At 41.0% G+C, this 67,197-nt stretch overlaps 2 protein-coding genes across 4 annotated transcripts; both read left to right on the top strand.

Annotated features, from left to right (window-relative positions):
* Positions 1-254: 254 nt before the first annotated feature.
* LOC132850454 (cystathionine beta-synthase-like protein) lies at positions 255-23,076 on the top strand. Of its 2 annotated transcripts, none has more exons than XM_060877066.1 (15): positions 255-825; positions 4,134-4,371; positions 4,590-4,696; positions 5,642-5,776; positions 6,388-6,467; positions 6,785-6,989; positions 7,215-7,306; positions 10,132-10,257; positions 10,348-10,432; positions 19,382-19,487; positions 20,077-20,154; positions 20,488-20,622; positions 20,907-21,015; positions 21,771-21,855; positions 22,098-23,076. In XM_060877066.1, the coding sequence occupies exons 2-15, from the start codon at positions 4,136-4,138 to the stop codon at positions 22,232-22,234; spliced, it is 1,716 nt and encodes a 571-aa protein (XP_060733049.1). In that variant the 5' UTR covers positions 255-825; positions 4,134-4,135; the 3' UTR covers positions 22,235-23,076. The 2 variants fall into 2 exon arrangements, with proteins under 2 accessions (XP_060733049.1, XP_060733048.1); XM_060877065.1 differs by having other exon boundaries at positions 256-825; positions 4,129-4,371.
* A 15,403-nt stretch (positions 23,077-38,479) lies between these two features.
* Positions 38,480-49,821, top strand: LOC132849738 (cystathionine beta-synthase-like). Of its 2 annotated transcripts, XM_060875582.1 has the most exons (14): positions 38,614-38,652; positions 38,797-38,903; positions 39,876-40,010; positions 40,690-40,769; positions 41,082-41,286; positions 41,457-41,548; positions 45,522-45,647; positions 45,738-45,822; positions 46,230-46,335; positions 46,925-47,002; positions 47,332-47,466; positions 47,765-47,873; positions 48,691-48,775; positions 49,017-49,821. In XM_060875582.1, exons 2-14 carry the CDS (start codon positions 38,879-38,881, stop codon positions 49,151-49,153), a joined length of 1,398 nt encoding a protein of 465 aa, XP_060731565.1. In that variant the 5' UTR covers positions 38,614-38,652; positions 38,797-38,878; the 3' UTR covers positions 49,154-49,821. The 2 variants fall into 2 exon arrangements, with proteins under 2 accessions (XP_060731566.1, XP_060731565.1); XM_060875583.1 differs by lacking the exons at positions 38,614-38,652; positions 48,691-48,775; positions 49,017-49,821 and adding an exon at positions 38,480-38,578 and having other exon boundaries at positions 47,765-47,879.
* The last annotated feature ends 17,376 nt before the right edge of the window (positions 49,822-67,197 follow it).

Consider the following 67,197-nt stretch of genomic DNA (forward strand, 5'->3'; position numbering starts at 1 on the left):
ACAGGTGCAGAACCTCAGGATATGAAAAACAAACCCGGAAGCTTGTAACGTCTCAGTAAACCTAGCGGGTTTTGATTGGCTGAGAGAACAGAGCAGCCGCCTCCGCTGCAGCCAATCAGCGTGTAGGGAAACGGCCACGCCGCCTAACGATTGGCCAGTAGATTTAGCTCATTAAACATGTGAGTTGCGGCACACTGTGTGTGTGTGTGTGTGTGTGTGTGTGAGAGAGAGAGAGAGAGAGAGAGAGAGAGAAAGAGAGAGAGAGAGAGAGTGTTAGTGTGAGTGTGAGTGGGTGTGTGTGTGAGAGAGAGAGATAGACAGAGAGTGTGAGTGTGTGTGAGAGAGAGAGACAGAGTGTGTGTGTGTGTGTGTGTGCGTGTGTGTGTGTATGTGTGTGTGTGTGTGTGTGTGTGTGTGTGTGAGAGAGAGACAGAGAGAGAGAGACAGAGAGTATGAGTGTGTGTGTATTGTATGTGTGTGAGAGAGAGAGTGTGTATGTGTGTGTATATGTGTGTATATGTGTGTGTGAGAGGGAGAGAGGGAGAGTGTGTGTGTGTGTGTGTGAGAGAGAGAGAGAATGTGTGTGAGAGAGAGAGAGAATGTGTATGTGTGTGTGTGTGCGAGAGAGAGAATGTGTGTGAGAGAGAATGTGTATGTGTGTGTGTGCGAGAGAGAGAGAATGTGTGTGTGAGAGAGAGTGTGTCTATATGTGTGTGTGTGTGTGTGTGTGTGTGTGTGTGTGTGTGTGTGTGTGTGTGTGTGTGTGTGTGTAAAGGTTTAAATGCGCTGAAATCGCACTTCTGCTTCAGCTTATTCCACACTAAGGTAGGTGTCAACACATTCACACATCTATTAACAAGAGAATTTATAACACAGCTCATATTTTATCTGCTTATTTTATGTACATGTTTTAATATAAAGAAACCATGACAACATCCTTCAGCATCACTGTATGTGTAAAGCTCTAATAGACTCATACTCTAATACTACTGCATTATCCCTCTGCTTGGGTTACTGTAGGGTATAATGTACTGGCCTATTTCAGGGTTTACTTTTTCTGCCTTTTATTTAAGAAAAAAATGCAGTCATGATCACAGATAGGTGGATTGCATCATCCTGCATAAGGTTTATTCAGAGTCGGTCCTAATCAGTGAGGATACCAAATAATTCATGATTATAAATACTTATAAATAAATCTACGGGTCATCTGATCTTCTTTTTAATATATTGTGCGTTTAACTATACAGACAGTTTAATGTAATATTTAAGTGGGTTATTATTGTCATTCCTCTATATAGCTTGTATATATTGTAATAACATGTAGCTTCTCAAGGAGAATAAATACACAGCACAATAAATACAAATGAAAATAAATACACGGGACAATAAATACACAGGACAATAAACTCAGAGAACATGGACTGTAAACTGTAAACTATTATGTAGTTTAGCAGAAGGTATAGTGGTAATATTTGCCCCAAAAACAAATTTCATAATAGAAAGTGTCTGATGCTGTTAAGTATGCAGAGGCATGTGGTGGTGTTGAGTCATATACAGGGTCAGGTGTTTGACTAGCCCAGGTAAATGTATTGAGGCAGCAGGGTCAAGAGACAAGTCAAGTCAAGGCAAGTCGGGTGTTAAGTAACATGAATACCTGAGGCAAGAACGTGTCTGCTGGTGGTGGAAGCAGTCTGTCTACAGTCTGTCAGATAACTAGAGGATAAAGAGTCCATGAGACGAGTCGAGGGAGAAGAAGTGAAGGAGTAAGTGGGGTAAGAAGAGTGAGAGGGGAGGGAGGAGGTCAGGAAGTGGTTATAGGTACCTCGGGATTCGGCCTGGTTCCACCAGATAGTTTTCTAGGGCATTATTGTGATCTTAATTATGGAAGATTTCTCCAAGCCCATATCTTTGTGTAGAAAGCTATGTTTTTCCTTTCGACGGGTCTGTTTGGCCCTGACTTGGTTCATCATGTTGCATTGTGTCCAAGCACAAAGATATAAAAAAAAGAAATAAATAGCTGTACACCAAAGAGGACTATCTTTCACCATGACCAAACAATGGACACTGATAAAGTTGATCTTTTAGTAATGTTAGTGTTTCAAAGTGTATCTAGAGACAGAACAGTTTGATCCAATATTTATTTCACTTTAACATGAATATTAAACTTTAAAAATTTTGAAATAGAAATCTAGCCATGCATCAGTCTTGTTGCTATGGTGATTCAGGAGAATGATGCTTTTCAAATACATCTGATTGATAAGTTGTTGTTTTTTTTGATCAGTTTTTATTGATAAAATAACATTTTAAACACATTCATTGGTTTAATTATGATGTTTTTTGTCTAATTAATGTGTAAATATAATAATTATCAAGATATGTTTGTTTAATGATTAGTGGGCTAGCTAACAAAAGAGTGTTAAACACACACTTGGATAATGTATGAACAGAGTACATAAAGTTTATATAGGTAAAGTTTGCCTGGACTTTAACCTGACATTAATATTTTCAGTCCTAACACTTGAGTGAACTGAGTGAACAGTTTCTGATTATGACTAAAGAAAAGACCAGATGCTTGGTTTCTAGTGTCTCTTCCCTTATGTGTGTCTTGCATCAGCCACAAAGCTGCGATCTTCTGTAACAGCATGAATCAGCGCATTTACTGTAGATTGATTTCAAAATGTCTTGATTAAACCCCAGCGTAGGTCAAGGTAAACCTGTAGCAGTGTGTAAACTTTACTTACACGATTCGGACAAAATTTTGACACGCTGTGTTCATCATGTATGAACTGGAATCTTTAATATGAGCATTTGACATATTTATTACTGACCAAAACAAATTAATCTATCATGAAAGGATTCATGGAGGGGGAAGCATGTGAAAATCTTAATGCACAGTAATCTCGGTGAAAACAGTCCAGAACATGAGGCTAAAGCCAAATCCATCCAAACAGTGATCATCAGACAGAAGGTAAAAACCCAGGAGAAGTAGAATAAGGAACTGGGGTGAAGACTGAAGAAGCAAAAAAAAGCAAAAGCTTGGTATCGTCAGGCGCTGAATGTAAACTAAACACATACTTACACACAGAGCATGAGACATGAATGAAGGGTTTAAATAGATAAAAATAAATCAGGAAGTAAACTACAAACGGGTGAAATCCATCAAGACACATTAAACTAACAAACAGAGACAGTACAGAGCAGAGACAGGACAGGAACGTGAACAGAACAAACGGATAAAACCACAGAGCAAAGAGGACGGGAGTGGCGTAGGGCCGAGGGGGAAAGATTTGTTATGTGATATTAACAGGAATACAAAATGATGAAGTACACTCTGCCAGTATTTTACACCTGCGTCATTCTGTTAAAGATAAATAATCAAGGACCAAGCAGTGAGGACTCTTTCAGCACGGACACTTACTGTATGAAAACTTCACCATTTCAACGATTACACACCTTCATCTGTTTGAAGATCTGTGGAGATACAACCATACATTAACCCTGTGAATGAGCTGTTACTATAGAAACGATAATGTGTCGGAGCGAGTGCCGTAAAAAGTCACAGCTCCTGTTCTTCAACACCTGGCTAATAAAGATTATTTAAATATTTACAACTATATATTATTTTTAAATTTGAAGTTCTGGAAAAATATCAGAAAGGCCTTAGCCTTGGGGTGTCTGTGTGTCTGTGTGTGTGTCTATGTGTGTGTGTGTCTGGGTGTGTTACAGCCAAGGAAGAGAAAAACTTTAAATTTGCAAAATTGAAAAATTGGATCTGAAAAATACTATTTATATTTCATTTGCACATTTCACACTTGTACATTTGTACATACAAATTGTATATATTGTATATGTCATTCTGTTACACTGTGGAGCTTCTGTCACTAAAACAAATTCCTCGCATGTGAAAACTTACCTGGCAATAAATCTGATTCTGATTCTAATTCTGAAACCATATTTTTCAGTTCGCAGATCCAATTTTGCGAACTGTAAAATTGTAAAATTTCAAAAAAAGTAAAATTGTCTCGGTTTTTAAAGTGTTTCTCTTATTCGACTGTAACATGCAGGTAACCTGTGACACACCTCTATCACCTGCCTGGGGTGTTTTTTTTTTTATTCTCTTCCCACTAGTTTAGTCATGCCCACAGGCCTGTTTGCCTCAGAGTCAATCTGCCCTCACGCCATGAACAACACGTCTCTGATAAGCAGAGAGGACAAGCAGAAAGATAAGAACCAAGTGCAGAAAGGAATGGAGGAGAAGGAAGAGGAGGAGAACGTCATGGAGAGGCACTGGATCCGTCCAGATCTGCCCAGCAAGTGCACGTGGCAACTCGGGGAGCCGAAAACGAACTCGCCTCATGTCCACGCAGAACGGTGAGGAACGGTTCCTCGACTTGTTTTCATCACTTTAGATGGTGTATGATGTTATAGTAGGATCCTGCATCACAGTGAGTTTCTCCTAAATACTGTCCTCATTTGATGACATCATCGTTTTTTATTTAAACCTAGAGGGAGTGAACGAGTCGGTGAGTGAGTTAGTGAGAAAGTGAGAGAGTGAAGAATGTTTATTAAACCAGTCCCTTTTCCTGCAGGACGAAGACACCCAGCATTCTGCCCAACATCCTGACACACATCGGAAACACGCCGCTGGTTCGCATCAACAAAATTCCCAAAAAGTTCGGGGTCAAGTGTGAGATCTGTGAGTATGTGTGCTATAAAACACTGAGTTTGTACATTTACACAAATGTTTCCAAATCATTGAACTGAATGTTTCTCTTCCTGTAACATGCTCAGTTTGTGTACAAACACATGAATTACTCATCACTCTCCTAAGCAGCTGTGCAATTCGTAATAGGTCACATGACCATTTCTACTCAAAAAGACTTTTTTCCTTTTCATTCTGACCTTTTACTGACTTCACAAACCAGCAGTTTGGATCTGATGCTTCACTGTGGTGTAACTCTAATCCTACACTTTAGCCTTCACAAGATGTCCTTTCACTGCCACTGAGGACCTCTTTGTGTATTAATCTGACCCTCTATCTCCTGCGGTCACTTCTCTGTCTTCTGCACCGACCTCTGAAATACGAAGCAGAATTGGCCCGAGTGTGTGTTCACAGGAATCCAAAAGTGTCAGGAGAGAGCTTGATCGAAATGGGGCTTAAAAAAAACATCCCCAGGTTCTTTAATGTGTTTAAAGTGACTGTGATCCTTTATGTGGTGCTTTCACTTTAGTATGTTATTGACTTGTATTAGACTGAAGGTTTAGGTGAGGATTTATACCAGTTATACAGGTCAGACCGGCTGCACAAACCCAAGCTGTATATACATCAGTGTCATAGAAAAAAGAGTGAACAGGAATCTGGTTTTTCTGTAACATGGCGAGGCGTTTCTTTGTCTGATTGGCTTCAAGAAATAGAACAAAGAGCAGCTGGTAAGGGAACAGCTGATTATAGCTGATATAACGTAAGCAAGAACAGAAACTACAGAACAGAAACTAACTTGCAAATTGGATGTATAAAAACGCATAAAAAGTAAATGAGTGCAGAGATGTTTTTTTTTAAACATCCACTATATTGTTTTTTTCTTAAATGAAAGCGTTAATTGGACTGTTTGGGCTTAATTTAGTGTGTGTGTGTTTGCAGTGGCTAAGTGCGAGTTCTTTAATGCTGGAGGCAGTGTGAAGGATCGCATCGCCATCCGTATGGTGGAGGACGCTGAGAGAGACGGCATCCTCAAACCCGGAGACACCATCATCGAGCCTACTTCTGGAAACACAGGTGTGGCCTGAATAATAGGATGGATAATATATTCGTTTAAGGGTGGGGCTCCACCCCTAATTACAGCTTTGTTTATATCACATGGAGAAATTCCTTCAATTCAGGCACTCAGCTCATCAATGGGGGGAAGAGATGGCTTAAGTGGTTACGGCTCTGGGTTGTTGAGCAGAGGATCAGGGTTCAAGCCCAAGCACTGACAAGCTGCCACCTTTAGGCCCCTTGGAGCAAGGCCCTTAAGCCTCCCTGCTCCAGGGGCGCTCTAGTAATATATATGAGACGAGCAAATTCTCTTTTTCATTCTTTGAATGTTTTTTTTTTTTCCTTTCTTTTTCTATTACCGACGTGATGAACGTTTTTCAAAATGATGATCACAGCACAATAGCTGCAGTCCAGTGAAGTCTGCTTTTATTATCGATCGCTCTAAACAGGTCTTTTCCCTGCCAATGCCACACTTCTATACAGGAAGTAGATTCACAGAGACCAAGATTTTTAAGAGGACATGGAATCAATTGTCTTGAAAACAGGGATCTGAACGGGGATCTGTGTGGGGTAGTTACCAATCAAATTAATCAAATGAGTGTGTGTGTGTGTGTGTGTGTGTGTGTACTCAGGTATCGGCCTGGCCCTGGTTGCAGCAGTAAAAGGTTACCGCTGTATCATCGTCATGCCTGAGAAAATGAGCATGGAGAAGGTGATTGTGTCTCATAAACTTAAAGATAAAACATTGAGCTTCGAAGGAACAGAAAGCTCAAAATCTAACTGAAAACTTGGATCTAGTGTTGAACAAGTGTTTATTGCATCATAGAACATATCAGCCTATTAGCTTTCAGTATGCAAATGAAGGACACTGGTTTGTATGAGTAGGGGAGGGGCTTGTGGAGTTTTCTATTGTTAAGAGTCATCATTATCTGGATTTTTATTATTGCTGGTTAAAATGTTGTGGTCTTTGAAATGTAATTAGTGTGACTTGATATAAAAGATACAAACAGCTCTGTGTTTTTAACTCAGGTGGACGTGCTGCACGGCCTTGGGGCCGAGATCGTCCGGACTCCGACCGATGCCCGTTTTGACTCTCTAGAGTCTCACGTGGGCGTGTCCTGGCGCCTGAAGAATGAGATCCCCAACTCCCACATTCTGGATCAGTACCGTAACCCCAGCAACCCGCTGGCTCACTACGACAACACGGCCGAGGAGATCCTAGAGCAGTGCAACGGTAAATCTACATACAGAATGTACACACACATCTGGTCTAGAAGGTGTGTGTGTGTGTGTGTGTGTGTGTGTGGAGGGGGGGGTGTTTGGTGTGTGTGTGGTGTTTTGTGTGTGTGTGGGGGGGATGTTTGGTGTGTGTGTCTGTCTGTGTGTGTGGTGTATGTGTGTGTGTGTGTGTTTGGTGTGTTTGTGTGAGTGGAATCACATCCTGACTGTACATCTGCAGGTAAAATAGACATGCTGGTGGCCGGAGCTGGAACAGGTGGCACCATCACCGGTGTCGCACGCAAGCTGAAGGAAAAATGCCCAAAGATCCAGGTATGGCTCGAATCTGTCCATCACAACTCACCTTTAATTCTTTACATTCACCATCTGTCCAGCATCTCATTTATCATTTCCTTATTTCTTCAGTTTATTGTTGTTGTTTTTGTTCTTTAAGTTCTTTCATTCATTGTTTCATTTAATTCTTTCTTTCTTGATTCATTCCTCATGATTCTCTGATTCTTTAATTTGTTATCCCTTTTTTTAATTCTTTCATTTTCATTCTTTGATTCAAATTCAGATTTTTTGTTAGTTCCTCAAACACTACGGTGTTTCAGACTGTTTCTATTTTTCCAGCTGAAGTGAGAATGAGCCGCTCGCCTCCCTTTCAGCAGAACACACTTATTACACACTGCAATTTTAATCCGGTGTGAACAGTAAACTCTAAATCAGGGGTGTCAAACATACAGCCCGCGGGCCGGAAGCGGCCCGCCAGGGAGTTCAGTCCGGCCAGGGGGATAAATCTGCAATATGAAAAAAAAATCATTTTCATTTTTGGCGGAACTACCAGCAGATGGTAGTACTGAGCTTAAGGGTCTGAGTGGCATTTTAGTCAATAACTACTGAGCTAAACTCTGTTACTACACAAATAACACCTCTTTTCTATCGTAGTAATGTAGAGAGGCAGCTACAACCGTGTTTTGCTAGTAACAGTGTTTAACTCAGGAGTTATTAACTCGGGAAACTCCAATCTGTGAATATGCGGCCAACTTCCTGCTCCTCCAGTTCTCTCCAGCGCTGGAAAGCTGATCCTATATTAACACGGGTCCTACTTCTTGCCTTATCGTAAGCCTTTCTTCACTTTCCATCCATCCATCCATTTTCTACCGCTTATCCGGGCCGGGTCGCGGGGGCAGCAGTCTAAGCAGGGACGCCCAGACTACCCTCTCCCCAGACACTTCCTCCAGCTCTTCCGGGGGAATACCGAGGCGTTCCCAGGCCAGCCGAGAGACATAGTCCCTCCAGCGTGTCCTAGGTCTTCCCCGGGGCCTCCTCCCGGTTGGACATGCCCGGAACGCCTCCCCAGGGAGGCGTCCAGGAGGCATCCGGAACAGATGCCCGAGCCACCTTAGCTGACTCCTCTCGATGTGGAGGAGCAGCGGCTCTACTCTGAGCTCCTCCCGAGTGACCGAGCTCCTCACCCTGTCTCTAAGGGAGCACCCAGCCACCCTATGGAGGAAACTCATTTCGGCCGCCTTCTTCACTTTCTTTCTTTGTTTTTATCCTCCATGTCAATGTTAAAACCGCTTTCTGCTAATGTCACACATGCGCACTGAACACTCTCACCACCACATATTGACAAGACCCGCCCCTTTCTACTCATTGGCTACACATTGGTTTTGATTTTTGTTGTTTGGTGGCCCAACGCAGTTTTCTGAAGCATTTCTCAAATATCGGAGACCCCACCTTTACATGAGATTCTAAAATTGGCTGCTACTCAGGACATAATGACTGATATTGATGCACTTGTGCAGGCTAAAAGATGCCATGTTTCAGGGGCAAATTGATAAAATAAATTTGTTTACTTTAAAAAACATACATACTTGCGTATTAATTAACAATTTTTACAAAGATTATTTTTTTAAAAACAGCTGCTACTTAAGATTTTAAGTGTGTGGAGTCAATTCATGTATTCAGAATTGCTTCCTGGAATTGGAAATTGGATTTAAACCGTTTCTATATTTTGATGTTTGATTTATGTTAAAATGCAGGACAGTGTTTTTAAGTTCCACAAACCTGTGACTAAATGTTTTGTGCCATTGTACAATAACTGTGTTCAGTTTTTATGCATAATGCACTTAAATAAATGTTAAACTGGGTAAAAGTGTTGTTGAAATTGCACATACTACTTAGGTTGTTCATAATATATTTTTGTAAAAGGAAAATTTATTTAATATGAAGATTTTTATAATTTACTTCTTCTTTGCACTAATACAAAGAAAAAAGTGGACTTATCGTTAGTTCTATGTAATTTTGCTATGAGTTTACTGGTCTGGCCCACTTGAGATCAGATTAAGCTGTATGCGGCCCCCAGACCAAAATGAGTTTGACACCCCTGCTCTAAATCAAACTGAAACAGGAATTAAATAATTACACAAGAACAAATAAAAGAATCATCTAAAAAAAAGGAATCAAATTAAAATGGTATAAAATTAAAGAATGAAAATTAAAAAAAAAAAATCTAATCAACTCAATTAAAGAATCAAATAAACAATTAAATCCAAAACAAAATTGTAAAAACTTTAAGAAAGGATGATAATAAAAAAAAAAGTGAAAGTGAACAAATAAGAGAAAAGGAAGGAAAAAGATTCAATGAGAATGACAGAATTAATAAAGGTGAAAAAGGTGGGGGAAAAAAAGTAATGATTGACAAATCAAAAAATGACAACAGAAGAAAAGAATTGGATAATAAGGCAGAGACAGTGAGTGAAACAGTCAGAAGAAGAATAAAGGAAATATACTGTAGTTAGAAATAATTGTACTAATTGTAGAAATAAAGAATGAAAGAATGTAGAAAACTGAACTGATAAAATTGTACCAATTAGTAAAAGTATTAAAGAATGAAAAAAGGAAAAAAGTGTTATGAAAAAAATGAGTGACGGCATCTAAGAAAAAAATGACAAAATCAAAGAAGAAAAATTAAATAAAGATTAAATGTCAAACCAGGTGTGAAAAATGAATAAAGAGAGAATGAATAAATCAGTGAATCAAAGATAGAAGAGAAACTAATGTGAATATTTCAATGATTGTGATTCATCTCACTGATGTGGTCACATGACCAATTCGATAGACGTGTATTGTGTGTGTGCGTGTGCTTATAGATTATTGGCGTGGACCCCATGGGCTCGATCCTAGCAGAGCCAGAGGAAATTAATAAGACCGATAAGAGTCAGTACGAGGTGGAGGGAATCGGATACGACTTCATCCCCACCGCGTTGGACAGATCTGTGAGCGGGTGTTCGCTGTTTTTCTGTGATTGTGTGTATCAGTTGTGTGATTCAGTGACAGTTAATGACCCGTTCATTTCTTATCGTCAGGTGATCGACGGTTGGTGCAAGACCAGGGACGAGGAGTCCTTCAACATGTCACGCATGCTCATCAAACTGGAAGGACTGCTGTGTGGTACGCACACTAATCACAAATTTTTCAGATTAAACACAAAAGTTTTGCTTTATTTATATATTTATAAACCATACCCTCTTTATAGTTTCAGTTAGAATTAAAGCTGCAAGCAGCATTTCCCGGATTCAAGCGTTTAAGGCCTTAAAGGATTTTCACATACACAAAGTGACCCGCAAGTTACAGAGGGTGGCACCCGCTCCTAACCTAGTGTCTCTAATACAGAAAAGCTTACCAACGTGTTGCACAATATATGTCATGTGAAGTACTCACCTGTCCAGTTTTCCCTAAAATAAACAAAGTCATATCCATAAAGCGAAGAAACACAAGCATCCAGATGCAGAACGAGTGACCCGCAAGTCACATACACAAAGTGACCGGCAAGTTATAGCGCCACCAAGTGGCCAATCGCCACGGTTTTTGAACTGATGACCTCAGTTTGACCTCTGACACACGTGAAAGAGGTCAAACTGAGGTCACAGTTCAAAAACCGCAGCGATTCTCAGAATCAGAGTCAGAATCTTAAGAATTCAATTCTTCACAAAATTGGGTTTTTGGACTGTTGGTGGCGCTAGAGGGCTTTTTTTTTTAAAAATAGTGATTTTTCCGTTATAGCACCACCAAGAGGCCAATCGCCGCGGTTTTTGAACTGTGACCTCAGTTTGACCTCTTTCACATGTGTCCCAGGTTTGGTGTTGATAGCTCATTTAGTTCTTGAGTTATTGACATTTTAGTAAAACTGGCTCCTCACAGTCCAAACGTTTTGGGGCCCCTTAAGGACCCTGAATCAAAATTTCGACTTTATTTTGAAAATTATTGTCATCGAGACTCCAGAGAATATTACTCCACTGGATTGGTCTTGATCAGGCGAAAAACCTAGGACTAGTTAGCAAAAGTAGGTTTCGGATTAAATGCACTATAGTGAAAAAATTTAATGGCGGAAATGAAATTGGAGATATACGTTTTTTAAGTCATGAGCCAAGGATTCCAATGATATAAAGCACTTGAGATTTGGACATAGGGGTTTTAGGGGTTATGGGGACAAACGCGTTGAGGGGCGCTGAAGCGCCCCAAATTGTCAGATTCCGCTGAGACCTTGGCCCTGAGTAACTGTGACCAGTACTACCATCTGACCAACTTGGGCTGCACGATCGTTTCTATGGTGGAATAATAATAATAATAATAATAATAATAAATATAGCTGCAAGCAGTGATACCGGGGTCAAGCCGATCAGATGCGCTCAGAACATGTCGCTGATGAACCATACCAAGTTTCGTAGCGATATGGCATTGTATTGGTAAAATACTGAACTTGACGTGAAAATTCAAAATGTGTGTGTGTAAGTGTGTGTAGGTGTGAGTGTGTGTGTAAGTGTGAGTGTGTGTGTGAGTGTGTGTAAGTGTGTGAGTGTGTGTGTAAGTGTGAGTAAGTGTGCGAGTGTGAGTGTGTGTAAGTGTGAGTGTGTGCGAGTGTGTGCGAGTGTGAGTGAGTGTGAGTGAGTGTGTAACTGAGTGTGTGTGTATGTGAGTGTGAGTGTGCGAGTGAGTATGTGAGTTTGCGAGTGTGAGTAAGTGTGCGAGTGTGAATGAGTGTGTGTGTGTGTGTAAATGTGTGCGTGTGTGTGTGTTCCTCGTATGTGAAAACATACTTGGCAATAAAGTGTGTGTGTGAGTGTGCATCTGTGTGTCTGTGAGTGTGTCTGTGTGTGTGTGTGTGTGTGTGTGTAAATGTGTGTGTATGTGAGTATGTGTGTGAGTGTGCGAGTGAGTATGTGAGTGTGCGAGTGTGGAAACTTGGTATGTTTCATCAGCGACATGTTCTGAGCGCATCTGATCGGCTTGACCCCGTGTGTGTGTGTGTGTGTGTGTGTGTCTCTCTATGTGTGTGTGTGTTTGTGTGCATGTCTGTGTGTGTCTGTGTGTCTGTGTGAGTGTGAGTGTGAGTCAATGTGTGTGTCAGTGTGTGTGTGTGTTCCTCGTATGTGAAAACATACTTGACAATAAAGTGTGTGTGAGTGTGTGTGTGAGTGTGTGTGTGAGTGTGTGAGTGTGTGAGTGTGAGTGTGTGTGTGAGTGTGTCTGTGTGAGTGGGTGTGTGTGTGTGTGTGTAAAAGTGTGTGTAAGTGTGTGTGTTCCTCGTCTGTGTGAGTGTGTGTGTCTGTGTGAGTGTGAGTGTCTGTGTGTCTGTGTGTGTGTGAGTGTCTGTGTGTGTCTGTGTGTGTGTGAGAGGGTGTGTGTGTGTGTGAGTGTGATTGTCTGTGTGTGTGTGTGTGTGTGTGAGTGTGTCTGTGTGAGTGTGTCTGTGTGTGTGTGTGTGTGTGTGTGTGAGAGTGTGTTTGTGTGTCTGTGTGAGTGTGAGTGTGTGTGAGTGAGTGTGTGTGTGTGTGTGTGTTTGTCTGTGTGTGTGTGTGAGAGTGTGTGTGTGTGAGTATGTGAGTGAGTATGTGAGTGTGCGAGTGTGAGTATGTTTTCGATTGTGAGTAAGTGTGTGTGTGTAAATGTGTGTGTGTGTGTGTGAGTGTGTGTGTCTGTGTGTGTGAGTGTGTGTGTGTGAGTGTGTGTGAGAGAGTGTGTGTGTGTGTGTAAATGTGTGTGTATATGAGTGTGTGTGAGTATGTGAGTGTGCGAGTGTGTGTGTCAATGTGTGTGTAAGTGTGTGTGTTCCTCGTCTGTGTGAGTGTGTGTGTCTGTGAGTGTGAGTGTCTGTGTGTGTGTGAGAGTGTGTGTGTGAGTGTCTGTGTGTGTGTGTGAGTGTCTGTGTGTGTGTGTGAGTGTCTGTGTGTGTGTGAGTGTGTGTGTGTGAGTGTGTGTGTGAGTGTGTCTTTGTGAGTGTGTGTGTGTGAGTGTGTGTGTGGGTGCCTGTGTGTGTGTGAGTATGTGAGTATGTGAGTGTGCGAGTGTGAGTACGTGTGTGTGTGTGTGAATGTGTGTGTAAATGTGTGTGTAAGTGTGTGTGTGTCCCTCATAAAGACCTTTCTGATTCTGGTTCTGATTCTGATTTTGCAAGAATTTTGCCTCTAGGCCTTACGATTCAGCACAAAATTGGGATTTTGGACTGTTGGTGGCGCTAGACGGTTTGAGCTAGACACACCAAAGTTGCTACAGTAACTTCTAAGACTGGCCTCTACATGTGTGCCAAATTTCATAACTTTCCTACGTACGGTTCTATGGGCTGCCATTGACTTTAATGACGGACGGAAGAATAATAATAATAATAATAATAATAATAATAATAATAATAAATATAGCTGCAAGCAGCGATACCGGGGTCAAGCCGATCAGATGCGCTCAGAACATGTCGCTGATGAACCATACCAAGTTTCGTAGTTATATGGCATTGTATTGGTAAAATACTGAACTTGACGTGAAAATTCAAAATGTGTGTGTGTAGGTGTGTGTGTGTAAGTGAGTGTGTGTAAGTCTGAGTGTGTGTGTAAGTGTGTGTGTAAGTGTGAGTGTGTGTGTAAGTGTTTGTGTAAGTGTGTGTATGTGTGTGTGTGAGTGTCTGTGAGTGAGTGTGTGTATGTGAGTCAGTGAAGGTGTTTGTGAGTATGTGAATGAGTGTGTGACGTGAGTGTGAGTGTGTATGTGTGTGTGCGAGTGAGTATGTGAGTGTGCGAGTGTGAGTAAGTGTGCGAGTGTGAATGAGTGTGTTTGTGTGTGTGTGTGTGTGTGTGTGTGTAAATGTGTGTGTAAGTGTGTGTGTTCCTCGTATGTGAAAACATACTTGGCAATAAAGTGTGTGTGTGTGTGTGTGTGTGTGTGTGTGTGTGTGTGTAAATGTGTGTATGTGAGTATGTGTGTGAGTATGTGAGTGTGCGAGTGAGTATGTGAGTGTGCGAGTGTGGAAACTTGGTATGTTTCATCAGCGACATGTTCTGAGCGCATCTGATCGGTTTGACCCTGTGTGTGTATGTGAGTGTGTGTGTGAGTGTGCGAGTGTGAGTAAGTGTACGAGTGTGAATGAGTGTGTTTGTGTGTGTGTGTGTAAATGTGTGTGTAAGTGTGTGTGTGTTCCTCGTATGTGAAAACATACTTGGCAATAAAGTGTGTGTGTGAGTGTGTATGTGTGTGTGTGTCTGTGTGTCTGTGTGTGTGTGTGTGGGTGGGTGTAAATGTGTCTGTATATGAGTATGTGTGTGAGTATGTGAGTGTGCGAGTGAGTGTGCGAGTGTGGAAACTTGGTATGTTTCATCAGCGACATGTTCTGAGCGCATCTGATCGGCTTGACCCCGTGTGTGAGTGTGTGTGTGAGTGTGAGTGTGAGTGTGTGTGTGTGTGTGTGTGTAAATGCGTGTGTATGTGAGTATGTGAGTGTGAGAGTGTGTGTGTAAATGTGTGTGTAAGTGTGTGTGTTTCTCGTCTGTGTGTGTGTGTGAGTGTGTGTGTGTGAGTGTGTGTGTGTGTGTGAGTGTGTGTGTTTCTGTGTGAGTGTGTGTGTCTGTGTGTGTGTGTGTGTGTGTGTGAGAGAGAGTGTGTGTGTGTAAATGCGTGTGTATGTGAGTGTGTGTGAGTATGTGAGTGTGCGAGAGTGTGTGTAAATGTGTGTAAGTGTGTGTGTTCCTCGTCTGTGTGAGTGTGTGTCTGTGTGAGTGTGAGTGTCTGTGTGTGTCTGTGTGTGTGAGAGGGTGTGTGAGTGTGTCTGTGTGTGAGTGTGAGTGCGTGTCTGTCTGTGTGTGTGTGTGTGTCTGTGTGTGTGTCTGTGTGAGTGTGTGTGTGTGAGTGTCTGTGTGTGTGTGTGTGTGTGTGTGAGAGAGTGTGTGTGTCTGAGTATGTGAGTGTGTGAGTAAGTGTGTGTGTGTAAATGTGTGTGTAAGTGTGTGTGTGTTCCTCATAAAGACCTTTCTGATTCTGTTTCTGATTCTGATGTTGCAAGAATTTTGCCTCTAGGCCTTACGATTCAGCACAAAATTGGGTTTTTGGACTGTTGGTGGCGCTAGACGGTTTGAGCTAGACACACCAAAGTTGCTACAGTAACTTCTAAGACTGGCCTCTACATGTGTGCCAAATTTCATAACTTTCCTACGTACGGTTCTATGGGCTGCCATTGACTTCAATGGCGGAAGACGGAAGAATAATAATAATAATAAATATAGCTGCAAGCAGCGATACCGGGGTCAAGCCGATCAGATGCGCTCAGAACATGTCGCTGATGAACCATGCCAAGTTTCGTAGCTATATGGCATTGTATTGGTAAAATACTGAACTTGACGTGAAAATTCAAAATGTGTGTGTAGGTGTGTGTGTGTGTAAGTGAGTGTGTGTGAGTGTGTGTGAGTGTGTGTAAGTGTGAGTGTGTGTGTAAGTGTTTGTGTAAGTGTGTGTGAGTGAGTGTGTGTGAGTGTCTGAGTGAGTGTGAGTGTGTGAGTCAGTGAAGGTGTTTGTGAGTATGTGAATGAGTGTGCGAGTGTGAGCAAGTGTGCGAGTGTGAGTGTGTGTAAGTGTGTGTGTGCGAGTGTGAGTGAGTGTGTAACTGTGAGTGTGTAACTGTGAGTGTGTAACTGTGAGTGTGTAACTGTGAGTGTGAGTGTGTATGTGAGTGTGCGAGTGAGTATGTGAGTGTGCGAGTGTGAGTAAGTGTGCGAGTGTGAATGAGTGTGTTTGTGTGTGTGTGTAAGTGTGTGTGTGTTCCTCGTATGTGAAAACATACTTGGAAATAAAGTGTGAGTGTGTCTGTGTGAGTGTGTGTGTGTCTGTGTGTCTGTGTGTGTGTGTGTGTGTCTGTTTGTGTGTGTAAATGTGTGTGTATGTGAGTGTGCGAGTGAGTATGTGAGTGTGTGTGTCTGTGTGTGTTTGTGTGTGAGTGTGTGTGTTTGTGTGTGTGAGAGGGTGTGTGTGTGTGAGTGTGAGTGCGTGTGTGTGTGTGTGTGTGAGTGTGTGTGTGTGTGAGTGTCTGTGTGTGTCTGTGTGTGTGTGTGAGTATGTGAGTGTGCGAGTGTGAGTAATTGTGTGTGTGTAAATGTGTGTGTAAGTGTGTGTGTGTTCCTCATAAAGACGTTTCTGATTCTGGTTCTGATTCTGATTTTGCAAGAATTTTGCCTAAACATACTTGGCAATAAAGACCTTTGTGATTCTGATTCTGATGTTGCAAGAATTTTGCCTCTAGGCCTTACGATTCAGCACAAAATTGGGTTTTTGGACTGTTGGTGGTGCTAGACGGTTTGAGCTAGACACACCAAAGTTGCTACAGTAACTTCTAAGACTGGCCTCTACATGTGTGCCAAATTTCATAACTTTCCTACGTACGGTTCTATGGGCTGCCGTTGACTTCAATGACGGACGGAAGAATGATAATAATAATAATAATAATAATAATAATAATAATAATAATAATAAGAAGAAGAAGAAGAAAACTAACGATAACAATAGGTGTCTACGCCCCTTCGGGGCTTGACCCCTAAATATAGCTGCAAGCAGCGATACCGGGGTAAAACCGATCAGATGCGTTCAGAACATGTCGCTGATGAACCATACCAAGTTTCGTAGCTATATGGCATTGTATTGGTAAAATACTGAACTTGACGTGAAAATTCAAAATGTGTGTGTAAGTGTGTGTAAGTGTGTGTAGGTGTGTGTGTGTAAGTGAATGTGTGTAAGTGTGAGTGTGTGTGTGAGTGTGTGTGTAAGTGTGAGTGTGTGTGAGTGTGTGTGTAAGTGTGTGTGTAAGTGTGAGTGTGTGTGTAAGTGTTTGTGTAAGTGTGTGTGTAAGTGTGTGTAGGTGTGTGTGTGTGAGTGTGTGTGTAAGTGTGAGTGTGTGAGTGTGTGTGTGTAAGTGTGAGTGTGTGTGTAAGTGTGAGTGTGTAAGTGTGAGTGTGTGTAAGTGTGTGTATGTGTGTGTGTGAGTGAGTGTGTGTGAGTGTCTGTGAGTGAGTGTGAGTGTGTGAGTCAGTGAAGGTGTTTGTGAGTATGTGAATGAGTGTGTGAGTGTGAGCAAGTGTGCGAGTGTGAGTGTGTGTAAGTGTGAGTGTGTGCGAGTGTGAGTGAGTGTGTAACTGTGAGTGTGTGTATGTGAGTGCGAGTGTGTATGTGAGTGTGCGAGTGAGTATGTGAGTGTGCGAGTGTGAGTAAGTGTGCCAGTGTGAATGAGTGTGTTTGTGTGTGTGTGTAAATGTGTGTGTAAGTGTGTGTGTGTTCCTCGTATGTGAAAACATAATTGGCAATAAAGTGTGTGTGTGTGAGTGTGTCTGTGTGAGTGTGAGTGTGTATGTGTGTGTCTGTGTGTGTCTGTGTGTGTGTGTGTGTGTCTGTCTGTGTGTGTGTGTAAATGTGTGTGTATGTGAGTATGTGTGTGAGTATGTGAGTGTGCGAGTGTGGAAACTTGGTATGTTTCATCAGCGACATGTTCTGAGCGCATCTGATCGGCTTGACCCTGTGTGTGAGTGTGTGTGTGTGTGTGTGTGTGCGTGTGTGAGTGTGTGTGTGTGTGTCTCTGTGCATCTGTGTTTGTGTGTGTGTGAGTGTGTGTGTGAGTGTGTGTGTCTGTGTGTGTGTGAGAGTGCGTGTGTGTGTGTAAATGTGTGTGTAAGTGTGTGTGTTCCTCGTGAGTGTCTGTGTGAGTGTGAGTGTCTGTGTGTGTGTGAGTGTCTGTGTGTGTCTGTCTGTCTGTGTGTGTGTGTGTGTGTGCGTGTGAGTGCGTGTCTGTGTGAGTGCGTGTCTGTGTGTGTGTCTGTGTGAGTGTCTGTGTGTGTGTGTGTGAGTATGTGAGTGTGCGAGTGTGAGTAAGTGTGTGTGTGTAAATGTGTGTAAGTGTGTGTGTGTTCCTCATAAAGACCTTTCTGATTCTGATTCTGATGTTGCAAGAATTTTGCCTCTAGGCCTTACGATTCAGCACAAAATTGGGTTTTTGGACTGTTGGTGGCGCTAGACGGTTTGAGCTAGACACACCAAAGTTGCTACAGTAACTTCTAAGACTGGCCTCTACATGTGTGCCAAATTTCATAACTTTCCTTCGTATGGTTCTATGGGCTGCCATTGACTTCAATGGCGGAAGACGGAAGAAGAAGAATAATAATAAGAAGAAAACTAACGATAACAATAGGTGTCTACGCCCCTTCGGGGCTTGACCCCTAATAATAATAATAATAATAATAATAATAATAAGAAGAAGAAGAAAACTAACGATAACAATAGGTGTCTACGCCCCTTCGGGGCTTGACCCCTAATAATAATAAGAAAACTAACGATAACAATAGGTGTCTATGCCCCTTCGGGGCTTGACCCCTAATAATAATAAGAAAACTAACGATAACAATAGGTGTCTACACCCCTTTGGGGCTTGACCCCTAAGAATAATAATAAGAAGAAGAAGAAGAAGAAGAAGAAAACTAACGATAAAATTAGGTGTCTACGCCCCTTCGGGGCTTGACCCCTAATAATAATAAGAAAACTAACCATAACAATAGGTGTCTACGCCCCTTCGGGGCTTGACCCCTAATAATAAGAAAACTAATGATAACAATAGGTGTCTACGACCCTTCGGGGCTTGACCCCTAATAATAAGAAGAAGAAGAAGAAGAAGAAGAAGAAGAAGAAGAAGAAGAAAACTAACGATAACAATAGGTGTCTACGACCCTTCGGGGCTTGACCCCTAATAATAACAATAATAATAATAAGAAGAAGAAGAAGAAGAAAACTAACGATAACAATAGGTGTCTACGCCCCTTCGGGGCTTGACCCCTAATAAAAATCCTAACAAAAACAATAGGTTTCCAGCGCTTCACGCTTGAACCCTAATAATAATAAAAATCCTAGCAACAACAATAGGTTTCCAGCGCTTCGCGATTGAACCCTAATAGAAATCAGAACGAATACAATAGTGTTCCAGCGCTTCGCGCTTGAACCCTAATTATTTCATCTAGGTTTAGAGTTAAAGGGTGCCAATAGTTTTGGATTTGAATGCATTGAATCAAATATAAATGGATATTAGATTAACGTGTGTGTGTGTGTGTGTAGGTGGTAGTTCAGGATCAGCCATGGTTGCAGCAATGAAGATGGCGAAGGAGCTGAAGGAAGATCAGCGCTGTGTGGTCATTCTGCCCGATTCGATACGGAACTACATGTGAGTGTCTGCTGATTGGAATTCTGCCTTCTGATTGGTCAGAAGGTGTCGATTAAATTTCTAAAACAGCAGCTGTGACAGCATAAGACGATTATATGATTGCGCACAAATCATGTAGGCTTGCATTACTATAGCAACAGCTCAGTCACAGGGGTGGTACAGCAGACGCTCCACTGATAATAAACAGATTAAAAAATGTGCGTAATCGATGTGTCTTTGTTGTTAGACAGTTGATGTAACGTATGGAAGGAGTCTCTAATGTCAGAGGTAAAGCTTTAACTCCAAGAGAGAGATGAAGTGAAGTGAGAGTCTGGTGAAGGAACAGCTGTTTACAGCTGCTGTAACATAAGTGAGAAGCAGTAGGTGTTTTGTGGATGTTACACAACATGAAATAGATAAAAATACACCATTCTTTATTTAATTAAGAAGCGTTAGTAAATCGTCGTGGTGAAAAGATTTGAACATGTTGTGATAATGAGCTACAGCTTCATCACACTACATCAATGATTATTTTATTTCTTTTCCTGTAACATCACAACAAGGAGGGTTTTATTCTTCACATCTTTGACAGTTATAATTTTCTCCACAGGACTAAATTCCTCAGCGACAAGTGGATGTGTGAAAAAGGCTTCCTGAGAGAGGAGGACCTGATGATCAACAAACCATGGTGAGGATCTCACACACTCACACACACACACAACATACACACATTCATTCATACCTACATACATACATACATACATACACACAGACACACACACACACACTCTCACACACACTCTCACACACACACACGCTAACACACAGACACACAAACACACTTTCACACACACTCTCACATACACACACACATACACACACACACAAACACATACACAGACACACACAGACGTGTGTTTTTGTCAGATTTTACACAACCCTGGCAACTTTATTGAGCTGCAAAATAGAACAAAATTTATGTTAAAAAGAATATAATTTCTGAAGTTTCTTCCTGGTGCAGGTGGTGGAATCTGACTCTACAGGAGCTGCAACTCTCTGCTCCTCTAACAGTTCTTCCATCAGTCAGCATTAAAAACACCATTAAGATCCTGAAGGACAAGGCGTTCGACCAGGCGCCAGTAGTCGAGGACAACGGGTACGTCCAAATAAACAACTGAAGCATGCAATAGTGAAGTCTTCACCTCCCCTTAACATAGAGAGACATGCAGATAGGCAGACAGATTTATAAAGGCTTTCACCATGATGCTCCCACCACCATGCCTCAGTTCCTAACCTGAAAACAATCCACTGAACACACAGACACAGTCACACACTCACAAGCTCCTGAAGAAATGTTAAAAGATTGTGCAGAGGTTTATTTTAAATAATTAAATCCCTTTGTGTGTGTGTGTGTGTGTGTGTGTGTGTGTGTGTGTGTAGAATGATCATGGGGATGGTCACACTGGGTAACATGCTGTCCTCTGTACTCGCTGGGAAGGTCAGTCCTTCTGACCCTGTCAACAAAGTCCTGTATAAGCAGTTCAAACAGGTATAACCAACAGACACACACACACACACGCACATACATACAGTGCACACATACACACATGCTACCTCGTAAATATGTGGGCATGACCTGACACACCCACTGTCAGATATTTGTGCAGGCTGACCATGCACACCTCTGTGTACACACACACATGCTATAATTGCACACCATACTGAAAACACACACTGGCTATGAACATGCACTACACGCCAGCTACAGCTACACCTTTAATCACACACCACAGTCCAAATTCACATATTACACACATACACAGACACACACACACACACACACACACACACACACACACACACACACACACACACTAGTGTATGTATTTATCCGTTTATACACATGAGATTGAACTTCAGGCCAGATGAATTTCAGCCAAATAATGACACAGTCACAAACCTGACAACTACTTCATAAATGCTTTATAAAATGTGTGTCTGTGTGTGTCTGTGTGTGTCTGTGTGCGTGTCTGTGTGCGTGTCTGTGTGAGTGTTTGTGCATGTCTGCGTGTGTGTGTCTGTGTGTGTCTTTGTGCATGTGTGTCTGTGTGTGTGTCTGTGTGTGTGTCTGTGTGTGTCTTTGTGCATGTGTGTCTGTGTGTGTGTGTGTGTGTGTCTTTGTGTCTGTCTGTGTGTGTCTTTGTGCATGTGTGTCTGTGTGCATGTCTTTGTGCATGTCTGTGTGTGTGTCTGTGTTTGTGTGTCTGCGTGTGTGTGTCTGTGTGTATGTGTGTGTGTTTGTAGGTTCATCTTACAGATAAACTGGGTAAACTCTCCAGGATCCTAGAAACAGACCACTTCGCCTTGGTGGTTCACAATCAGATCCAGTGTAAGTATCTTCATCTTCTTTTTGATTAAAGTATTGGCACCCTTGGCTTTATCTATGGTGCTTAATTTCTTTATGTATCTATTATTCTCTAATTGCTGGATGACTGGAAGCTTTTGCGAGTTTACACACTGGTTAAATGATGGTTTTACTTTCTCTCTGTCTATCTTTTGCTCTTTCTGTCTCTTGTTCTCTCTCCTCTGTCTGTCTCACTCCCTGTCTGTCCTCTCTGTTTCTCTCCGTAGACCTGACAGACGGCTCGTCACTTCTGAAGAAGATGGTGTTTGGCATCGTCACGGCCATCGACCTGCTGAACTTTGTGACCACTCGTGAGAGGAGAGAGCGCTCGTTGTCTGAGTGCTCGCTCCCCGAAAACATGTAGCTGATCTCTGACACACACACACACACACATACACACACACACACTTTGTTTTACATATGTGAGAGTAAACATTACATATTTTTCTATTTTTTTAGGTTTCTTTTTCCTTCTCATGTAAATGCACGTTTATGAGCTTAAAGGTGCCGTCTGCAATCTGTTTAAACAGGTTTCTACACCTGTATTAAGAATTTTCACAGTTTTCTGGGACAGAAATGAAGTCCAACCCCAGTCAGATCACTGCAGCTTATCTCTGGCTCTTTTTTCCCTTAAAAGAAAACCTTGAATATTGTTGTTGATAGTTTTTTCAGTGTTTTCACTGCAGTAGAAGAATGTCAGTGTTACACTCTGCTCCTGTAATGACTCACTGACATCATCTGTGCTCTTTAAACTCGTTTTATTCACAATGCAGTAAAGATTAAACTGTTTTTGAGCTTTGTGTATACTTGAAGTAAAACAGAGGGAAGGTTTATCAGAACTTTCAAAATGAACACAGCTGCTACTTTGTTTTTTGATTTTTTTTTTGGCTTTCTGTATGAGGCTCGAAGAGAAGAGCAGTCTTCATTACAGAAAATACAAATAGTATAGAATTTACATATACATTTGTCATTTGGCAGACGCCCTCATTTTTCATCAAAAAATTCTTGTAAAAATGTATAATATTTTAGTATATATATTTCTTCTATATTATTGTTATACTGTGAATGATTATAGATGCTTTGGCCTTGTCTAAAGAACAATGGATAATTTTTCTTCTTCCTTTTCTTCTTTTTTATCTTTTACATGTCAGTTTATTGTAAAACTGCGTATAAAACGTGTTGGATGTAAATAAAGGTGTAAGTTATGAGGTGACCAGATTCATTACAAGCTCCAATATTTTTTTTTTTTTTTTTTTTTTTACAATTTTTAAATGCTCTTATTTAAAAATAAAGCTTTTTCTTCAGGGCAGATTGTGTGTGTTGTGTTTCCTGCTTTGTGCCACAAGAGGAAGCTGTGATTCAACACTTACTGTTAATGAACAGCTCCACAAATCGGGAGAAGTCAGAAATGACAGGTATTTGAAGTAATTTGAATTTTAAATTTCATAAATTTTAGACTGTATGGAGTAATACTGATAAGACCAACAATAAATAGTATTTTACCTGTAAATACTGTAAATAGTTTTTATGGTAGCACTTTAATAGTACATAAATAAACATTATTGAATTAATATTCAATATATGACTAACAAAATGGTTTAAATGTTATGTTAATTGATAAAAGCGTCTGTTAAATGAATAAATGTTACTGTGTTCATTTCAGCCATGTGTAATGGAGCAGATCCCCTGGCTCCTAGTGCCCCAGGGTCCCAACCAGAGCATGTTATATTACTACAAAGAGACTGGAACAGAAATGGATAGAGAGGGACACAAAAACGAAATGATGAAACGATCCGTGTTTATCAGTATATTAATGTATTTTCCAGCATCAGTGGATATTTACATTGACATTAAAAATATCATTTGATTAGATGATAGTTGACATGAATTCATCATCTATCATCTAAAACGATATTTTTAATCATCAACAAGAACACAACACGGGCTTGACTTCTGAAGAATTTTACTCAATCTCGTGGCGAGGTCATATCCTCACATGACACTCAGCTCATCTTCTCCTTCCCTCCCTCAGACACTCAGGTTTCTGCTCAGATCTCAACACGTCTGGTTGGCAACTTATCCTAGACAGCAGCTGAAATTATATTCAAGCAAAACTGGGAACTGAACTGCTGTTCATCCCAGACGATTCATTCCCATGTCAGGGTCTTGTGATCTCCCTGGACATCTCGCTGGTCTCACAACCCTGAGGTAACGTCTCAGATTGCTAATCTGACACGATGTCGGTACACTGCTCCACTGATCCACCATCTCTCAGGGTACAAGAAAGACCTGCAACAAGATTATTCTCTGTTCTGGTGTCTAGGTGGTGAATGAACTTCCCCCAGATGTCCAAAGTCTGTCCTTAGTAACTCATCATCATGATGTCTTTATTGATTGAGATTTGAAAGCACTTCTGTAAGTCACTCTGAATATGAGGATCTCCCACATGCCATAGATGTAACTGTAAACTATAAATGACTCAGGTGAGCCAGCAGTTACCTTATTATATTTTTCCAACTCGATCCTGCTCCTTTTGTAAGGAATTTCAGACTTCCTCTTCATTGGATGTTTTAGTAGCTGTGGATTTTGAAAAATAATCCATGTCCATGTTTTTCAATCTTTTACAGATCTGGGAAATTTGTTAGATCCAACAGGTTGCATCTGATTTGATCAAGTCACCAATTAGCAGTCCAGTCAAATCGTCAGCCAAAAAGGTATTAGCATGGATTTTAATTCTAAACATAAAACTGGAACTCAAAGGTGATAGAGAGAGAGAGAGAGAGAGAGAGAGAGAGAGAATTCTCAAAATCCTGGTAAATTCTCATGTCACTTAGCAAAGGTAAAGTTTTCAGTCATTTAAACACACATTTTTGTAGAGGATTTAAAGGCCACTGATTGCTGAGAGGAAAAAACACTGATGTCACATGACTTGCTTTGCTGTCATATATTCATGGCTACCATGTCAGTGTTTCCATACAGAGCTGTGATTTTAAAATGGTGATGATGATGATGATGATGATTATTATTATTATTATTATTATTAGGCATTACCAATACACAATTCCTCTTACAGCAACTGGAAGCTCATGTCCTTTCAAATCTACAGAAAAACTAGATCCTGTAGATTATTTTATTTATTTGTTTATGACGAAGTTCATGACAACGTTCACAACAAAGGCAGCAGAAAGTCTGAAATAATAAAAAAAAAAAAACAAAGATCTCCATTAAAAATAACCTATGTATCCCAGAATAGAAACATGAAATCTTTAAACATTTTAGAGGTTGACATGGAATCCTGACACACAGAACATGTAAAGAAGTGAGGTGAGCAATGCTACTGGTCTAGCTACTGTTTCTACAAACACATGATCACATGCAAACTATAAATTAGGCTTAAAGCTGAAATCCTTTGAACTTAAAGCTTGGAAAAATCTGACCTCTGAATTCATGAAGATCTTATTAGGACATGTATTAAATTTAGAGCCATAGAAATATGATCTTCAAGTCAAAAGTCAAGAAGCTTTTATTGTCATTTCAACCATATATAGCTGTTGCAGTACATAGTGAAACGAGACAACGTTTCTCTAGGATCAAGGTGCTACATAAAACAAAGAGAGGGCTAAGGACTTAGTAAGTAGTCTTAGCCACATAAAGTGCAACTGTGCAACCTGGTGCAAACAGTGCAAGACAAGACAGACAAGACAGTGCAGGACAAGACAGACAAGACAGTGGTTACAAGACAATACACAAAATACACAATACACAAAATACAACAAAGACAGTAAACAAAAAACAGTGCCAACCGACCAGTGTCAATACTGTAAATAATGTAAATACGTAAGTTCAGACATAAGTTCAGACATTATTGCATTCAGTAATACTAGAATAAACACAGTTTATTAACAGCAGGTCCCTGAGATAGTGTATAAGATTGTGCAAAAACAGCATCAACTGAAATATTGTACAGTATGAGCAAAATGACTGAAATGTTAGTGTGTGCAAAGAGCAAAAAAATAAAAAAGTGTGCAAAACAGCATGTACAGTAAAAAGTTTGATGAATGTAAGCATGTAAACAGTTTGATGAATGTAAGCAGCATGTAAACAAGTTGATAGATAGTATAATTAGAAGTGTGTGTATGTGGTGTAGGTCTGTGCAGTCTATACAGATGATGTGCGTGTGTATGTTGTGCTCAGTGCAGTTCAGTTTAGTTATGGCTAATAACTAATAACTAATGGCTTGTGGGAAGAAATTGTTACACAGTCTGGTTGTGAGGGCCCGAATGCTTCGGTACCTTTTTCCAGACAGCAGGAGGGTGAAGAGTGTGTGTGAGGGGTGTGTGGGGTCATCCACAATGCTTTTAGCTTTGCGGATGCAGCGTGTGATGTAAGTGTCCATGACAGAGGGAAGAGAGACTCCAATGATCTTCTCAGCTGTCCTCACTATCCGCTGCAGGGTCAACCATCTCTTTAGTTTTATCAACATTCAGAGACAGGTTGTTGGTTCTACACCAGCTGTTGCACCTCCTCTCTGTATGCTGACTCGTTGTTCTTGCTCAGCGCACTTGATGATATGGTTTGATCTGTGCATTGCTGCACAGCCGTGAGTCAGCAGAGTGAACAGCAGTGGACTGAGCACGCAGCCTTGAGGAGCTCCAGTGTTCAGTGTGGTGGTGTTGGAGATGCTGTTCCCGATCCGGACTGACTGAGGTCTCCCAGTCAGAAAGTCCAGGATCCAGTTGCAGAGGGAGGTGTTTAGTCCCAGCAGGCTCAGCTTCAGAATCAGGTGCTGAGGGATGATTTTGTTGAATGCTGAACTAAAGTCTATGAACAGAATTCATACATAAGTGTCTTTATTGTCCAGATGGGTGAGGGCTAAATGGAGGGCTGTGGCAATGGCATCGTCTGTGGAGCGGTTTGGACGATACGCGAACTGTAGGGGGTCCAGTGAGGGTGGTAACTGGGTGCCTCATGACGAGCTTCTCGAAGCACTTCATAACTATGGGTGTGAGTGCGACGGGACGATAGTCATTGAGGCAGGACACTGTAGACTTCTTTGGAATGGAGACAAATGTGGTAGTTTTGAGGCACGTAGGAACAACGGCGCTGCTCAGCTAAATGTTGAAGATGTCCGTAATGACATCCGCTAGCTGTTCTGCACATTCTCTGAGCACCCTGCCAGGTATGTTGTCTGTTCCGTGGGTTAACTCTGCAGAGATCTCCTCACGTCAGCCGTGGATAGACAGAGTACATGGTCGTCGGGGGGAGGGATGGTCTTCCTTGGCGTTACGTTGTTCTGTACCTCGAACTGAGCGTAGAAGTCGTTCAGCATGTCTGGGAGGGAGGCATCACTATCACAGGCAGGTGAAGCGGTCTTGTAGTTCGTGATCGCCCTGTATGCCCTGCCACATGCGCCAGGTGTCTCCGCTGTCCTGGAAGTGGCTGTGGATTGTCTGGGTGTGTGCGCGATTTGCCTCTCTGATGGCTCGGGACAGTTTGGCCCTTGCTGTTCTTACGGCCACCCTGTCCCCTGTTCTGAAGGCTAGGTCTCTAGTCCTCAGCAGCGTACGCACGTTAGCAGTCATCCACGGCTTCTGGTTGGAGCGTGTAGTGATGGTCTTGGAGACGGTCACGTCATCAATGCACTTGCCGATGTAACTGGTCACTGTTGACGTGTACTCCTCCAAGTTGACAGAGTCCCCATTGGTTGCAGCCTTCCTGAAGATGTTCCAGTCAGTGCACTCAAAGCAGTCCTGAAGAGCAGAGGTGGCTCCTGCTGGCCAGGTTTTCACCTGCTTCAGAACCGGTTTTGAGCGTCTGACGAGTGGTCTGTATGCTGGAATTAGCATAACAGAGATGTGGTCTGAGTAGCCGAGGTGGAGGCGGGGCTCCGCACGGTACGCGCCAGGTATGTTTGTATAAACAAGATCCAGTGTGTTTCCACCTCTCGTTGCAAAGTCCACATGTTGATGGAATTTAGTGAACCAAAATGTAGTCGTCCAGACTGGATATGATTCTGTTATTGATCTTGTGAATCAATTCCCAGATGTTTTTGAAGGTCAAGGAATGCTGCCATTCACTTACAAAATACAACTGAGGGAAGATGCTACACCTGTTATCCATGCTCCTTGTCGGGTTCCTGTCCCTCTGCGAGAGGCCTTGAAGCAGGAATTGGATCGCATGACCCAATCGGAAGTGATATGGAAGATTGAACAACCAACAGATTGGGTAAATTCCATTACTTGCGTGAAAAAGCCTAATAGTGCATTAAGAGTTTGCTTGGATCCTAAAGATCTTAATGATAACATCAAAAGAGAACATTATCAGATACCTACACGTGAAGAGATTCTTAGCGAAATGTCCGGTGCCAAGATTTTTAGTAAATTAGATGCATCTCATGGTTTCTGGCAGATTCGATTGAATTCTGAGAGTAGCAAGTATTGCACTTTTAATACTCCCTTTGGAAGATATTGTTTTCTGCGTCTTCCATTTGGAATTAAGTCAGCTCCTGAAATTTTTCATAGAGCAATGGAAACACTGATTGAAGGTCTTGATGGTGTTCGTGTATATATTGATGATCTGGTGGTGTGGGGGTCTACCCTTGAACAACATAATCAGCGACTATTCCAATTGATGGAAAGAATTCGAGTCCATGGTTTAAAGTTAAACAGAAGCAAGTGTCAGTTTGGAGTCACAGAAATAACCTTCTTGGGTGACAAGCTGTCTGCCAAAGGTGTAGAACCATATCCGGCTAGCCTTGCTGGATATGCCTTGCTGGATATGCCTCCACCTAGTGACAGAAAGGGGGTTCTTCGTGTTTTAGGTATGGTCAATTTTCTCTGAAAATTTCTGCCAAATTTATCAGCAAAAACCAAACACATAAGAGCATTGTTACACAATGACAAAGAGTTTGTGTGGTCTTCTTTACATGATCACGAATGGAAGACGTTAAAGGAGATATTGACTACTGAACCTGTATTGTTTTTTTTATCACACTCATTCACTTAAGATCTCTACAGATGCCTCACAGGATGGACTAGGAGCTGTGCTGCTTCAGGCCATGGGAGAGTCCTGGAGACCTGTTGCACATGCTTCCCGAGCTCTGACAGGAACTGAAAAGTTCCTAAAGATGAAAAGAAGAAAAGAGGAAACTGCTAAAGATGTTGAGTTGCAGATGGTGATGGTTCTTTTTCGGCAAGGATGGAGCAAAGGCAAGTGTCTGCAGTATTTTCCAATTAGGGCAGAACTTAGTGTATGTAGTGGCATGTTGCTGCCAAAAAATCGAATTGTCATTCCAATGTCCATGCGTCCAGACATGCTTCGTCGCATACATGAAGGGCATCTCGGCATTGAAAAATGCAAGCGAAGAGCAAGACAAGCTGTGTATTGGCCTGGAATTAGTAAGCACATTGAAGAATTGATCAATAAATGTGACATCTGTTTGAGTCATTATTATAAACAAGCAAAAGAACCCATGCTGATAGCGGATGTGCCTAGTCAAGCATGGGAAAAGGTTGGAACTGATTTGTTCCAGTTGAATGGCAAAGATTTCTTGGTGGTTATTGATTACTATTCCAACTATCCGGAAATTGAACAGCTGCGTTCTACAACAACAACTGATGTGATTCATCACATGAAACAGATTTTTTCAAGATATGGAATTCCCCTCATTGTTCATAGTGACAACGGTCCTCAGTACAGTAGTCGTGAATTCAGACTGTTTGCGGAGCAGTATGACTTCAAGCATACAACGTCTAGCCCCCTGTATCCAAAGGCCAATGGAAAGGCAGAGAAGGGGGTGCAAATTGTAAAAAGAACTGGTTTCTTTATTCCACCGGTGACATCTCTCACATAAAAGTTACTCTCTTCTTCACTCCATGCACCCAGCTTTATACTACCCATCACTGCCACCTAGTGGACCCAAACAACATCCCACTCATTACATCCCCCTTCCTTTGACAAATGATCGCCATCACACAATTTACATCAGACCCGTCCCACAACTAAACAATCAATTTCATCTTTTACAACATACAATACAATACCAATACAATGCCTCCCTCCCAGACACGCTGAACGACTTCTACGCTCGGTTCGAGGTACAGAACAACGTAACGCCAAGGAAGACCATCCCTCCCCCGACGACCAGGTACTCTGTCTATCCACGGCTGACGTGAGGAGATCTCTGCAGAGTTAACCCACGGAACAGACAACATACCTGGCAGGGTGCTCAGAGAATGTGCAGAACAGCTAGCGGATGTCTTTACGGACATCTTCAACATTTCCCTGAGCAGCGCCGTTGCTCCTACGTGCCTCAAGACTACCACATTTGTCCCCATTCCAATACAATACAGCCTGCATCTAACAGTCACAAACTCCACTGACGATGAGCAGTAAGTAGAAACAAGCACAGAGTTTTTGATATAAACACACACACCACCACCGCGAGTCTTACCACACAGAACTGCATTTCTGTTGGCTCTAAATTAAGTTAGCTCGTCCAGCTGAATGGCGGTGTCCGGAACTCTGTCGCTAAGCCACGTCTCTGTGAAAACAAACATGCAGCAGCTTCTAATCTCTCGCCGTGTAGAGCGTTTGAGTCGAATGTAGTCCAGTTTATTGTCCAGGGAGCAAACGTTGGCTAGTAGAATGGACGGGAGTGCCGGCCGGCTAGGGTTTGTTTTTAGCCTAGCACAGACACCCGATCGCTTACCGTGCTTCAGCTTCCTCGTGCACCGCTTTCGGCGTCCCCTCTCCTGGTCTCCGGTATCAGGCGACACTGGGTACTGGAGGCCTGGTCTCCGCAGCAAGCCGAGGTCACATAGCCTATCCAATACATCATCACGCAGGTTGGTTGTTACACAATTTCTGTACTTTATTAGGTTCTGGTGGTTGTATACATGAACACCGCTGTCTCTGGCATCCATGTAGTAGCAATGGTTGGGCTAAAAACCGTAAATAAAAACTTTAAAAAAATGTAAATAGCAATGTATTGAATCCGGAGAGGCTGCTGCGTGCTACTGCCGTGTTGCCATTTTTACACCTGTCTGGGTGTGAATTTTTTATTTATTAATTAATTTATTTATTTTTTAGCAGAAGCACAGAAAATCTTTTAGATCAGAACCCATCTGCTGTAATGTTCAGACTTCATTAAACTAAAAAAAAATACAGAATATATTGAAAAAAGTTACTACTGATGCTTTCTTAGAACAACTGCAATTCTCATTGCAAACAGCAGGGGGCGCATTAAAGCACAGTAAAAGCTTCATTTTATTCATTCATTCATTCATTCATTCATCTTCTACCGCTTATCCGAACTACCTTGGGTCACGGGGAGCCTGTGCCTATCTCAGGCGTCATCGGGCATCAAGGCAGGATACACCCTGGACGGAGTGCCAACCCATCGCAGGGCACACACACACACACACTCACACACACACACACTCATTCACTCACGCAATCACACACTAGGGACAATTTTCCAGAGATGCCAATCAACCTACCATGCATGTCTTTGGACCGGGGGAGGAAACCCCTGAGGCACGGGGAGAACATGCAAACTCCACACACACAGGGTGGAGGCGGGAATCGAACCCCAACCCTGGAGGTGTGAGGCGAACGTGCTAACCACTAAGCCACCGTGCCCCCCCATTTTAATTCAATTCAATTCAATTCAAGTTTATTTGTATAGCGCTTTTTACAATGGACATTGTCTCAAAGCAGCTTTACAGAACATAAACATAGAGCAGAAGGTAAACATAAGGAGAAGTATAAAGAATTAATATAATAAAAATTCAAGATATACATAGTTCACAGTATGTATGTATGTACGTATATATATGTATTTATCCCCAATGAGCAAAAATTTGTAAAAAATAAGAGGAGAAAACTGCAGACCATTTATATATCTGGATTTTTATTGTAGCTTTTTTCATATAACTGTGTGGTAGAATGGCTTGAGTTTCTGTGGTATATATTATATTTATCTCTTTTTATGTCTTTTAAGTGTGGCCTGTATACAGCTGAGGTGAGAAATCACCAGTTCAGATTTTTTTATGGTCTTGATGTTGTATTTTTTTTCCTGTTGCTTTACACACATCAGAGCTATGACCCTGTGGCTGTTTACGTGATTTGGGTTTGAGCTGAACACTAATCAGGCCACTGCTGCTCTGTAGGTGTGTGGGTGTGTGTATGTGTGTGAGAGAGAGTGTGTTTGTGAGAGAGAGAGAGAGAGAGAGAGAGAGAGAGAGAGAGAGAGAGAGAGAGAGAGAGAGTGAGTGTGTGTGTGAGAGAGAGAGAGAGAGTGAGTGTGTGTATGTGTGTAAAGGTTTAAATGCACTGAAATTGCACTGCACTTCTGCTTCAGTGTACATAGAATGGACAATGGACATAGAAGCCTTTATTATCACCACATATACATTACAGCACAGTGGAATTCTTTTCTTCACATACCCCAACTGAGGAGGTTAGTACAGGGGCAGCTATGATATCCCCTGGAGCAGGGAGGGTTGAGGGCCTTGTTCAAGGGCCCATCAGCTGGGCCTTGAACCCCGATTCTCCGGACAACAACCCAGCCTTAACCAGTTGAGCCTCCACTGCCATACTCTAATACTACTGCATTATCCCTCTGCTTGGGTTACTGTAGGGTATAATGTACTAGTCTATTTCAGGGTTTACTTTTTATGCCTTTTATTTAAAGAAAAAATGATCACGGATAGGTGGATTGCATCATCCTGCATGAGGTTTATTCAGAGTCAGTCCTAATCACTGAGGATACCAAATAATATAATTAGTATATAAATACTTATTAATAAATCTACGGGTTATCTGATCTTCTGTTTAATATATTGTGTGTGTTTAACTATACAGAGCAGTTTAATGTAATAGATAAGTGGGTTATTATTGTCATTCCTCTATATAGCTTGTATATATTGTAATAACATGTAGCTTCTCAAGGACAATAAATACACGGGACAATAAATACACGGGACAATAAATACAAGGGACAATAAATACAAAGGAGAATAAATACAAAGGACAACAAATCTTCTTCTTCTTTCGGCTTTTCCCTTCAGGGGTCGCCACAGCGAATCATCTCTCTCCACCTAACCCTATCTTCTGCATCCTCAACACTTGCACCCACTAGCTTCAAATCCTCATTAATTACATCCATATACCTCCTCTTTGGCCTTCCTCTTTGCCTCCTGCCTGGCAGCTCCATGTCCAACATTCTCCTACCAATATACTCACTCTCCCTCCTCTGAACATGTCCAAACCATCTTAATCTCGCCTCCCTAACTTTGTCCCCCAAACGTCCAACATGGGCTGTCCCTCTGATGTACTCGTTCCTAATCCTGTCCAGTCTTGTGACACCCAAAGAGAACCTCAACATCTTCAGTTCGGCTACCTCAAGCTCTGACTCCTGTCTCTTCTTCAGTGACACTGTCTCTAAACCATACAGCACGGCCGGGCTCACCACTGTCCTGTACACCTTCCCCTTGATTCTTGCTGATATTTTCCTATCACACAGAACTCCTGACACCTTTCTCCACCCACTCCAACCTGCCTGCACTCGCTTCTTTACTTCTTTCCCACTCTCTCCATTACTCTGGACTGTTGACCCCAGGTACTTAAACTCCTGTACCTTCTTCACCTCTTCACCCTGTAACCTTACTGTTCCACTTCCCTCCCTTTCATTCACACACATGTACTCAGTCTTACTACGACTGACTTTCATTCCTCTTCTCTCCAGCGCAAACCTCCACCTCTCCAGGTTTTCCTCCACCTGCTCCCTGCTCTCACTACAGATCACAATGTCATCTGCAAACATCATCGTCCAAGGAGACTCCTGTCTGACCTCCTCTGACAACTGGTCCATCACTATAGCAAACAGGAAGGGGCTCAGAGCCGATCCCTGATGCAGTCCCACCTCCACTGTGAACTCCTCTGTCTGACCTACAGCACACCTCACCACTGTCCTGCTCCTCTCATACATGTCCTGCACCACTCTGACATACTTCTCTGCTACTCCTGACTTCCTCATACAGTACCACAGCTCTTCTCTTGGCACCCTGTCATACGCTTTCTCTAAGTCTACAAACACACAGTGCAACTCCCTCTGACCATCCCTATACTTCTCCATCAACATTCTCAGAGCAAAAATTGCATCTGTTGTGCTCTTTCTGGGCATGAAGCCATACTGCTGCTCACAAACATACTGCTGCTCACAAAGGACAACAAATACACAGGACAATAAATACACAGGACAATAAACTCAGTTCAAGTTTCAAGTTTTGCTTTATCGTCAAATCTTCCACCTGTACAGTACATACATACAGAGAATTGAAATTGCATTACTCTCCCAAGGTGATACAGATAATACTAACAATAGAAATTAAATAAAGCAGCGCAAGGCTGAGAGAAGTTGCTGTCACAGGACCATGGTGGGGGCTTGTAGTCCATAATGGTCTGTATCCCCTGCCACAGGTGTCCGAGTGTCTCTGCTGTCGCTGAATTGATGGGCTATCCTCTTGGAGTACTGCCTCTTAGCCTCTCTGATGCCACTGGCTAGGTTGCCCCTGGCTGTCCACAGGCCCACCTCGTCTCCAGCTCTGAAGGCAGTGTTCCGCGTCTTCAGGAGTCTGTAGACCTCCCCTGTCATCCACGGCTTCTGGTTGGCCCGGACAGTGATGGTCTTTGTGACTGTTACATCATCAATACACTTGGTGATGTAGGCAGTGACAGTTTCTGAGTAGTCTTGGAGGTCTGTGGTGTTATTGTATGTGGCAGCCTGCTTAAACATATTCCAGTCGGTGGTGTCAAAACAGTCTTGAAGAGCCTCTGACGACCCCTCAGGCAACACTTGAATATGTTTGTGAACTCTGGTTTGGTGACTTTAATGAGTGGTCTGTCTGCAGGCATTAGCATGACAGTGAGGTGGTCTGATGCACCAAGGTGTCGGAGGGGGAGGGCTATGTAGGCTCCTCTCTGTGTGGTGTAAACAACATCTAAAATGTGTTGGAAAGTTAATGTGTTGGTGTATTTTTGGAAACACACTCTTTGGAAACACACTCTCTGCTCACTGATATGCTGGTACAGTTCATGTAGTGCATCGGTCCAGTTGCTGTTGTTGGAGTTCGGGGGAATGCATACAGCAATGAGTGCTATGGCTGTATATTCCCTCGGCAGATAGAACGGCCGGTGTTTAATACTCATAATCTCCACCAGGGGTGAGCAGTGTTTGCAGACCACAACAGCATCGCGGCACCACGCATCATTGATGCAGACACAAAGCCTGCCACCGCGGGTTTTACCTCCCGTGACGAGAGCTCTCTCCGCTTGATAGCATGTCAGCTGATCGAGCTGAATAGCGTTGTCTGAAACGCTGTTGCTAAGCCATGTTTCTGTGAACACAAAAACACAACAGTCTCTTACAGTCCTTTGAGCTGAGCGCAGTAATCGGATGTAATCCATTTTATTGTCCAAAGAGCGTACGTTAGCCAGTATGATGGTGGGGATAGCTGGCTTGTGTGGGTTAGCCATTAGCCTGGCTCGGATACCTCAGCACTTACCCCTCTTCTGCTTTCTCTCACGCCACTTGTTGCACTTCCGCTGTGGGTGAGAAGCAGTAGTGGGGGTCGGTGATGGTGTAGGCCTCCGGAGCAGACTGAGCTCCCGCAGTTTCAGTTTAACTCCCGCAGTTTCAGTTTAACTCCAAAAATCTGGTTCTGCCGACATCCAGCAGAAACTCACGGCTGTATGCGTGCTTAAAGACAGGTAGACGCGATGAAGACGTCAAAAAACACTGCGACTCACAAGATACAGTCCAGAGAACATGGACTGTAAACTGTAAACTATTATGTAGTTTAGCAGAAAGTATAGTGGTAATATTTGCCCCAAAAACAAATTTCATAATAGAAAGTGTCTGATGCTGTTAAGTATGCAGAGGCATGTGGTGGTGTTGAGTCATATACAGGGTCAGGTGTTTGACTAGCCCAGGTAAATGTATTGAGGCAGCAGGGTCAAGAGTCAAGTCAAGGCAAGTCGGGTGTTAAGTAACATGAATACCTGAGGCAAGAACTTGTCTGCTGGTGGTGGAAGCAGTTTGTCTACAGTCTGTCCGATAACTAGAGGATAAAGAGTCCATGAGACGAGTCGAGGGAGAAGAAGTGAAGGAGTGAGTGGGGTGAGAGGAGTGAAGGGGGGGGGGGGGGGTCAGGAAGTGGTTATAGGTAGCTCGGGATTCGGCCTGATTCCACCAGACAGTTTTCTAGGGCATGATTGTGATCTTAACTATGGAAGATTTCTCCAAGCCCATATCTTTGTGTAGAAAGCTATGTTTTTCCTTTCGACCGGTCTGTTTGGCCCTGACTTGGTTCATTGTGTTGCATTGTGTTAAAGCACAAAGATATATAAAAAAAAGCTGTACACCAAAGAGGACTATCTTTCACCATGACCAAACACTGGACACTGATAAATATGATCTTTTAGTAATGTTAGTGTTTCAAAGTGTATCTAGAGACAGAACAGTTTGATCCAATATTTATTTCACCTTAACATGAATATTAAACTTTAAAAATTAACTTTGAAATAGAAATCTAGCCATGCATCAGTCTTGTTGCTATGGTGATTCGGGAGAATGATGCTTTTCAAATACGTCTGATTGATAAGTTGTTTTTTTTTATCAGTTTTTATTGATAAAATAACATTTTAAACGCATTCATTGGTTTAATTATGATGTTTTTTTTTGTTTTAAATTGAATGTAATTAATGTGTAAAAAATATAATAATTATCAAGATATGTTTGTTTAATGATTAGTGGACTAGCTAACAAAAGAGTGTTAAACACACACTTGAATAATGTATGAACATCATGTATGTGTTCATCATGTATGAACTGAAATCTTTAATATGAGCATTTGACATATTTATTACTGACCAAAACAAATTAATCTAACATGAAAGGATTCATGGAGGGGGAAGCATGTGAAAATCTTAATGCACAGTAATCTCGGTGAAAACAGTCCAGAACATGAGGCTAAAGCCAAATCCATAAACAGTGATCATCAGACAGAAGGTAAAAACACAGGAGAAGGAGAAACAGGAACTGGGGTCAAGACTGAAGAGGCAAAAAAAAAGCAAAAGCTTGGTATCGGTGTCTCGTGACAACGATACCAAGCTTTTGCTTCGGAGTATTAGCGTGCTTCCGGACTGCATTTCCCATCGGCCATCCTTCACTCTGATTACACCTCCACCTGTTCCTCATCTCCGCTCTCTATTTAAACCACACTCGAACTTCATACCAGTGCGAGGTCTCGACTTTAGCGTTTACCTGTGTTCTGATTTTCCCGTTGCGACTCTGTTTCCTGATTCTGACTTTTCTGATTGTTTGCTGCCTGCCTTGACCTTTTGCCTGTTCTCGATTCCGATTTTGCCTATTCTCTGATATTAATGTTTTTGCCTGTCCTGATCATTGCCTGTCTGACTTCGTCTGTGTATATCTTCAATAAATTGCTGCAAATGGATCCCCAGCCATATGCTTCCTCATTACAATCGTCAGGCGCTGAATGTAAACTAAACATACTTCACACAGAGCATGAGACATGAATGAAGGGTTTAAATAGATAAAAAATAAATCAGGAAGTAAACTACAAACAGGTGAGATCCATCAAGACACATTAAACCAACAACCAGAGACAGTACAGAGCAGAGACAGGACAGGAACGTGAACAGAACAAACGGATAAAACCACAGAGCAAAGAGGACAGGAGTGGCATAGGGCCGAGGGGGAAAGATTTGTGATATCATTAACAGGAACACAAAATGATGAAGTACACTCTGCCAGTATTTTACACCTGTGTCATTCTGTTAAAGATAAATAATCAAGGACCGAGCAGTGAGGACTCTTACAGCACGGACACTTAATGTACTGTATGAAAACTTCACCATTTCAACGATTACACACCTTCATCTGTTTATGTGGAGATACAACCATACATTAACCCTGTGAATGAGCTGTTACTATAGAAACGATAATGTGTCAGAGCGAGTGCCGTAAACCTGCGTTACAACCTGCGTTGCCTTCAACACCTGGCTAATCAGATCTCAGCAGCGCCTAATGGCTAATAAAGATTACTTAAATATTTACAACTATATATTATTTTTAAATTTGAAGTTCTGGAAAAATATCAGAAAGGCCTTAGCCTTGGGTGTCTGTATGTGTGTCTGTGTGTCTGTGTGTGTGTTTGTGTGTGTGTCTGTGTGTGTGTCTGTTACAGCCAAGGAAGAGAACAAACTTTTATAGAGATAATTGTTTTTGCAAAATTGGATCTGATTTTTTTGATCTGAGAAATTTGCCTCAGTTTCTATAGTGTTTCTCTTCTTTGACTGTAACATGCAGGTAACCTATGACACACCTATATCACCTGCCTGGGGTGTTTTTTTTTTTTTTAAATTCTCTTCCCACTAGTTTAGTGAAGAGAACAGGCCTGTTTGCCTCAGAGTCAATCTGCCCTCACGCCATGAGCAACACGTCTCTGATAAGCGGAGAGGACAAGCTGAAAGATAAGAACCAAATGCAGAAAGGAATGGAGGGGAAGGAAGATGAGGAGAACGTCATGGAGAAGAACTGGATCCGTCCAGATCTGCCCAGCAAGTGCATGTGGCAACTCGGGGAGCCAAAAACGAACTCGCCTCATGTCCACACAGAACGGTGAGGAACGGTTCCTCGACTTGTTTTCATCACTTTAGATGGTGTATGATGTTATAGTAGGATCCTGCATCACAGTGAGTTTCTCCTAAATACTGTCCTCATTTGATGACATCATCGTTTTTTATTTAAACCTAGAGGGAGTGAACGAGTCGGTGAGTGAGTTAGTGAGAAAGTGAGAGAGTGAAGAATGTATATTAAACCAGTCCCTTTTCCTGCAGGACGAAGACACCCAGCATTCTGCCCAACATCCTGACACACATCGGAAACACGCCACTGGTTCGCATCAACAAGATTCCCAAAATGTTCGGGGTGAAGTGTGAGATCTGTGAGTATGTGTGCTCTAACACTGAGTTTGTACATTTACACAAATGTTTCCAAATCACTGACCTGAACGTTTCTCTTCCTGTAACATGCTCAGTACGGCACACAAACACATGAATTACTCATCAATTTCCTAACCAGCTGTGCAATCCGTAATAGGTCACATGACCATTTCTACTCAAAAAGACTTTTTTCCTTTTCATTCTGACTTTTTATTGACTTCACAAACCAGCAGTTTGGATCTGATGCTTCACTGTGGTGTAACTCAAATCCTACACTTTAGCCTTCACAAGATGTCCTTTCACTGCCACTGAGGACCTCTTTGTGTATTAATCTGACCCTCTATCTCCTGCGTTCACGACTTCTCTGTCTTCTGCACCGACCTCTGAAATACAAAGCAGAATTGGCCCGAGTGTGTGTTCACAGGAATCCAAAACTGTCAGGAGAGAGCTTGATCGAAGTGGGGCTTAAAAAAAAACATCCCCAGTTTCTGTAGTGTGTTTAAAGTGACTGTGATCCTTTATGTGGTGCTTTAACCTTAGTATGTTATAGACTTGTATTAGCCTAAAGGTTTAGGTGAGAACAGGTCAGACCGCCTGCACAAACTCAAGCTATATATACATCAGTGAAAAAAGAGTGAACAGGAATCTCTGATTAATATGTCTTCCTCCCAATCTGGTTTTTCTGTAACATGGTGAGGCGTTTCTTTGTCTGATTAACTTCATGAAATATAACAAAGAGCAGCTGGTAAGGGAACAGCTGATTATAGCTTTTATAACGTAAGAAAGAACAGAAACTACAGAACAGAAACTAACTTGCAAATTGGATGTATAACACTAAATGTAACTAAAAACAGGTAAAAAGTAAATGAGTGCAGAGATGTTTTTTCTTTAAACATCCATTATATTGTTTTTTTTTTCTTAAATGAAAGTGTTAATTGGACTGTTTGGGCTTAATTTAGTGTGTGTGTTTGCAGTGGCTAAGTGCGAGTTCTTTAATGCTGGAGGCAGTGTGAAGGATCGCATCGCCATCCGTATGGTGGAGGACGCTGAGAGAGATGGCATCCTCAAACCTGGAGACACTATCATTGAGCCTACTTCTGGAAACACAGGTGTGGCCTGAATAATAGGATGGATTATGTATATGTTTAGGGGCGGGGCTCCACCCCTAATAACAGTTTTGTTTATATCACATGGAGAAATTCCTTTAATTCAGGCACTCAGCTCATCAATGGGGGGAAGAGGTGGCTTAAGTGGTTACGGCTCTGGGTTGTTGAGCAGAGGATCAGGGTTCAAGCCCAACTGATAAGCTGCCACCTTTAGACCCCTGAGCAAGGCCCTTAAGCCTCCCTGCTCCAGGGGCACTGCTCCATACCCTGTGCTCAGACCCCAACCTCCAAAAAATATTTGGTTATGTGAAGAAGAAATTTGACTCTGCTGTAATGTATATGAGATGAGCAAATTCTTTTATTTTGTCAGTTTTTTGTGTTTTTTTTCTTCTTTTTTATTATCGACAGAAACTTGCAAATGTGATGAACGTTTTTCAAATGATGATCACAGCACAATAGCTGCAGTCCTGTGAAGTCTGCTTTTATTATTGTTCACTCAAAACAGGTCTTTTCCCTGCCTATGCCACACTTCTATACAGGAAGTAGATTCACAGATACCAAGATTTTCAAGAGGACATGGAATCAGTTGTCTTGAAAACAGGGATCTGAACAGGGATCTGTGTGGGGTAGATACCAATAAAATTAGTTCAATTAATAAGTGTGTGTGTGTGTGTACTCTCAGGTATCGGCCTGGCCCTGGTTGCAGCAGTAAAAGGTTACCGCTGTATCATCGTCATGCCTGAGAAAATGAGCATGGAGAAGGTGATTGTGTCTCATAAACTTAAACATAATACATGTTTTGGAGCTTTGAAGGAACAGAAAGCTCAAAATCTGATTAAAGAATTAGATCTAGTGTTGAACAAGTGTTATTGCATCATAGAACATATCAGCCTATTAGCTTTCAGTATGCAAATGAAGGACACTGGTTTGTATGAGTAGGGGAGGGGCTTGTGGAGTTTTCTAATGTGTAATCATTATCTTTTGATTATTGCTGGTTAAAATGTTGTGGTCTTTGAAATGTAATTAGTGTGACTTGATATAAAAGATACAAACAGCTCTGTGTTTTTAACTCAGGTGGACGTGCTGCACGGTCTCGGGGCCAAGATCGTCCGGACTCCGACCGATGCTCGTTTTGACTCTCCGGAGTCTCACGTGGGCGTGTCCTGGCGCCTGAAGAATGAGATCCCCAACTCCTACATTCTGAATCAGTACCGTAACCCCAGCAACCCGCTGGCTCACTACGACAACATGGCCGAGGAGATCCTAGAGCAGTGCAACGGTAAATCTACATACAGAATGTACACATCTGATCTAGAAGGTGTGTGGGGTGTGTGTGGTGTTTGGCGTGTGTGGTGTGTGTCTGTCTGTGTGTGGTGTTTGGTGTGTGTATGGTGTTTGGTGTGTGTGTGTGTGTGTGAGTGGAATCACATCCTGACTGTACATCTACAGGTAAAATAGACATGCTGGTGGCCGGAGCTGGAACAGGTGGCACCATCACTGGCGTCGCACGCAAGCTGAAGGAAAAATGCCCAAAGATCCAGGTATGGCTCGAATCTGTCCATCACAACTCACCTTTACTTATTAACATTCTTCATCTTTCCAGCATCTCATTTATCATTTCTATTTTATTTCCTTATTTCAAGTTCAAGTTCAAGTTCAACTTTATTTATATAGCACATTTACAAACAGCCACACGGCTGAACAAAAAGTGCTTCACAGTGCGTTTGACATTACACATACACTTGAAAAGACACACATACACAATAAAATAGAGTTCAAAAAGCTAAAATAAAAATTATTAAAAAAGTAGACAAAATAAAATAACCAGTTTAAAGGAAAGTGATAAATATAAACCATAAAATGTAAACAAACATAAACACCTGGGCAATCATGAAAAGGCTAGAGAAAATAGTTGGGTCATGGACTTAAAACTAGAAATGGAGGGTGCCGTCTTAATCTCTAATGGCAGGGAGTTCCATAGTCTAGGACCGGCCACAAAAAAGGCTCCTCTACGCTTGAGCCGTACACGAGGGACCACCAACAGAGCCTGGACAGATGAACGAAGACTTCTAATAGGAGAGTAGGGATGAAGAAGTTCAGATAAGTAGAGAGGAGCGATATTATGGAGAGACTTATAGACAAAGAGTAAAATCTTAAAATCTATTCTCTGAGAAATCAGCAGCCAGTGTAGAAATTTGAGAATGGGAGTGATGTGTTCATGTTTGACAACTAGAGAGAAATCTGGCAGCAGCATTTTGAACGAGCTGGAGACGCGTAATCTGAGTTTTATATATACCGCAATATAAAGAGTTACAGTAATCTAAGCGAGAAGTTACAAACGCATGAACAGCCATTTCTAGAGTCTTAGGGGTAAGAAAGTGTTTAATTTTGGAGAGAATCCGCAGTAAAAGCTAGACCCAATAACAGACGAGATGTGTTTGTCAAATTTTAAGTGCTGATCAATAAAGATGCCAAGATTCCCGTGAAGGTCTAAAAACAGATAAACTCTCTTGGTTGATGCTTGAGGACTGAGAGTTCTCATTTGGGCTAAACACTATTACCTCAGTCTTTTCTTCATTTAAAAACAGGAAATTTTGTGCCAGCCATAATTTAACCTCTTCTAAACATTTTAGAAGAGATGAGATTGCTGAAGGATTTATTTATTTATTTATTTTTCTTAATCGGTAAGTAGATTTGGGTGTCCTCAGCATAGAAATGAAAGGATACACCATGTTTCCGGAGAATAGAGCACAGTGGTAACATATATAACGAGAATAGAGAAGGAGCTAAAATAGAGCCTTGTGGAAGGCCACAAGTCAGCGAGGCAGGGGAGGAGGAAAAGTTACCCAGTTTCACTATGAACTTTCTGTCAGTTAGGTATGACTGAAACCAGCTCAAAACATTTGCTTTTAGACCTACCCAGGTCTCAAGCCTCGATAATAAAAGGGAGTGGTCTATGGTATCAAAAGCAGCTGATAAATCTAGAAGAATAAGAACCACAGAATCTCCGGAGTCAGTAGAAAGATAAATGTCATTTAAAACTATAAAAAGGGCAGACTCAGTACTGTGAGCAGACTTAAAACCCGATTGAAAAACCTCATAGATACAATTGTTATTGAGAAAACTTTGAAGTTGATTTAGCACAATTTTCTCCAGAATTTTTGACATGAAAGGCAAGACAGAGATAGGTCGAAGGTTTTTTTGAATGGAGAGGTCCAGTGAAGGCTTCTTGAGCAAGGGAGTAACAGTGGCAACTTTAAGGTTGGCAGGGACTGAGCCAGTTTGCAGGCACTTGTTGATCAGAGACAGCGGGCCTGGACCAATTGAGTGAAAGATTTGTTTTAAAAATTTTGGGTGAATTATGTCACTGGGACAAAATGAGGGTTTGAGCTTGTCAATCACCTCCTTCAGTTGCTGGAGGTTGATGAGCTCAAAAGCTTTGAAGAATGTAGAGGCCTTTGACATGATTGGGGAAGAGATAGGAGTTATAGTGGGGCGAACACTTAGCCTTAGTTTAGTGATTTTGTCACTAAAGAATCTCGAGAAGCCTCCACAGACAGCAACAGATGCAACAGGCATAGATTTAACAGAAGGATTTGTCAAAGATTTAATGATAGAAAATTAAACATTAGGTTTAGAGTGGTTTCTTTCAATTAAATTAGAGAAATAAGCGGCTTTTGCAGATTTGGTTATAGTCTGGTAAGATGTACTGTAAGATGTCTCTAAATAGCTGAAGAGAAACATGCAGCCTGTCCTTTTTTTATTTACGTTCTTGTCTTTGGAGACGAGTCTCAGCATTTTGCCAAACTTCAGATGTTAATTTTTTCTTGCGAGGTTTGAGAGGAGCAGTTGTATTTGCAATCTCAAGCCAGGCAGAATTTAAGAGGCCAAGATGTTGGTCAGCATCCAAGTCAGGTAATGGCTGCTCCAGGAGCAACTGTGAGCAGCATTTGGCAAAATACAAGTTAAAATGTGTGCTAAACTGTGGAGAATATAAATGTGAAACACTTTCAGACGTATTTGAAAAGTGAGAGATGACTGGAAGAGACAGGGAGAATAATATAGGCTTATGATCTGAAATCATAACATCAGAAAGCACAATATCAGCCACATCAAGTCCATATGATAGAACCAGATCAAGCGTATGTCCCTGGATATGGGTGGGGTCACTGTTCCACTGGGATAGGTTAAATGTTTCGAGCAAGCTCAAAAAGTCATGTGAAAGGGTGATAGACAGACAGCAAACATGCACGTTAAAATCGCCCACCAATAAAAAGCGATCATAACTCACAGCAATATTGCCAGTTAGTTCAGTGAGATGCTGTATAAAGTCCGTGGTCGAATGTGGAGGACAATAGATCACCCCTAAACAAACCGGACCATTCCAGTCTAAATGAAGTATCTGAACTTCAAAGCTGGTAAATGTCATAATCGGAGTTAGACGACAGCGTTCAGATAGAGAGCTCTTTAAAATGGTAACTATGCCCCCTCCGCGTCCGCTCGGACGAGGCGTGTTAAAAAATGTACAATCTGCGGGGATCAGGTCAGAAAACGACGTTAAATCACCAGCCTTTATCCAGGATTCCGTGATAAGCGTAAAATCCAGCTTGTGGGAAGAGTAGAAGTCATTTAATAAAAAAGTCTTATTCACCAGCGAACGGGCATTTAATAATACCATCTTCGGTGAGGAGATGGTAACAGGTGAAGAGGACACTCTTTTCAGCTCGCGTAGATTGTTGTGTGTAACTCCTCGACCCCAGGAGCCAATTTGGTGGATACTGGCACGGCAAGCATGGTAATGATCAGGGCTCGGATGTGCGGGTGAAACAAAACGAAGGCGCCTGTGTGACATATCCAGCGGGCGCCAAAGCGCATAGCCGCCATACATTGGTTCGTAGGAAGGATCCACAAGAAAGTTTGCCTGCAGATGAGCTTTTAGCTTCACAGTGTATCCTCCGCGGTTGCCCCGTTTCCTCCTTCGCTTTCTCCGGGTGATGTTGAGAGGCCACCGGCGAAAACATTCAAGTAAAGGCGGTTTGATGGACTCGTATGTATAGATGAAAAAGCAGTCCAACTCAGAGGTGTTTTGGTTGGTAAGAGATATCCCGCAGTGCTTGGCGGTCGTAGGGTTAAAAGCGAGTAGCAGTTTAAGAACAGAGCAGACAACCAAACATACAAACACGAGAGCGACAGACGGCGTGCCCAACACACAGGCGCCATCTTCCCAGGTCAACCACGAAAAAAGAATGAAAAAAGGAAAAAAGTTTAATGAAAAAATTAAATAAAGATTAAATGATGAATCAGGTGTGAAAAATGAATAAATTCACTTCCTTCAAGAGAAAAGGTAAAAAAGAGAGAATGAATGAATCAGTGAATCAAAGATAGAAGAAATGTGAATATTTCAATGATGATTGTGATTCATCTCACTGATGTGGTCACATGACCAATTCGATAGACGTGTATAAAGTGTGTGTGTGTGTGTGTGTGTGTGTGTGTGTGCGCGTGTGTTTATAGATTATTGGCGTGGACCCCATGGGCTCAACCCTAGCAGAGCCAGAGCAAATGAATAAGACCGATAACAGTCAGTACGAGATGGAGGGAATCGGACACGACTTCATCCCCACTGTGTTGGACAGATCTGTGAGCGGGTGTTTGCTGTTTCTCTGTGATCGTGTGTATTAGTTGTGTGATTCACTGACAGTTAATGACCCGTTCGTTTCTTATCGTCAGGTGATCGACGGTTGGTGCAAGACCAGGGACGAGGAGTCCTTCAACATGTCACGCATGCTCATCAAACTGGAAGGACTGCTGTGTGGTACGCACACTAATCACTCTGAGACTTGACAGGAAAAAACTGCAAATGAACTCTTAACTTTATAGTTCAGCAGTATGTCTGTCATTGTTATTAAATTGTTCAGATTAAATACAAATAAACACACAGTGCTTTATTTATATATTTCTAAACCTTACCCTCTTTACAGTTTCAGTTAGAATTATTTTGTCTAGGTTTAGAGTTAAAGGGTGCCAATAATTTTGGATTTCATTCATTCATTTTCTATCACTTATCCGAACTACCTCGGGTCACGGGGAGCCTGTGCCTATCTCAGGCGTCATCGGGCATCAAGGCAGGATACACCCTGGACGGAGTGCTAATTTTGGATTTGAACGTATTAAATCAAATATAAATGGATATTAGGTCAACGTGTGTGTATCTGTGTGTAGGTGGTAGTTCAGGATCAGCCATGGTTGCAGCAATGAAGATGGCGAAGGAGCTGAAGGAAGATCAGCGCTGTGTGGTCATTCTGCCCGATTCGATACGGAACTACATGTGAGTGTCTGCTGATTGGAATTCTGCCTTCTGATTGGTCAGAAGGTGTCGATTAAATTTCTAAAACAGCAGCTGTGACAGCATAAGACGATTATATGATTGCGCACAAATCATGTAGGCTTGCATTACTATAGCAACAGCTCAGTCACAGGGGTGGTACAGCAGACGCTCCACTGATAATAAACAGATTAAAAAATGTGCATAATCGATGTGTCTTTGTTGTTAGACAGTTGATGTAACGTATGGAAGGAGTCTCTAATGTCAGAGGTAAAGCTTTAACTCCAAGAGAGAGATGAAGTGAAGTGAGAGTCTGGTGAAGGAACAGCTGTTTACAGCTGCTGTAACATAAGTGAGAAGCAGTAGGTGTTTTGTGGATGTTACACAACATGAAATAGATAAAAATACACCATTCTTTATTTAATTAAGAAGCGTTAGTAAACTGTCGTGGTGAAAAGATTTGAACATGTTGTGATAATGAGCTACAGCTTCATCACACTACATCAATGATTATTTTATTTCTTTTCCTGTAACATCACAACAAGGAGGGTTTTATTCTTCACATCTTTGACAGTTATAATTTTCTCCACAGGACTAAATTCCTCAGCGACAAGTGGATGTGTGAAAAAGGCTTCCTGAGAGAGGAGGACCTGATGATCAACAAACCATGGTGAGGATCTCACACACTCACACACACACACACAACATACACACATTCATTCATACCTACATACATACATACATACATACATACATACACACAGACACACACACACACTCTCACACACACTCTCACACACACACACACGCTAACACACACAGACACACAAACACACTTTCACACACACTCTCACATACACACACAAACACATACACAGACACACACAGACGTGTGTTTTTGTCAGATTTTACACAACCCTGGCAACCTTATTGAGCTGCAAAATAGAACAAAATTTATGTTAAAAAGAATATAATTTCTGAAGTTTCTTCCTGGTGCAGGTGGTGGAATCTGACTCTACAGGAGCTGCAACTCTCTGCTCCTCTAACAGTTCTTCCATCAGTCAGCATTAAAAACACCATTAAGATCCTGAAGGACAAGGCGTTCGACCAGGCGCCAGTAGTCGAGGACAACGGGTATGTCCAAATAAACAACTGAAGCATGCAATAGTGAAGTCTTCACCTCCCCTTAACATAGAGAGACATGCAGATAGGCAGACAGATTTATAAAGGCTTTCACCATGATGCTCCCACCACCATGCCTCAGTTCCTAACCTGAAAACAATCCACTGAACACACAGACACAGTCACACACTCACAAGCTCCTGAAGAAATGTTAAAAGATGGTTTGCAGAGGTTTATTTTAAATAATTAAATCCCTTTGTGTGTGTGTGTGTGTGTGTGTGTGTGTGTGTGTGTGTGTGTGTGTGTGTAGAATGATCATGGGGATAGTCACACTGGGTAACATGCTGTCCTCTGTACTCGCTGGGAAGGTCAGTCCTTCTGACCCTGTCAACAAAGTCCTGTATAAGCAGTTCAAACAGGTATAACCAACAGACACACACACACACACGCACATACATACAGTGCGCACATACACACATGCTACCTCATAAATATGTGAGCATGACCTGACACACCCACTGTCAGATATTTGTGCAGGCTGACCATCCACATCTCTGTGTACACACACACAAACACACACACACATGCTATAATTGCACACCATACTGAAAACACACACTGGCTATGAACATGCACTACACGCCAGCTACAGCTACACCTTTAATCACACACCACAGTCCAAATTCACATATTACACACATATATACACACACACACACACACACACCAGTGTATGTATTTATCCGTTTATACACATCAGATTGAACTTCAGGCCAGATGAATTTCAGCCAAATAATGACACTCACAAATGTGAGTGACCAAATGTGACAGTCACAAACCTGACAACTACTTCATAAATGCTTTATAAAATGTGTGTAAAATGTGTGTGTGTGTCTGTGTGTGTGTCTGTGTGTGTGTGTCTGTGTGTGTGTGTCTGTGTGTGTCTGTGTGCGTGTCTGTGTGTGTGTGTCTGTGTGTGTGTCTGTGTGTGTCTTTGTGCATGTGTGTCTGTGTGTGTCTGAGTGTGTGTCTGTGTGTGTGTCTGTGTGTGTGTGTGTGTGTCTGTGTGTGTCTTTGTGCATGTGTGTCTGTGTGTGTGTCTGTGTGTGTGTCTGTGTGTGTGTGTCTGTGTGTGTGTCTGTGTGTGTGTCTGTGTGTGTCTGTATGCATGTCTTTGTGCATGTCTGTGTGTGTGTCTGTGTTTTTGTGTCTGCGTGTGTGTGTCTGTGTTTGTAGGTTCATCTTACAGATAAACTGGGTAAACTCTCCAGGATCCTAGAAACAGACCACTTCGCCCTGGTGGTTCACAATCAGATCCAGTGTAAGTATCTCCATCTTCTTTTTGATTAAAGTATTGGCACCCTTGGCTTTATCTATGGTGCTTAATTTATTTATGTATCTATTATTCTCTAATTGCTGGATGACTGGAAGCTTTTGCGAGTTTACACACTGGTTAATGATGGTTTTACTTTCTCTCTGTCTACATTTTGCTCTTTCTGTCTCTTGTTCTCTCTCCTCTGTCTGTCTCACTCCCTGTCTGTCCTCTCTGTTTCTCTCCGTAGACCTGACAGACGGCTCGTCACTTCTGAAGAAGATGGTGTTTGGCATCATCACGGCAATAGACCTACTGAACTTTGTGACCACTCGTGAGAGGAGAGAGCGCTCGTTGTCTGAGTGCTCGCTCCCCGACGACATGTAGCCGATCTCTGACACACACACACATACACACACACACACACACACACACACACACACACTTTGTTTAACATATGTGAGAGTAAACATTACATATTTTTCTATTTTATTGTGTTTCTTTTTCCTTCTCATGTAAATACACGTTTATGAGCTTAAAGGTGCCGTCTGCAATCTGTTTAAACAGATTTCTACACCTGTTGTACATCTACACTTAAGAATTTTCACAGTTTTCTGGGACAGAAATGAAGTCCAACCCCAGTCAGATCACTGAAGCTCATCTCTGCCTCTTTTTTCCCTTAAAAGAAAACCTTGAATATTGTTGTTGATTTTTTTCAGTGTTTTCAATGCAGTAGAAGAATGTCAGTGTTACACTCTGCTCCTTTAATGACTCACGGACGTCATCTGTGCTCTTTAAACTCGTTTTATTCACAATGCAGTAAAGATGAAACTGTTTTTTACTTTTTGAGCTTTGTGTATACTTGAAGTAAAACAGAGGGAAGGTTTATCAGAACTTTCAAAATGAACACAGCTGCTACTTTCTGTTTTTTTTTCTTTCTCTATGAAGCTCGACCGCCACCTTGTGGCCACATGCAGAAGAGCAGTCTTCATTACAGAAGATACGAAGAATAAAAATAGTATAGAATTTACATATACATTTATGCCATTTGGCAGACACCCTCATTTTTCATCAAATTTTTTTTTTAAAAATGTATAATATTATTTTTTTCTGTATTATTGTTAGACTGTGAATGATTATGGATGCTTTGGCCTTGTCTAAATAGCAACGGATAGTTTTTCTTCTTCCTTTTCTTCTTCTTCATCTTTTACATGTGAGGTTATTGTAAAACTGCGTATAAAACGTGTTGGATATAGGTGTAAGGTATGAGGTGACCAGATTCATTACAAGCTTCAATTTTTTTTTATTTTTAAATGCTGCATAGAATTTGCTCTTATTTAAAAATAAAGCTTTTTCTTCAGGGCAGATTGTGTGTGTTGTGTTTCCTGCTTTTTGCCACAAGAGGAAGCTGTGATTCAACACTTACTGTTAATGAACAGCTCCACAAATCGAGAGAAATGACAAATAAATTTTAAAAGTAATTTTAATTTTAAATTTCATAAATTTTACACTGTATGGAGTAATACTGATGAGACCAACACTCTCTCACTCTCACTCATTTTCTACCGTTTATCCGAACTACCTTGGGTCACGGGGAGCCTGTGCCTATCTCAGGCGTCATTGGGCATCAAGGCAGGATACACCCTGGACGGAGTGCCAACCCATCACAGGGTACACACACACACACTCTCATTCACTCACGCAATCACACACTACGGACAATTTTCCAGAGATGGCAATCAACCTGCCATGCATGTCTTTGGACCGGGGGAGGAAACCGGAGTACCCGGAGGAAACCCCCGAGGCACGGGGAGAACCTGCAAACTCCACACACACAAGGCAGAGGCGGGAATATAAGACCAACAATAAATAGTATTTTACCTGTAAATGCTTTTTATGGTAGCACTTTAACAGTACATAAATAAACATTATTGAATTAATATTCATGGCCTTATACTCTCTGACTAACATAAGCGTCTGTTAAATGATAAAAGCGTCTGTTAAATGAATAAATGTTACTGTGTTCGTTTCAGCCATGTGTAATGGAGCAGATCCCCTGGCTCCTAGTGCCGCAGGGTCCCAACCAGAGCACAAGATATTACTACAGAGAGACTGGAACAGAAATGAATAGAGAGTGACACAAAAACGAAATAATGAAATGATGAAACGATCCGTGTTTATCAGTATATTAATGTATTTTCCAGCATCAGTGGATATTTACATTGACATTAAAAATATCATTTGATTAGATGATAGTTGACATGAATTCATCAGACTCATATCATCTATCATCTACTAAAATGATATTTTTAATCATCAACAAGAACACAACACGGGCTTGACCTCTGAAGAATTTTACTCGATCTCGTGGCGAGGTCATATCCTCACATGACACTCAGCTCATCCTCTCCTTCCCTCCCTCAGACACTCAGGTTTCTGCTCAGATCTCAACACGTCTGGTTGGCAACTTATCGTAGACAGCAGCTGAAATTGTATCCAAGCAAAACTGGGAACTGAACTGCTGTTCATCCCAGACGATTCATTCCCATGTCAGGGTCTTGTGATCTCCCTGGGCATCTTGCTGGTCTCACAACCCTGAGGTAACGTCTCAGATTGCTAATCTAATTGTTGGTACACTGCTCCACTGATCCACCATCTCTCAGGGTACAAGAAAGACCTGCAACAAGATTCTTCTCTGTTCTGGTGTCTAGGTGGTGAATGAACTTCCCCCAGATGTCCAAACTCTGTCATTTGAACGACTTCTAATGACCTACCTGTGTTGGCTGTGTGGTTTTCTTGCTGTATTCACACCCAACAGATATTTTTTTAATAATGGTGACCTAAGTGACCTTAGTACATTATCATCATGATGTATTTATTGATTGAGATTTCAAAGCACTTCTGTACAGTAAGTCACTCTGAATACGAGGATCTCCCAAATGCCATAGATGTAACTGTAAACCTATAAATGATGGTTGCATCTGATTACACATCATCAGCCAAAAAGGTATTAGCATGGATTTTAATTCTAAACATAAAACTGGAACTCAAAAGTGATAGAGAGAGAGAGAAGCAAGCATACAATGATTAGATAAATGTTTACACCTGGTAAATTCTCATAAGTCACTTAGCAAAGGCAAAGTTTTCAGTCATTTAAACACACATTTTTGTAAAGGATTTAAAGGCCACTGATTGCTGAGAGGAAAAAACACCCTGTGATTTTAAAATGATGATCATGATTATTATTATTATTATTATTATTATTATTATTATTATTATTATTATTATTATTATTATTATTAGGCATTACCAATACACAGTTCCTCTTACAGCAACTGGAAGCTCATGTCCTTTCAAATCTACAGAAAAACCTATTATAAGAACTAATCTTCTAGATCCTGTAGATTTTTTTATTTATTTGTTTATGTCGAAGTTCATGGCAACGGTCACAACAAAGGTAGCAGAAAGGCTGGGAAAAAAACAGAGATCTCCATTAAAAATAACCTATGTATCACAGAACAGAAGCATGACATTGACATTAAACATTTTAGAGGTTGACATGGAAACCTGACACACAGGAACATGTAAAGAAGTGAGGTGAGCAATGCTACTGGTGTAGCTACTGTTTCTACAAACACATGATCACATGCAAAATATAAATCAGGCTTAAAGCTGAAATCCTTTGAACTTAAAGCTTGGAAAAATCTGACCTCTGAATTCATGAAGATCTTATTAGGACATGTATTAAATTTAGAGCCATAGAAATATGATCTTGGTTTGGGTTTGAATTTTCTATTTTATTTTATTTTATTTTATTTAGCAGAAGCACAGAAAATCTTTTAGATCAGAACTTACAGTATCTGCTTTAACGTTCAGACTTCATTAAACTATATATATATATATATATACACGTATATATATATATATATATATATATATATATATATATATATATATATATATATACGTGTATATATATTTATATATATATATTCAAAAACTACTGACGCTTTCTTAGAACAACTGCAATTCTCATTGCAAACAGCAGGGGACGCTTCAAAGCACAGTAAAAGCTTCATTTTAACAAAAATAAGAGGAGAAAATTGCAAACCGTTTATATATCTGGATTTTTATTGTAGCTTATTTTCATATAACTGTGTGTTAGAATGGCTCAAGATAGAGTTTCTGTGGTATATATTATATTTATCTCTTTTTATGTCTTTTAAGTGTGGCCTGTATACAGCTGAGGTGAGAAATCACCAGTTCAGATTTTTTATAGTCTTGATGTTGTATTTATCTCCTGCTGCTTTACACACGTCAGAGCTGTGACCCTGTGGCTGTTTACGTGATTTGGGTTTGAGCCGAACGCTAATCAGGCCACTGCTGCCTGTGTGTGTGTGTGTGTGTGTGTGTGTGTGTGTGTGTGTGTGTGTGTGTGTTTAACATTTGGGCAATGGCGCATAGATTTGTAGAATTATTTGGAGTAAAAAGTAAAAATCATTAATGAAAATAAAAATAGAAGATTGTTGTTTTGCTGATTAAATTTAAACTAGTGACACTGTAATACGCTTCAAGGCGAAATTAATTATCCACTATTATCAACATTTTACACTAATCTGCAGAGCATAATTATTCATTACTGTGACACTGGGCTACAGTATTGATATCTCAGAAGGCTGCAATGTTCAAATATTTTTATTTTAAAAAAATGTACCAATTTAAGAAATTGTCATTAGATTTATACACTTTTTAGATCAGATTATTTTTTTAAGAAGTGCATTATAAAATCTGGTGACTTTCTGTGTAGATGTTAGCGACTGTCCTGCACTCGATAGGATTCTCCAGCTCACATCACAAAGGCTGTTATTAACTCTATCAGATTCACTCCACTCACCACTATAGTGAAAAGCCAGCCTCCAATCGCTGACCAGCATTGTTTTTAACGACCAAACACTGATTAGGTTATTCTGCTATCCTGACTCCTCACTACCACTGCTTAATTTTATCTGTGTTCCTGATACATTGATTATTTTGTATCTACAGTAATATCGTCAATCCTTTTAAAACTTTCAACGTATATGCAAATTTATTTATGACATCATCTGATGGATTTCCAAAAGAGTTTTCAGTACTGTGATTGTCCTGTTTGGATCAGATGCTCCAGTATCACATCACTCACACATCATCATTCAACCTCATTGTACGTTATAAAAACCTCTTCTTTGTGTGTATAAATTATGAAATAATTCTTTGTACATGATCAATAACACACTGACTGACTGCACTCGCTACTTATTTGGGATTTTATTCATTTGGGGCTTAAGTGTGTGTGGAGCTGTTTATGTTATTGATTTGTTTTTTGTCTAGCCTGATTTCTGACTGGCCTGATCCTTTAACACACTCATTGTCTAAACACACACACACACACACACACACACCGCTGCACTGACCGTAAGCACGTCAGGAGTATGGAATGAGGTGATGTAACCATGCTGTTTCAGAAACGGAAACAAAACCCAAACACACTGTGGGCACAGTACAGTGTGTGTGTGTGTGTGTGTGTGTGTGTGTGTGTGTGTGTGTGTGTGTGTTTTATTCATGTTTTAGGAAATGTTTAATCATAGATGACATGCTTCCCTCCACTGCAGTCATCTGTTCTTCCTCTTTTCAGCTTCCTGACTCAGTGTCTTATGGGAAATTCTTTATTTATTATGGGCTGGGAACAAGTCTGCAAGCTTCTGACCAAAGTGCTTTAGATGTCTTTATCCATTTCAGCTGCTGCAGTGGTGTTAATATTAAAGAATTTCTATAATCAGTTATCTTACCTAGGAATTTGAATTCATTTATTCAGTGAAAGGTGTTTAAAACATAATTATGTTCAGGAATAACTGAATTTACAAAACCTAACTAGCTAGCTAATTTAATGAGCTAAATTATAAGCTAAACTAGTTGAGCTCATTAGATCAGCTAGTTTAGCTTATAATTTAGCTCATTAAATTAGCTTCACAGAATGTTACAGATCAAAATGAAAATGTTAGTAGTTAAAAAGATGTTTTTTTTTTCACTTGAGTAATAGAATAATTATTTAATTTCGTCATTACTTGTGCAAAGTAGAAACTGAGAAAGGAAACACATAATGCAGTAGAATAACGTCCGATGATGAGTATTTGCTGCTCGTGTTTACGCTGGAAGCCTGAGGGCAGCTAGAACAATAAAGGTATCGTGATGAGTCAGATATGAGAAAAACAGTTCTTATGGAGTTTTATCCAACACAATGAAGCACTGCAGTTTACCTAGTTCCTGTTACATTCCTGTCATTTTTGTGGTATCCACTTGCCATACAAACTCTTCTCTCTGAAATAGTAGTTTTAGAATTTGCTGACTCTTTTATCTGAAGATGTTTAATTTCTGCCTTTAGACCTCTATTACAAGTGAGCTTGGAGTAAAGATGTTTTCTATTCTTTTCTTGGTAAAATAATAATTTTCAGTTTATTACAGGATGGATCCTAATAATTAGGAATGTAACAGGGTGGATCCTAACAGTGAGCAACATAGCAGGGTAGATCTTAGCAGGAAGAAACATAACAGGGAATTGTAACAGTATGGATCATAACAGAGTGATCCATAAAAGAGTGGATTATAACAATGAGGAATGTTACAGGTTAGATCCTAACAGAGTGGACCCTAACTGGGTGGATCCTAAAAGGGTGAATCCTAAAAGGGAAGAATTTAGCAGAGTGGATCATAACAGGTAGAAACATAACAGGGAGGATTGTATCAGTATGCAAGAGGGTGGATCCTAACAGAGTGGATCCTAACAGAATGGACCCCATTAGGGTGGATCCTAACAGGGAGGGTTTTAATAGGGTGGATCCTAACAGGGAGGGTTTTAATAGGGTGGATCCTTACAAGGGGGAGCTTAGCAGAGATGATCATAGCAGATAGAAACATAACAGGGAAGATTAAAAAAGTGTGGATCATAAGAGGGTGGGTCCTAACAAGTTGGAATTTTACTGAGTGGATCCTAACAGGTAGAAACATAACAGGGAGGACTGTATCAGTGTGGAAGAGGGTGGATCCTAAAAGGGTGGACGATAACATTGAGGATCCTAACAGGAAGGGTTTAAATGGGGTGGATCCTAACAGAGTGGATCCTTACAGGGAGGGTTTTAATAGGTTGGATCCCTCCTTAACAGGGAGGAACTTAGCAGAGTGTATCATAGCAGGTAGAAACATAACAGGGAAGATTATAACAGTGTGGATCATAAGATGGTGGATCCTAACAAGGAGGAATTTTACTGGGTGGATCCAAACAGAAAGGATCCTAATACAGATATCATAAAGGGTAGATATTAATTGGAAGGAATATCTCATATTATTTTTATTTTTATTTAATGGGTGGTTTTTCTGCAATTTTCATCACAGGGTAGAACAAGTACAGTATGAGTGGAATTTAATACATAGACTGTAAACATCATTAAATGTGAATTGTTAGTATATGTTTACAGTAATTAAGCTTATGTTAATATTTTTTATAAAAGCATTTACACTTTACAGTCAATGCAGGATGGAATAAAGTGCTAGGTTCAGATAGTGACAGTAACACAATAGCTCATTGCAGGGTTCTGACTCAGGAGTTTCATATCATAACTGCATTACAGTGTGCTGCAGCATGTTATTAGCATGTGTAGAACCTTACAGTGTTACGCTAAATAATTAGTCAGGTTTGTGCTGGGCTACGCAGCTAGCATACTGACAGAGCTGAAACGCTGAAGAGGAGACACATGGAGGGAGCGAGCCTTGAATTAATGCTGACTCTTTCACAGACACCACAGTCATTGCTTTTCCTTCCAGACTCATGCTGCTACACACACACACACACACACACACACACACATTCAGGGCTGGTAAATATCCAGCTTTTCTCACGTGCATGTGTCACATAGTGCGTCATTCACTCTCACCATGTTGCCAGAAATTAATTCATTACATCATTATCTCAGAAAACACAAACCACCACTGTGCTACGCTGCGAATATCAAAATATCTGTTTCATCGCCTAAACCTTATTACTTACAGACACAAATTTATCCACAGAATGTGAATTTATTTGAAGTGGCAGATTAAAAATAATTAGAGCGTACATGTCTAAATCACATACATGTAATACCTCTCATGAACTCGACAGCTACAGACACCATGCTAACTAGCGGCCTCTTATTAGCCATTATTATTAGCAGCCTCTTACATAGCCGTTATGTAGCATAACACTATTGTTAAAACAAAGCAACACATCAGCAACACACACACCGTGTACTGTATGTGTGTGCTTTTCGTTTATTTTGTTTTATCCAAATCTCTCTCTCTTTTTTATTTATTTTTATATTTATTTTTTTTTTACAGTTTTGTCCATCAACCCAATGTAAATATGCAGTAACTGAGTTGTCATGTAACAGGAACTCGACTGCCAGGAGCATGTGGTGTGTATTTTACAGGCTGCGCTTCGTCTCACTGCATGTTTTCTGGTTTGAGGTTTCGGATTTTATGATGAGTTTGGCCAATTTTGAAGCAATCCACCAATTTCTTTACTTTTATGATTTTCCAGTTAACATTTGCTGCTCTTTAGCCATCCATCAGCTACATGCGTACAGTCACGTGCAAAAATATTGGCACCCCCTCCTATCTCCCACCCTCAAAATGATAAGTAATGTATTAAGCCACAGCATCAGCTCAGGTGTATTGTGTCCGAGACACACATGTGGACAAGTTCCTGTCAGTCTTGGATTTTTGGGTGTTTTTGTCTAAGCCTCCTATCAGTCATTATAAAGACACGCCCCACCAGCCCTTCACTCCCCCATATACTCAAAAATCATCATAAATGAAATTCCAGATGCATATAGAGTTGTAGCTTCATTTTAAAGCAGCTGAAAGTGCACTTTGAACATGATGTCATGACCATCATTGCTAATGCTTACACTAGTAGGCATGCTAACTCAAGACTAATTGCCAAAGATTCAGGAGGAGGAGCTTTGTGTACATGGGCAGGCTCGCGGACCAAAAACAACATTCAAATATTATCCAGCTGTATATGTTTAACCTTTAAATAACCAAATAAATTAAAGATTAATATGTATTTACAATGTAAGCCAAAGCGATAAATAATTAGAGAAATTTATATTTTAAATATTTTTACATAAAAAAAAAAAACTTGGGTTTTTTCTTTTTTTTAAATGAAGCCTTTTTAAAGAGTACTTATAATTTTTAATTGTGTCAGTTTCAGCATCACTGCGTGTGTGGTATGTGTGTGTGTGTGTGTGAGTGTGTGTGTGTGTGTGTTCTTTAAACGTGTATAACACCATTGCTGCTTCGAAATTTGCACTCTGAGTCATAGCTATGATCTGTTCCTGTTTACAGCACACACAGACACACACACATACACACAAATGGAACTTGAGGAGAGATAATTTAATTATTTATTTCATTTACTTAATTACTAGCTTTAATTGGTTGAAATATTTTATAAATGTTTGTCAAAAAGTCAAAGAAAAAAAAAACTAAATTTAAACCAAAGCAGACTTATTTGACATTATTTTCAAGGGCAAAAGCTACAGTTGAATTTTAGTAAAATTAAGAGAAAGATCAATGAACTATGAGGCTAATGTAGCTAACAGTTAATAGATACTTATTGCCTCAGGTTTAGCAACAACAACTTCTTTTGTGATGTATTACTGTGGATGATTGAGTTCTACACACACTCATACACACACACACTCACTGAAAGTCCCTTATTCCCCATGTCTCTGCTGTGCGTGTGTGTGTGAATGTGGTGGGAGATGCAGCCTGGAGATATTTCCTATAAACATCACATAACCAAGTGCAGGGGGTTCGGAGGCGCAGCAGGAGGAGTTAATGGGAGTCAGTATGCGCTAAATACAGCCACGGGAAAGATGTGTGAGATAAATGAGATGGGAAAAGGAAGGGGGGGTGTGTGAGGGGGATGGGAGGTATGGTGAGATGTGGTGGTGTCGAGTTGTTGGGATTTTCTGTTTGAACGTGTAACAGTTTCATTGTAAACCTCATGATAGTTTTTCACCAATGAGCATTACAAACTACAAATTGTCTTTAATTAAATCTGACTAGAATGGTCCAGTGCAAAAGTTTGTGCACCCGTTGGAAAAAAGAAGGCACGCTAACATCTTCAGAAATGGAATTTATAGCAATAAGTAATCTACTGTAATGTTTTGGGTTCACTGTGTAAATTCAAATCAATTTAAAGTTAGTTCCTGTTATCGTTTATGTAACAGCTATAAACCCTCGTTCTCTCTCTCTTTATTCTCTCTCCTGAAGAGCTACGGAGAAACAGCAAAAAAAACTCAGAAAAATCTTAAAATCTCAGCTTGACCTCTGACTGCGTCACAGTGCTGACACTGGAGACTCCTTCAGGATACAGAAACTTTATGATTACACATTTCTTTTTTGGGGAAGTTGTGGCCTAATGGTTAGAGAGTCTGACTCCTAACCCTAAGGTTGTGGGTTCGAGTCTCGGGCCGGCCACGACTGAGGTGCCCTTGAGCAAGGCACAACCCCCCCCAACTGCTCCCCCCTGAGCACCGCAGCATAAATGGCTGCCCACTGCTCCGGGTGTGTGTTCACGGTGTGTGTGTTCACTGCTGTGTGTGTGTGCACTTTGGATGGGTTAAATGCAGAGAACAAATTCTGAGTGTGGGTCATACATGGGCCATACTTAGCCGTATGTCACGTCACTTTTTTTTTTTTTTTTTTCATAAAAGTGAATGTGAACAGGTGAAACGAACACCTTCTGACCAATCAGAGTCCAGAATCCAAAAGCATTGTGATGTAAAGAAACATCATTTATAGCTAGCAAAATAAACGTGGTGTGTTAGGGTTCACAGATATTATTTCAGTTAAATAAAGACAGGATAAAAACTGTAAATGACATCACATTATTGGTGACATCATCCAGTGAAAGACCTGCACTATGGCTGAGGATATTGTGAATGTGAGGTTGGTATTGTTAGGATCTTTAATAAAGCTCTTTCGGATTATTTCGGATGTTGTGCGTCATTGCTACGGAATCCATAAATCATCCCCTCTGCTCTCTCCCTTCCTCTCTACCTCTCCTCCTCTCCTGAGTCTTCAGCTGCATCCCCAAATGACGACATTGGAGTTACCACAGAGAGAGAGCGAGAGAGAGAGAGAGAGAGAGAGAGAGAGAGCATATCAGGAGGGAGAGTCTCAGGCATTCATGTAGAAAATGGGGAAAAAAGGGAAAAGATTGCAGAAAAGAAAGGGTGAGGTTACGAAAGAGACGATGTGCCTCATATGGACGAGGATTGAGCAGCAGGAGGGAGGTGGAAGAACAGTATTATAAAGATACAGCAGGAGAGAGAGAGAGAGAGAGAGAGAGAGACTACAGTGCTTTTTACATTTTCACTAACGTCATTGCCATCAGTCTGGTAGTGGCTGGAGGGAAAGTGTGTGTGTGTGTGTGTGTGTTTGTGTGTGTGTGTGATCTTTCTTTTGATTTTGATGTATATTCTCCAAATGATCCAGATGATCCTATATATATCAGAATTTCAGGTGCAAAACTATTGGCACCCTTTAATAATAATAATCATGTTATAAAGCAGCAAATAAACACATTTATTTGATACTTTCATTTTTTTTAAATCAAAGAGAAAAATTCTCTAACAAATACAACTCTCATGAGGGTTTTTTTTTCTCATAATTTGCAATATTGTTATTTCCAGGAACTGGAATGATGTCTCTTTTAATCTGATCATGCGGTAAAACCAGAGACACATGTTATGTACGTACATATATCCAAATCAACACAGACCCAGACCTCAATATAAAAGGGTGATGCTCAAAGCTGTTACTCTCTCCAGAGGAGGCTGCACTAGATAGAAATAGTGAGTGTGGCAATAATTATGTAACCAGGATAACATTTCTTTTTAAAGGTTATCAGTAGGATTCTCACTCACAGCTGGATTTTACAGACAGCAAAAGGTCAATTGCATCATGCTAGGCTAAATTTCCACAAGACGAGGAAACCTAAGGACCAAGAGTACGTTGTATCGTTCATCCAGCTAGAAGAGGGCGCTCTGGTTCGAACCTTCTCATAAGAAATACTCTTACTACATTACATTAGAAATATGGCCTACATTTCTGCAATTTCTTCACACACACACACACACACACACACTTATACACACTGTCTCACTCAATATGGAGGCTTCAAAGAGTAGCACTTAGACGAGAGTGGACTCATAAAGCAGCCTATCCCGTTTCTGTTGGCCTTTCGTGCTGAGCCTGAGTGATGACAGCAGTATAATAATCATAACAATAATAAAGCTCTTTCTATTCATCGAGAGCCAGCGTCGTGCTGCATTACCTAATGTCTGTGATTCATTGGGAACGCAGTTCTCAAAAGCAGCTGACGCAAAAGGATTATCAGGAGTTTTGCCCTCAGAGCAGGGCCAGGCTAATTGGGTTAGGCTGCTATTGTTCAGAGGGAAATAGACTTGGGTTGTTCGCTGCCTTTTGAGATTATTCTCTCGCTTTTTCTCTCATTCCCATGGACAGTTTTGTGCCTTGAACAATTCGTCTCTTTGTGCACTGTCATGCATGTTTATTTTTTCCCCTCATCACCTTGTCCTTAGAGTTTCCTCAAGGTTGAGTCCACAAGGATTTACCATTATTTTATGCGATCGAGAATAAAAGATTGTGAGCCGATGCTTTGTCCTTTGTCCTATGGTATGTGAGGCATTGATGAAGTGTGACGTCTCATTACAGACTTCAGAATGTTAAGACTATGAAAACTGGTTCTTATTAACTCTCACATACAATCAGAATTGAGCAGTTCTTGGACAAATGTACAAAAAAAGCTTAATTTGTCATTTGATCTTAGTTTTTAAAACATGAGAAGCTGGAGGTGACGTGTGAACCAGTGTGAGTGGACGGGAAAACATCCAGGAAGATATTGTTACACCATCTAGGTACCGAATGCGAAAATATTACTGAGCTCCATATGAAGAACAAACTACTCTGACATCTGAACATCAACATTAACATAAAGCTAGAAAGGAAACCAGGAAAATATTTGCTCCGTGTGATGTGTACAAATACAGTACAAAGGTTTGTGCACTAATGGTTCAGACAGACTTAATCTGTCATATGAGCTGAAGACACGTCCAAATGAAGACAATGGTGTTGCACCTGGGTCTGATGAGAGCCGCGAAGAAGAGGAAGCAGCACAAAGCACTTTGTCTTCTCCTTTTTTATGACGTCTTCTCTGCTGGTCCGATAGGTCATTAGAGAGAGAGAGAGAGAGAGAGAGAGAGAGAGAGACACACACAATTGCAACACCAAAAACATTATTATACAGATATTTGTAGGAGTGTGACATCATCACAGCACACTTTAGCCGAATCCCTCTTTATTTCACGTGTGTGAATATGAGCCCAGCTCTCTCAGAAAGTCATTACATATGTGTCTTCACTGGAAAGAGTTTAATAGATAATCATGTGCTCATGCTTTCGTCAAGTAGTTTAATCAAGTAGCTGCTATCGAATAATTTCGGCTGCAACAATCACCAAATAACTCCATGAAACATTATACAAATTACAGCAGCATTGTGACTTTAAGTCTCCTCCTAATGTCACAAGCTGCTCTCGACAAGTTTGAGTGACAGAAACAACACCTCCCGGGTTTATTTTTAGTGTCTTCAGCCTCATCAAGTTGAGTTCCTTTATCCAGATTAGAACGACAATAAAGTCACCTTCTTTTTTTTCTCTATATCTGTGATGTGTGAATACTGCTGATAACGTGACATAAATATAACTTTCCAAATCGGTCGTTGTCTTTGGTCGTTGGAAATGCAGAAGGATTTTTTGTGAGACATGAACAATGATCATTCACCTCAATTATTTTATTGTGTTTGCATTTTTTTTAATTCCACTTTAAAACCGAGATCCTGCTCTGGCATGATCTGGCACAAATTAAGTACAACCCGTAGAGGAGCAACGTAATATCCATTGCTTAGAATTTTTTACACTTCCAAAAGAAATTAATGTAAAAATAAAAAAGTTAATTGTCTCCATCCAGTTACCATTTAGAGCAGTGTAAAGTGTAGCTTTATTCAAGTTTTACACAAATATCTACGTACAGATGTACTGAGTCTTTTCTACATTTACACAGTAGACAAAATAGCAAGTGTTGTACATCATGATATATTTCTGTGACATGTTTCCCCGCCATGATGGTGAGAGAGAGAGAGGGAATCATGAGGGCCGTCCTGATTCGTACGGCACACAATGCCCTTGTCAACACGTGTAATTTTGTTTGACACGCCGTGGGCTGGCTTTCAGTTCACACACAGAATTTTCTGATATCTACACAACTGTATGTCTTTGTCATGTAAGGCATCAGCAAGACATCAAGTGGCTTTTGGAAAAGTGCCAGACTCCCCAAAGAGGCTGACGTCATAACCACTGGATTCTGTCGTTCACTTGCAGACACTAAGAGCTGGTCCAGTGTAAACTCGTCTTACTGTCCTCAGCTTCCCTCTGAATGCCTGTCTAAGGAGAAAATGGTCCAATTTCACTCTTTCTAAGCACCAAGGGTGGTGAATATCACCTGCAAACCTTCTTGTGCTCATGTAGAAACCTGCAACATTGTTTTAATACATTGTGTACAGTAATTATATATTTGTCTTTCCCTTTCTTCTTTTCACCTTACACTTATTACAGATATCATGGACATCCTGGAGATGTCTTGATCACAGCTTTCGACTATGATCAGAGCTAACATGACCTCCTATACTTCCCTGTTTCATGTGCTCCACCTTGGTAAGTGTGGTTGTTACAGTATATGTCATGTCCAATATTCTACTCATACCCTACAGAACTCTGTAATGTTTGCTAGCGATGAATTTTGCTTTTGTTTTTTTTTTTTTTACATTACTAGCTTTATTACCTACACAATTTAATGGTTTTATCTACAAACCTGTTCTATGGTTTTCCTGGCACGTTAGGCCTGTAGTTATCTGATGCTAATGTGGTTATGTGGTTTTCCACTGCAACACTGTTTAATCTTGAGCATGAGCTAGAGCTGGGTTTCACTTCTTTCACCTCTGATTGGATTCCCACTCTTATCTACTCCATGTATTTCATGTTCCTGATTGTCATGCCTACTAGCTGCCCTGTAGATATGTACTGTCAGCATGCTTGAGTTATTTATTCATTGTTTAATCTACTAAGTTTGGTAGATTTCCTTTAACATGACTCTGGGGCTTTTCCGTCACACAACAGTCCCTTTGATCTTTTCACCCTAGTCAGAGCCATGCTGTAAGCCATGCTCATGAAGTCGTTATCGGTGTTCCCTAGAGGCTGATGCTACGTGCTCAGTACCTTGAGAATTTACCTCATTATGAGGATGCAGCATTTAGCTCGGAAATCCCCGGCACTGATAGTGAAGTGATCCTGATGGTGACACAGCATTTTTGGGCTTGCAGATTTATACAGTGATTAGGGGTCAAATCTGACCCATACACCATAGTCAGATAACCATGACAGATAAGCATAACAAGAAATCTAGAAAGTAGTCTGATTGACTTTCTAGCAAAATTAACTAAGCAGCAGAGATGTTTCAGCACAAAACCATGATTCAGGAGCTGACACAACACAATACAGGCTAGTGTCTTTCACCCAGAGTGCAACCTAGGCTTCACTGTCATCTTAGATGTGTTGCTCTCTGCTTTCATCTTGAATCTGATGTTTTTGTCCATATTTCTTGCCGAATTGCTCAAATTCTGTCACATCGAACATTTAATTTTTCAAGTTTTCACATAGATTCTCAGTCAGATTGAGACCTGAGCTTTACACACTGCTCTAACACGTTTACGTCGTGGTTTTGACTCACTCCACTGTACTGTTTTGTACTCCACACCACTTCCAGTCATTGTCCTGTTGGAAGGTTAAGCTTTGCCCCAGAATCATGCAGACTGGAACAGGTTTTCTTTTAGGCTTGGCTCCATCCATCTAACCCTCAACCCTTACTAGTTTTCCTGTCTCTGTTGATGAAAAGCATCCCTCACCATAATGCTACCACCACCATGCTTCATAAACTTGATTTATACTTTTCCTTAACTTCCCTTGAGATCTTTTCCTTAACTGCTCTTGAGATCTGATTGTGGCCCAATATGGCCAGCAAGATCATGGATTCCTCCATGATCTGATCTGCTGTCCCACATCAATATAGAGAGTTGGTACAGCCAGCCAGGCCCCCTGGAGCTCTGTGTTTGTTTTCTAGCAATGAACCACCAGCTGAGAATTATGACAGCTGTCCAGGAAATTCTTCTAAAAGCAAAAGCCATATGAATTGTCCAATTGTCAAAATACTTTTTTTCACAGATCAATACACAGCAAGAGTATGTAATAAAGGTATATATATGTAGCTGCCATCTTAGTGCACTACAGCACCGTTTATAGCATCTTATTGAATCTGGCTGGATGCCTCCATCCTTCATAATCCTCTGTGGAGGATCATGTCGTTGACTGGAGTTCCTTAAGGCCAACACTTATGAGTTTATACAAGATAATAAACTAAAATTTGTATTTCAGGAGAACTGCATGCTCTGGCACTAATCTCAAACTCTGTGGAATGATGGCTGGGTAACCTTGGGGACTGAGTTAGGGAGTTTGGCCCAATGTTAGTTATATCACCCATATTAGCAACTTATTTATTTGCAAATGAGCCTGCGGAGCATTCCCTGTTGTGTCTGGTATGCAGATATGCAGATCAACTGTTCATCTAGCTCACTTGGTGATGGACATCATCACTATGCCCTACAGGTGTACCAGACACTCAGCTCTTACCATGAAACACTCTATGCGAATCAAGCAAGCTAAAGAAGTAGACATCATGTAATCATTTTAATTGTGAATTGTTAACGTGAACCAACTTTCACCTGCAACTTGACAATTTTGACTGAAACATTACACAATTATATCCATTTGAGCCAAATTCTTTCCATGGAAAAGGTTGTCTTATTTTTAAAGCGGTTCAATCATCCATTATACAATGAACATATAGACCACCTTTTATACCTTTTATAAAAAATACAAAAAAAACTTCTTAGCGGAATTAGCGAACTGCTGTTGGACTTCCAAGTGAGTTTAAAGTAAACAGGTTTTATGTTGTTTTCTTAGTGTAGGGAAGACAATAAAGTTACAGAAGGAGATAATTGGTAGATCTGTCAAAAGATCCCTGGATTAACAGTGACAGGAAAAGGAGTTAAAGTCTCGCATGGAAATCGTTGCCCTTTGACACAAGTTACTTGTCACGCAGTCCTGGTGTACGTGCGTGACGCCTTCAGAGCAGCTGTGAAACGTGACAGGAAACTCGACCAGCCGCAATAAAAACCAGAAAGCCCCGAGCAGGACCCTCTTCCTGTATTTCCATTCAGCACTTCCTGAAATTTGCCTGGCTACAAAGTATTCTGTAGCTAATTTGTTTGTTTTCATTTTCAAAACAGATTTTTTTGAGTCCCGTAAAGAAAGTTCAAGAATGCCACATTATAAAGGATTTGAAACAGTGTGGGATCACAGAAAGGCACAAAAGTAAACATGATACAGGAAGTCTAGCGGAGAGAGAGAGAGGGAGTGTGTGTGTGAGTGTGTGTGTGAGAGAGAGAGAGAGAGAGAGAGAGAGAGAGAGAGACATGCTCTTTGTCTGTTGTTCAACCCTCCCAGGGTCAGCTGTTTACTTGATGACGCACATTGAGCCCCAGTTAATATTGTACAGGAGGCACTAAGCATTCCATTACAAGGCCTGCATGCTGCGTTTACTCAGCAGCTGTGCGCTCGTTTATTTGGCTTCTCTCACTCTCATTCTCTCTCTTTCATTTACCAACAATCCCTGCAAGAGAGCCTGCCAGATTTCAACATTATTTGAAGTTCACTTATAAACACACACAATCAGGATATGTAACTAATCTCACACTGACATGGTCTATCAACAATACAACCACAGCTATAAATACAGTAAACACCCTCCACTGAGAGATTCGACTTCCCTGGAAAAGGTAAGATAAAAAGAATAGTGACGATTATAAGAAGCCGGCTCTGATTACCTTCCCGCAGTGTGTGTGTGTAATGAGGCCAAGCGATTTGGAAGCCTGAGGACCACACAGAGGTTTCTGATAATCAGCCTGGCCAAGTCACACTGCCAGGTTAATAGGAGTTACATAACTCCTGAGTAAGGTCTTCTAATGACCCCATTAGAGTGAAGGTTCATTACATCTCTGAAGTACAGCTGTGCACAGAATGAACTGTATGGTTTTGTTTTATTTCTCTTTTGATAAATCCTTTCTGCAGAGATTATAATATACTTATACAACAGCTCTTGAA

The sequence above is a fragment of the Tachysurus vachellii genome, chromosome 8 (assembly GCF_030014155.1).
Source record: "Tachysurus vachellii isolate PV-2020 chromosome 8, HZAU_Pvac_v1, whole genome shotgun sequence".
NCBI lineage: Eukaryota > Metazoa > Chordata > Actinopteri > Siluriformes > Bagridae > Tachysurus > Tachysurus vachellii.

Coding starts and splice junctions, on each gene's coding strand:
- LOC132850454 (XM_060877066.1), top strand. CDS start 4,136: ATGCCCACAGGCCTGTTTGCCTCAGAGTCAATCTGCCCTCACGCCATG. Junction 7,307..10,131: donor AAAAATGCCCAAAGATCCAG/GTATGGCTCGAA, acceptor GTGTGCTTATAG/ATTATTGGCGTGGACCCCAT. Junction 10,433..19,381: donor ACTGGAAGGACTGCTGTGTG/GTACGCACACTA, acceptor GTGTGTGTGTAG/GTGGTAGTTCAGGATCAGCC.
- LOC132849738 (XM_060875582.1), top strand. CDS start 38,879: ATGTTCGGGGTGAAGTGTGAGATCT. Junction 38,904..39,875: donor CGGGGTGAAGTGTGAGATCT/GTGAGTATGTGT, acceptor GTGTGTTTGCAG/TGGCTAAGTGCGAGTTCTTT. Junction 41,287..41,456: donor GATCCTAGAGCAGTGCAACG/GTAAATCTACAT, acceptor GTACATCTACAG/GTAAAATAGACATGCTGGTG.